This window comes from Haematobia irritans, chromosome 2, assembly GCF_050003625.1.
Source record: "Haematobia irritans isolate KBUSLIRL chromosome 2, ASM5000362v1, whole genome shotgun sequence".
NCBI classification, from domain to species: Eukaryota; Metazoa; Arthropoda; class Insecta; order Diptera; family Muscidae; genus Haematobia; species Haematobia irritans.
The window spans coordinates 203,294,031-203,366,119 of NC_134398.1; positions in this window are offsets into that span (position 1 = coordinate 203,294,031).

Sequence of the window (72,089 nt, forward strand, 5' to 3'; positions counted from 1 at the left end):
ATTTGAAAAAAAAAAAACAAACAAACACAATCCCACACACAGAACAATACGCGATTCATGGAATACAGTAAGAGTAACAAATATTTCTCTGTGATAAGGGGAAGTCGGTGGGGTATAGAAGAAATGGGATGCTGTTTCTGGCTAATTTTTTATTATTATTATTTTTTTCACTGATTTTCTGGCAGAGAGGTTAGAACACACCACAACACGTGTTTAGAAATGATCACTTCTAAGGACTACGGAAGATTAAAAGCCATTTGTCGAAATAAAATTTTCTTAAAATTTTCCGAAAAATTTCTATAGAAATAAAATTTTGCAAAAATTTTCCATAGAAATAAAATTGATGACAAAATTTCCTAATAAAATAAGATTTTGACAAATTTTTTTATAAAAAAGAAATTTTGTGAAAATTTTCTATAGAACTAAAATTTTCCGAAATAATAGAAATAGAAATAAAATTTGGCGAAAATTTTCTATAGAAATAACATTTTGACTAAATTTTCTATGGAAATAAAATTTTGACAAAATTTTCTATAGAAATAAAAATTTGACAAAACTTTCTATAGAAATAAAATTTTCAAGTGTAGTTCACTTTGGGTTGAGTGAATTACCCGAATTTATTCTGATAATTGGTTGATAGTTTTGCTGCAAGTAGAGGATGCTGAAGAGGAATGTGGTAATTCCGAAACAGCCGTACATCCAGTCTATAGGGCTTTGCCCAACTAAATTTGACAAGCATACTTTTCCTCTGTTGTTAAGCTACACTTGTAGTTTAGTCAATGCATGATTTTAAGTTGAAATCAAAAACAACAATAATGAAAAAAATTTTTGACAAAATTTTCTATAGAAAAAAAAATTTTGAAGAATTTCTTTAGAAATAAAATCTTGACAAGATCTTTTATAAAAATAAAATTTCGACAATATTTTCTATAAAAATAATAGTTTGAAAAAATTTTCTATAGAAATAAAATTTTGACAAAATATTCTGTAGAAGTAAATTTTTTGCAAAATTTTCTATAGAAATAAAATCTTGACAAAATTTTCTACGGTAATAAAATGTTGACAAAATTTTTTAAAGAAATAAAATTTTGAAAGAATTTTCTTTAGAAATAAAACTTTGACAGAACTTTCTATAGAAATCAAAATTCTACAAAATTTTCTACACTAAAAAACATTTCGCAGAGTTTCTTTAGAAATAAAAACTTGACAAAATTTTCTATAGAAATAAAATTTTGACAAAATAGAGATAAAATTTTAATAAAATTTTCTACAGAAATAAAACTTTTCGGAGGGTTTCTTTAGAAATAAAATCGCGACAAAATTTTCTATAGAAATAAATTTTGACAAAATGTTCTATAGAAATAATATTTTGACAAAATTTTCTATAGAAATAAAACTTTGACAGAATTTTCTTTAGAAATAGAATTTTGACAAAATTTTCTATAAAAATAAAATTTTGACAGAACTTTCTATAGAAATAGAAATTTGACAAAATTTTCTACAGAAAAAAATTCGAAGAGTTTCTTTAAAAATAAAACCTTGACATAGTTTTCTGTAAAAATAATATTTTGACAAAATTTTCCATAAAAATACAATTCTGACAAAATTTTGCATAGAAATAAAATTTTGACAAAATTTTCTATAGCAATAAAACTTTGACAGAATTTGCTATAGAAATAAAAATTTTACAAAATTTTCTACAAAAAAAAATGAAGAGTTTCTTTAGAAATAAAATCTTGACAAAATTTTCGATAGAGATAAAATTTCGATAAAATTTTCTATAAAAAAAATATTTTGACAAAATTTTCTATAGACATAAACATTTGACAAAGTTTTCTATAGAAATAAAATTTTGACAAATTTTTCTACAGAAAAAAAATTTCGAAGAGATTCTTTAGGAATAAAATCTTGACAAAATTTTCTATAAAAATAATATTTTGACAAAATTGTCTATAGAAATAATTTTTTTTTTAAAATAATAAATATTGACAAAATTTTCTATAGAAATAAAATTTTGACAAAATAGAGATAAATTTTTAACAAAATTTTCTACAGAATTAAAATTTTTCGAAGAGTTTCTTTAGAAATAAAATCTTGACAAAATTTTCTATAGAAATAAACATTTGACAATTTTCTATAGAAATAAAAATTTGACAAACGTGTCTATAGAAATAAAATTTTTTACAAAATTTTCTATTGAAATAAAATTTTGACCAAATTGTGTATAAAAATATAATTTTGACAACATTTTCTATAGAAATAAAAATTTCACAAAATTTTCTATAGAAATAAAATTATCCGAAAAAAATTATTAAAATAAAGATTTCCGAAAATTTTCAATAGAAATAAAATTTGCCGAAAATTTTCAATAGAAATAAAATTTGCCGAAAATTTTCTATAGAAATAAAATTTTTACAAAATTTTTCTATAGAAATACAATTTTGACAACATGAAAAGAAATATAATTTTGACAACATAAATAGAAATAAAAATTTGACAAAATTTTCTATAGTAATAAAATTTTCCGAAAAAAAAAATATTAAAATAAAAATTTCCGAAATTATCCAATAGAAATAAAATTTTCAGAAATTTTTCTATAAAATGTTGACAACATTTTCTATAGAAATAAAATGTTGACCAAATAGAGATAACATTTTAACAAAATGTTCTGCAGAAATAAAATGTTTCGAAGAGTTTTTTTAGAAATAAAATCTTGACAAAATTTTCTATAGAAATAAAATTTTGACAAAATTGTCGATAGAAATAAATTTTTTACAAAATTTTCTATAGAAATAAAATTTTGACAAAGTTTTCTATAGAAATTAAAATTTGACAACATTTTCTATAGAAATAAAATTTTGGCAAAATTTTCTATAGAAATATAATTTTGACATTTTCTATAGAAATAAAAATTTGACAACATTTTCTATAGAAATTAAAATTTGACAACATTTTCTATAGAAATAAAATTTTGGCAAAATTTTCGATAGAAATATAATTTTGACAACATTTTCTATAGAAATAAAAATTTGGCAAAATTTTCTATAGAAATAAAAATTTCCGAAAAAAATTATTGAAATAAAAATTTCCGAAATTTTTCAATATAAATAAAATTTTCCGAAAATTGTTTATAGAAATATAATTTTGACAAAATTTTCTATAGAAATAAAAATTTGACAAAATTTTCTATAGAAATAAATTTTTCCGAAAAAAATTATTAAGATAAAAATTTTGACAAAATTTTCTATAGAAATATAATTTTGACAACATTTTCTATAGAAATAAAAATTTGACATAATTTTCTATAGAAATATAATTTTGACAAAATTTTCTATAGAAATAAAATTTTCCGAAAAAAAAAATTTTAAAATAAAAATTTCCGAAATTTTTCAATAGAAATAAAATTTTCCGAAAATTTTCTATAAAATGTTGACAAAATTTTTTATAGAAATAAAATTTTGATAAAATTTTCTATAGAAATAAAATGTTGTCAAAATTGTCTATAGAAATATAATTTTGACAAAATTGTCTATAGAAATATAATTTTGACAAAATTTTCTATAGAAATAAAATTTTCCAAAAAAAAATTATTAAAATAAAAATTTCCGAAAATTTTCAGTAGAAATAAAATTTTTCGAAAATTTTCTATAGAAATAAAATTTTGACAAAATTTTCTATAGAAATAAAATTTTGACAAAATTGTCGATAGAAATAAATTTTTTACAAAATTTTCTATAGAAATAAAATTTTGACAAAGTTTTCTATAGAAATATAATTTTGACAACATTTTCTATAGAAATAAAATTTTGGCAAAATTTTCTATAGAAATATAATTTTGACATTTTCTATAGAAATAAAAATTTGACAACATTTTCTATAGAAATTAAAATTTGACAACATTTTCTATAGAAATAAAATTTTGGCAAAATTTTCGATAGAAATATAATTTTGACAACATTTTCTATAGAAATAAAAATTTGGCAAAATTTTCTATAGAAATAAAAATTTCCGAAAAAAATTATTAAAATAAAAATTTCCGAAATTTTTCAATATAAATAAAATTTTCCGAAAATTGTTTATCGAAATATAATTTTGACAAAATTTTCTATAGAAATAAAAATTTGACAAAATTTTCTATAGAAATAAATTTTTCCGAAAAAAATTATTAAAATAAAAATTTTGACAAAATTTTCTATAGAAATATAATTTTGACAACATTTTCTATAGAAATAAAAATTTGACATAATTTTCTATAGAAATATAATTTTGACAAAATTTTCTATAGAAATAAAATTTTCCGAAAAAAAAATATTAAAATAAAAATTTCCGAAATTGTTCAATAGAAATAAAATTTTCCGAAAATTTTCTATAAAATGTTGACAAAATTTTTTATTGAAATAAAATTTTGACAAAATTTTCTATAGAAATAAAATTTTGTCAAATTGTCTATAGAAATATAATTTTGACAAAATTGTCTATAGAAATATAATTTTGACAAAATTTTCTATAGAAATAAAATTTTCCAAAAAAAAATTATTAAAATAAAAATTACCGAAAATTTTCAGTAGAAATACAATTTTTCGAAAATTTTCTATATAAACAAAATTTTGACAAAATTTCCTGTAGAAATAAAATTTTGCAAAAATTTTCTACAGAAATAAAATTTTCCAAAAAAAAAAATATTAAAATTTTCCGAAAATTTTCAATAGAAATAAAATATTCCGAAAATTGTTTATAGAATTAAAATTTTCTAGAAATTTAATTTTCCCAGTACTGTCCTTAGAAACATTTTGACTATAATAAAACATCGCCACATATGCACCAATGTGGTTTAACTCTTTTTGATGATAACAAATTCAATGTATTTTAGTTTTATGGATATTCTCAAGTAAACAAATTGTAAATAAAAACAAATTATCTCTTCTCAAAAAAACTATGCTCCAATGATAAAAAAAAAATATATTCAACTATAGTCTGTTTATAGTTTCCATATCTAAAACACAAAATATAAGAATTATATCAGACCTTGGTCTTGGCCATTAATGTTGACCGTCAAATATACAAAAATAAAAAAAAAATGCTACATTTTTTCATCGAAGCTTCATGGCATGGGATTCATAAAATGCCGCAATTTTGGGGTATTTGGATAATGATACAAATAATGATAAGGTTCAAGATTAAAAAGGGCTGGGCCTCTGTATGTTAGCCAGTGTTGGCCATACAACACTATTCTCGCAATCAATCTACTATGAGAATTATTGGGATGAGTTTCGTTTTGAAAATGTTCGTTACGAAAAATGATTACCTTGTGATGTTAATATTTTTTCCAGGGTTAGTTATTATGGCAATAATCTGTCTGTTGGGTATTGGTGGTGTTTATTAGGTTTTTGTTTTGTTAATTTTAATCATTTATATAGCTAGAAGATTATTACAATATGTGTAAAGCCTTACCCATGGCCGTGTTTTTAAAAAAATGTACAAAATTGGTTAACACTGAAAGAAATACTTGATGTAATATATGAAAATTTTATATATAATTTGGTTATTAGTTTTTTTTTACTATTTATTTACGGAAAGAGTAAATAGTTCCGTGAAGATGTTAAATTTAAAATAAATGTTAACGTTGTCACCCCACTGAACATAACGTAGAAGAAGAGTTCGTAGCTTTAACAGGGCTCTGTTGAATACCTAACAGAGGAAAATTAAATTCTAAATAGCATATGAATCGATCTGCTCAATTTATCATATGCACTCAGAGGAGTAAAATGATCGAGAGCATATTATTATTGGGCGATGAACATGGAAGATGTTTGTCGCAACCATATTATTTTATTAATTTTATTTAATTAATTAATTTAATTTATTTCGAAAAATATTGATCAGGTGGGAAGTGATATAACATAACTAATGCTATGGTCACACTAGGCAAATATTTGACCAAAATGAGTGTCAAGCATTTTTACAGAACAATTTTCCAAACATTTGGATACGACCCAGCAAAAAAAGCGTCGCCAAAAAAGTAATGAAAATGTTCTTTTTGGATTCGGAAGTGGTGCAAAATTGACCCAGAAGTGATGAATTTAACATGGACTTGTCATAGGACGGAAGTCCTCCATTTCAACAGCCGGTGCACTGAATTTGCATCACTTCTTTAGGTGTGATCCGAATTCAATGTTTTGGATGTAAATTAAAAAATTCTGTTATATTTTGTCATATAAATAATTTTTTATAATTGCTTTATAAATTTTAATGGATTCTAACGCTTGTCTGAAACGTTTGACCTCAAATATTTTCAAAAATTCACAATTTTTTCGAATTGGATTTAGCATTTTTTTCGACAAAATTTTAATAATTTGTACCATTTTATGAATTCTTAAACTGTTTTTAACCAAATTGAAACAAAAAAGTTAAAATTACCCTTTCAAAATATGAAAAAAGCATTTTATAAAAAAGTGAATTAAAAGAACTTCCTGTGTAGTTAAAATATAGAACATCATTGGGAGTACATCTTCTGGAAGTGATTTTAAAGTTGTGCCTTTGGAAGAACTTCCCAATTTTTTTGCTGGGGATTTTTGGAAAATAATCCTGCCATTTTTGGAAAATAATCCTATGGTGACGGATTCTTGTTCGAGTTCTGTAAAATATTTGCCCAGTGTGACCATACCATAAGCAGAGAAAGACTGTTAAAGCGTGTGAGATTGTAAGTGGTCACTTGCATAGCAATGACAACTTAACACTCTAATGTTTATTTAACATTAATGGTCTCTGTTAATGCAATTTAACATTAAAAACAATTTAAAAGAAAAAAGTAAATGATAGGTGAATATAAGCGAGAAGTAAAGGAACTACTGAAATGTTATTGGCCTATTACTAACACGGTTGCCACTTGAGCCAAAAATAATTTACCAAAGTGTGGAGAAAATTTTACAAAAAAAAAATTACCAAACAAACAAAAATTTTATTTTGATAAATTTTATATCTATAGAAAAAGTTATCAAAATTTCATTTCTATTGAAAATTTTGTCAACATTTTATTACTATAGAAAGTTTTGTCAAAATTTATTTCTATAGAAAATTTTGTCAAAATTTTATTTCTATAGGAAATTTTGTCAACATTTTATTTCTATAGAAAATTTTGTCAAAATTTTATTTCTATAGAAAGTTTTGTCAACATTTTATTTCTATAGAAAATTTTATTTCTAGAGAAAATTTTGTCAAAATTTTATTTCTATAGAAAATTTTTGTGAAAAATTTTTTTACAGAAAATTTTCCCAAAATTTTATTCCTATAGAAAATTTCTTCCAAATTGTATTTCTATAGAAAGTTTTGTCAAAATTTCATTTCTATAGAAAATTTTGGCAAAATTTTATTTTTATAGAAAATATTGTCAAAATTTTATTTTTATAGAAAATTTTGCCAAAATTTTATTTTTATAGAACATTTTGCCAAAATCTTATTTCTATCGAAAATTTTGTCAAAATTTTATTTCTATAAAAAATTTTGTCAACATTTTATTTTTATAGAAAGTTTTGTCACAATTTCATTTCTATAGAAAATTTTGTAAAAAAATTTTTTTTCTTATAAAATTTTGTCAAAATTTTATTTCTATAGAAAATTATGTTAAAATTGTATATCTATAGATAAGTTTGTAAAAATTTTATTTTATAGAACATTTTATCAAAATTTTGTTTCTATAGAATAGTTTGTAAAAATTTTATTTCTATAGAAAATTTTGTCAAAATTTTATTTCTATAACAATTTTTGTCAGAATTTTATTTCTATAGAAAGTTTTGTCAAAATTTTATTTCTACAGAAAATTTTGTCAAAATTTTATTTCTGATGAAAATTTTGTTAAAATTTTATATCTGATGAAAATTTTTTCAATTTTTTATTTCTATAGAAAATTTTTGTGAATTTTTTTTTTCTATAGAAAATTTCCTCAAAAATTTAGTTCTATAAAAAAAATTATTTTTTTTCTATAGAAAATTTTGTCAACATTTTATTTCTATAGAAAATTATGTCGAATTTTCATTTCTATAGAATATTTGATCAAAATTTGATTTCTATACAAAAGTTAGTAAAAATTTTATTTCTATAGAAAATGTTGTCAAAATTTTACTTCTATAGAAAATTTTGACAAAATTTCATTTCTATAGAAAATTTTGTTAAAATTTTATTTCTATAAGTTTGTAAAAATTTTATTTTATAGAAAATTTTATCAAAATTTTGTTTGTATAGAAAAGTTTGTCAAAATTTTATTTTTATAGAAAATTTTGCCAAAATTTTCTTTTTATAGAACATTTTGTCAAAATTTTATTTCTATAGAAAGTTTTGTCACAATTTCATTTCTATAGAAAATTTTGTAAAAAAAATTTTTTTCTATAGAAAATTTTGTAAAAATTTTATTTTATAGAAAATTTTATCAAAATTTTGTTTCTATAGAAAAGTTTGTAAAAATTTTAGTTCTATAGAAAATGTTGCCAAAATTTTATTTCTATAGAAAATTTATTCAAAATTGTATTTCTATAGAAAATTTTGTCAAAATTTTATTTCTATAGAAAATTTTGTCAAAATTTTATTTCTATAGAAAATTTTGTAAAAATTTTATTTCTATAGAAATTGTTGTCAAAATTTTATTTCTATGGAAAATTTTGTCAAAATTTTATTTCTATAAAAATTTTATCAAAATTGTATTTCTATAGAAAATTTTGTCAAAATTTTTTTCTATAGGAAATTTTGTCAAAATTTTATTCATGTAAAAAATTAAGTCAAAAGTTTATTTCTATAGAAAATTTTGCAGTGTATCTAACGATCCCAAATACTTTTTGGTCTTTGCTCATTGCTTGTGGGTGAAGCCTTTTATTAATGCGCTTAGAAAACAAAAAACATAATCGAAAATGTATGTAAACCAGAACAAGCCAATAGATTGAAACTCTTGTCTGCACAACCCGAACTCTTAAGCGATAATTTGAGAAATAATTACCTTTTTTTGAGGATTTATTTATGATCACAATATGACTTTGTGTCTTTATATTTGAGGTGCAGCTTTATAATTAATTTCTTTTAATTATTTTTGCTATACTCATTATTTGGAGCTATGGAATTTCAAAATTTAAAAATGAAATACGAAGATGTGGCGCTGATTTTTTTTTATTATTAGTAATAATATAATTAGTAATATGAGGTTAGGTCATTATATTGTAGTAGTCAGCTCAGTATAGAATGTGGCTTAAGGTTGCTATCACTTCTAAACCGCTCGTCCGACAGCTGATAGGAGGTGCTGAACTATACACCCAACAGTTTTCATTAACCCTCTCCCTATGGATTGAAGACATTTATGGAAATACCATAGTTACATAAAAAATATATCATATATATATAAAATTTAATAAAAAAAAAATATTTGAAGACCTATTATTTTTCCGAACATTACATTCTAATTTCATATTAATTTTTTAATAGAAAATTTCTCAACTGAATTTTCATATGGCGTTTCTATTGACTCCTGGATAAGTAAGCGCTCAACTTCATTGCTAATAGCTTTCGACAGCCTGCAGCTGTTATAGCTGCTGGCTCCATTTTCTAGTTTTTCATGATTTCTCAAAACATTTGTGTTTGTAAACAACATCATTTGATGGTGATTTTTTTTTTCTTCAGTTACTGTACCCTTCCCCCCTTCAAAAGAAAATTGTAAAAGTTGTTGGGAATAATCAATAAACAGGATTGAATTTTCCATTGCCAGATCAAAATCGTGTCTAGACTAGTCTAACATTCTCAATTGGGGTGCCTTGTTTTATAGCTAAACCATACAAAGGCTCCTGTGAGTCGGCAGTGAGTAAAGAAGACCGATATACTAGGTGCCCGTTTTGGGACAATTGTCTATAAATATTAATCATTGTCTAAATTTAGAGCAAAACCAATTTGAAATCAATTTGAAAGCAATTATCATTCCTTATTTATTTTGTAATCTCATAAATGAAATGAAAACATTTGTACGGTTGACCAATTGTGGTCATGCGAGAGTTCAGTGTATGGTATTACAGTCATGTAAAGACAATGTATTACAGAGGAAAATGATGAACTACATGTGTATGATAAATACTCACACTTAAGGAAGGGAAAATCAGTTGTTTATGTTACGTATATGAGTTAATATCACTCTCACAAAAAGAGTTTTGAAAGTGGAGGTGACTATAGGATATACACCAAAGATTTTTAAGATAACTGAGTATTTACATAGCATGGAGATGATCTCCTCGCATACAGGTATTAACTGTTACTTTGTTACAGTGGTGAGCAATCTTCTCTCTGAGATGTTGATGACGTCTCTGAGCATCAAGGGGATCATCTCCCCATGTACAGATATTAACAGTAATATTGTTACAGAGGTGAGTTATTTTTTCTCTGAGAGACTGAGGATATCTCTGAGCATGTGAAGTCTTATACAAGCTTTCATCAACCATACCCCTTGCAATTGGAAAGTAAAACTTTCACAAAACGTTACAGAAGAACCCTCGTAGTAATTATCATAATGTTTTAGATTCTATTGACTTGTCGAAATGCGGAAAGGGGAGAAAGCTAGCAATCGCTATAACCAAAACTCAACACTAAGTTTTTTCAATTATGTTGATTTAGAAAAAAAGGAGGTCACTCCACTTATTAAAGATTTATATAAATTTTTCATTAGCAATTTTATACTAATATTTGCAGAAAATTTGAACTACATCATTTTAGTTATTGTGATTGGAAAATGTGAATATATATTTTTCAATCCGACTGGATATGTATGCTCCCAGGAAAACATCTCTCCATGTATAGACATTAACAGGTACTTTGTTACAGTGGTAAGTTATCTGTTCTCTGAGCATCAAGGAGATCATTTCCACGTGCATCGATCACGTTTGCCATTCGAGCCAAAAATAATCTACCAAAACTTTGCTCAAAATTTTATTTGTGTAGAAAAATTTGTCAAAATTTGATTTCTATAGAAAATTTTGTCAAAATTTGATTTCTATAGAAAATTTTGTCAAAATTTTATTTCTTTAGAAAATTTTGTCAAAATTTTATTTCTTTAGAAAATTTTGTCAATTTTTTATAGATAATTTTATCAAAATTTTATTTCATTAGAAAATTTTGTAGAAGTTTTATTTCTATAACAAATATTGTCAACATTTTATTTCTATACAAATATTTGTCAAAATTTTATTTCTACAGAAAAGTTTGTCAAAATTTTATTTCTTGGAGACTTTTCTTAAAATGTTATTTCTATAGAAAGTTTTGTCAAAATTTTATTTCTATAGAAAATTTTGTCAAACATTTTATTTCTATAGAAAATTTTGTAAAAATTTGATTTCTATAGAAAATTTTGTCAATTTTTTATAGAAAATTTTGTCAAATTTTTATTTTTTTAGAAAATTTTGTAGAAATTTTATTTCTATAACAAATATTGTCAAAATTTTATTTCTATACAAATATTTGTCAAAATTTTATTTATACAGAAAAGTTTGTTAAAATTTTATTTCTTGGAGACTTTTCTTAAAATTTTATTTCCATAGAAAGTTTTGTCAAAATTTTACTTCTGTAGAATATTTTGTCAAAATTTTATTTCTAAAGAAAATTTTGTCAAAATTTTATTTCTATAGAAAAATTTATCAAAATTTTATTTCTATAGAAAATTTTGTCAAAACTTTATTTCTATAGAAAATTTTGTCAAAACTTTATTTCTATAGAAAATTTTGTCAAAATTTTATTTCTATAGAAAATTTTGTCAACATTTTTTTCTATAGAAAATTTTGTCAAAATTTTATTTCTATAGAAAATGTTATCAATAATTCATTTATATAGAAAATTTTGTATAAATTTTACATCCATAAAAAATTATTTCTATAATTTTTTGTGAAGTACCTCTTAGTTGGAGTGGAATATTCTGGAAAAATCTACCAAAACCTCATAAAAATTCTACCAATCTACCAAATAGTAACAAATCTACAATTTTTGGTAGAATTCTACCAATTGTGACAACCAAGGTACAGATACTAACTGTTAGTGTGTGAGTTATATTTTCTTTCCACATTCCATTCCACATTGCAGTGAAACCACGTAGAGAAGTTTTGAAACACTCAGAAATGCCACCAGTATTACTGAGAGGAGATAATCCACCGCTGAAAAACTGTTTGTTATTTTATTGAAACTGAGTTTTAACCCACGATCCTCTGCATGCCAGGTGTGGCTACCTTGACATAAATAGAAATAACATAGACTTTTGACAAAATTTCCTACAGAAATACAATTTTGCAAAATTTTCCTATGGAAATACAATTTTAAGTAGGGTAGGTGCAGCAAATGTGGTATACCTATTTGTTTTTCGAAAGCAATTTTTTTTTTGTTTTTCTTCGACGAGGCTAAGATTTTACCACATTCATTTTACTGGTGTTAGCCATCTGTGGGCGAAAAATTAAAACCCCATTTCGGATATATTTGCGAATTTATTAAAAAAAACACATTAAGCACGAATTCATAAAATGTGCAGGTAATGTGGTACACCATAATGTAGATTTTTTTGTAAAAAAATGAATGCAATATGTGTATCGTAATTGCATACATTTTATGCTTATTTAGTACTCGTCATTTATTTACATACGAAAATTAATAAATTTAAAATATATCTTCACACAAAACGAAATTATTAAGAACCACCAAAAAAACTTCGAGCACGGATAAATGTGAATTCTTTCAACTGGCACAAAGAAATAGTTGCAAAAATCAAATTGATCTTTGATTGCTTCATTTTCTGACATCCACAATCTATTCCGCTAGGTTTAGTTATTCGTATGTTGCTAGGTAGAGAAAAAAGCTACTATACCACATTACCAGCCTATACCACATTTGCTGCACTTACCCTATTTTTTGACAAAATTTCCTATAGAAATGAAAACATTTTCTATTGAAATGAAATTATGGCAAAATTTTCTGTAGATGTTAAATTTTGGCAAAATTTTATATAGAAATGAAATTTTGAGAAATTTTCTATACAAGTAAAGTTTTGGAAAAATTTTCTAATAAAACAAAATGTTCGATAGAATTTTTTTTTTTTTTTTTTTGAAAAATTACCTTTAAAAATAAAATTTTGAGAAATTTTTCGATATACATGAAATTTTGACAACATTTTCTATAGAAATAAAATTTTTACAACATATTCTATAGAAATACAATTTTTAGTTTTTTTAACAAAATTTTCTATAGAAATAAAATTTTGACAAAAAATAAAAATTTACAAAAATTTCCTATAGAAATAAAATTTTACAAAAATTTTCTATAGAAATAAAATTCTGCAAAAATTTTCTATAGAAATAGAGTTTTGACAACATTTTTTATAGAAATAAAATTTTGAAAAAAAATTCTATGGAAATAAAATTTGCGAAAATTTTCTATAGAAATAAAATATTGCAGAAATTTTCTATAGAAACAAAATATTGCAGACATTTTCTATAGAATTAAAATTTAGCAAAAATTTTCTATGAAAATTAAATTTTGAAAAAAAAATCTATAGAAATAAAATTTTGCAAAAATTTTCTATAGAAAAAAATTTTACAGAAATTTTGTATAGAAATAAAATTTAGCAAAATTTTTCTATAGAAATAAAAAAAAAAAATTCCATAGAAATAAAATTTTTAGAAAATTTTCCATAAAAATAGAACTTTGCAAAATTTTTTATAGCAATAATCATTAATAATATAACTTCCAATTGATCATGTTAAACTTGAAAAACTTCCCAAACAATTTCCATAACAGAATGTTATAGGATCTGTTATCGATAACATCATAACATAATTGTTTGCTCTTCTGTGTTCTGTCCCATTATAAAACACTCAAGAAACTCTAAAATTTCAAAAGAGCAATGAGAGTTACAAAGCTAGCACGTGTACTCCAATACAATGCAAACTCATCTCCCCACACACCAATGCTAGGTAGCCAGTAAGTAAGAGTTAATAGTAGAACTCTATACTCACCCATATTCACTTACATCCATACATAAGTAGTTGGGGACAAATGGGCATGATGCCCACCATGCAACATGTTTCTTAAAATCTATATTCCTGAACAAACACGAACGAACGAATATATCCATTGGGGAATAGGAAATCAGCGAACAATAGAAGGCAATTCAATGACAATCAAAAGCCTAAGCGCATTTGAACAACGACCATTGTCTGACTGACAAGCCAATGAGTGAAATGATTATTTATTCAGGGATGTCGGGACAACACTGACACCCAACATCAAAGTAAACGACAATAATAACAACAACAATGAAAAAAAAACACCAGCATTATGATTAAAAGATAAAAATTGGAGAACTAACTGTTTATGGTAGTGTGTGGTTGTGGCTGTGGCTCCAATTGTCTCAGAGACAACATACATAACATGGACTATACAACAAACATTATAGACACTAGAGGTCTGCACAATTCCAGTTGTAAATGCAGAGTACACGTGTACTTGCTACATGAGTACATCTATTTGAAAGAGTCGCAAGGCTATTGGTACACATTTTGATGAACACCAAAAGCCACGAGTAACTTCTTGTTGCTACTCTGATGTCTTCACTACCAACAAACACATATTCCTCTTTCTCTCTTATTGAAGTGTACTCAGAGTGATCACGTCGAGTATGTTGCGAGAACAAAACTTCATAGAGTACTCCATGTACCAAGTGCAGTTTCAGAAATACAAAAAACAGTTAATCTCCATAATATATGTTTTGGTTTATTATAAAGAACGGCAAACGTTAAGGTAAGTGTGTGACATACATAAATATATGAAATATGTGATATACATACATATCTATGATTAATAATAATGGAAAGTTTTGCTTCGCACATAACTGAGAAATACTTGTGGTACCACGTGAAGTAAAGAGAATCCATGTTGTACTTTTTCTCAAGTACTTACATTTTTATTGTTCCTTTTTTTCGGAACACATATTGCTTCGGATAAGTACTTGGTGGTATTTGACAAGCAAGTGTTCTCTTCACTTCACTACTTGCGCTCTGAGAGAAAGACAATGTATGTACTATATTCGACAGCGAATTGCATACATGTAGTGAAAAGTTATTCGATGCAGACCTCTAATAGACACCTTTGTTGGCCACCTCAAAACACAAGTGAGAGTGTGTGAGAGAGAGAGAGAGAGAGAGAGAGCGAGAGATAGAAGCAGATAGTGATAAAAACACAGTGTTGCCAACTCCCCAAAGCCAAAAAGCACCAAAAATATATTATAAATTCTAACATACCACCTTCCACCACAAAATCGAAAATTAATTAAATGCTCTACTAAAAAAAAAAAAAAAAAAAAAACTTCCGAAGATGTATTATGAATTGAATTTTAAGAAGTTAAGGTGGGTATTAAGATCGAGTTTAGCTGTTAAAATAGTCATTTTTCACAATTACTTTTCTTTACTAATTCATTTTAAGGAATACAAACTTTGTGAAAATTTGCTTTTGACTATTCCCCATTATAATAAAATTTGCAGCAAATATGCATAATTTTATACCGTTTTTACTGATATCGTTTTCACCTTAGCGGCAAAACTCGAACTTAGTACTCACCATTATGAACCGCTATTTAAGTATACACTTTGATCAGTTTTAATGCTTTCGTCCAATTCATTTTGATCAGTCATGTTTTTCAACTTTCAAAATATTAATATATGGAAGAAGTCTATTGCTTATTCCAATTCTGCGTGCTTTTGTGAATTTAATACAACGTTTTTAATGACATCTTTACCAAATTCAAAAATTCGGCACTCATCGTTCGACTTTCCTACAGAATACCCTAAATAACAATATTAATTAAAAAATAATCAATACCAACTTCATAACAATCAAATTCTATATTTGGCAATAAATTTGAGTTTCTTCGGCTCTTGAAAGTCTAATCAACATTTTTGTATCAATTAAACTGTTCAAAATAAAAAAGCACCAAAAGCACTAAATGAAAATGCCAGAAAGCACCAAGTTGGTGCTTTTTTTTGAAAAGGCACCAAAAAGGCAATTTGGTGCTTTTTAGAAATCAAAAAGCACTAAATTTGGTGCTAAAAGCACCAAATTGGCAACACTGTAAAAACAACTCGGCCAAACGACTGTCAGACATGTGTGGAATATGAAACGCTATAGCGAAGACTACTACAACGATATAGCAAAAGCAACAACGTCTGTTGCAAATGTAAACAGGGAACATGGAAAAGTTGAATGGAATGTAACGAAACACATAACGAAACATACTCGCATACATAACATATAGTAGGCAAAGTCGTAGACTTACGGTGTTTATGAACTCAGCGGTAGAAAAAAAACGTGGAGCCTCTTTGATATACTCTACAAAATATGGATAGGAACATGTTAGGGTTCTTTTTGTCAAATCTTAAGGCACGCAGTAAAAGGAAGATCTCTTAACAAATAGATGAAGTTTTAGACTAACGGTGTCTATAAACTCAGCTTTAGAAAAAACGTGGGAGACCTTGATATACTTTACGAAATATGGATAGGGACATGTTAGGGTTCCTTTGACGATGCTTATGGCGATGTTCGCAGTATAAGGAAGATTTCTTAACAAATAGGTGAAGTCGTAGACTAACGGTGTCTATAAACTCAGCGGTAGAAAAAACGTGGGAGACCTTGATATACTCCACGAAATATCGGTGGAACTAATAGGATGAACACATTCATCAATAGAGAAATTTAGGGACATGTTATGCTTCTTTTTGTCGTTTCTTATGGTACGTAGTACGTTGTTCATTGGTTCAAACATCAAAAAAAATTTTCATGAGTGGGGATGAAACACCTCGGTTCTGAGTGATTCGAAGCTTTCCTAAGTAAAAGGGAGGTCGCAGAGAAGGAATATGATCACCTCAGACAGGGTCCAAGAGAGTTATGTTTCCTTTTTATGGGAAACGATCCTGTAAAGTTTTACTGAGTGACGGAATTGGACAAGGATTAAAAGAAAATTCAATAACATTTCCTGTGAAGTTATATTTTTGAATGTAACGGAAAGGAGGATAGGATAGCGCCATCTTGTAGATGTAACAAGCAACGACCGTTTGGGAAATCAGCTGTGTAGGACAACAGCCCAGCTCGTCAGCGAAGTATAATCTTCGTCTGATACCGCTTTCCTTTCTCTTCATCAGCGAAGTATAATCGTAGTCTGACACCCCTCCCCCTTCAGTATAATCTTCGTCTGACACGCATTGACCCCTCTGCCTGCGAAGTATAATCTTCGTCAGGCAAACTCCTCCTCCCCTCTTCGTCATCACCGGACACACCTTTCTCCGCCTGCGTAGTATAATCTTCGGCCGTCAAACTCCAAAGTATAATCTTCGTTAGGAACACTTTTACCTCTTTGCAAGCGAAATATATTCTTCGTCTGACACACGTCTCCTCGTCTGCGAAATATAATCTTTGTCATACAAAATCCTTTCCCAGTGACTGTGAAGTAAAATCTTCGTCCTGTGTTCCTGGTCCACGATATCCGTAGGAGACATACCCCGAGTTGGAGTCACCGTGGTGCAATGATCAGCATGCCCGCCTTGCATACACAGGGTCGTGGGTTCAAATCCAGTTTCGACCAAACACCAAAAAGTTTTTCAGCGGTGGATTATTCCACCTTAGTAATTCTGGTTGGAGCCACCGTTGTGCAATGGTTAGCATGTCCGCCTTGCATACACAGGGCCGTGGGTTCAAACCCAGTTTCGACCAAACAGTTTTTCAGCGGTGGATTATTCCACCTCAGTAATTCTGGTAATTCTGGTGACAATTTTTCAAAGCTTCTCAATGTGGTTTCACTGCAATGTGGAACGCCGTTCGGACTCGGCTATAAAAAGAAGGTCCTTTGCCATTGAACCTGAACATCGAATTGGGCAGCAGTCAGTGAAAATTGACAAGCGTCTTCTCCCATTTTTCAGCAAGGGGTGTTACTCTAGCCACGCTTTCCGTCATCCGTCCACTAGAGGTAATCGAAAGATTACCTCTAGAAATTTCACAATTTCCACTGCTCTTTTCGGTCCACATCAAGTTGGTTTGCTCGCAACCTTCGGAAGAGACCCAACGTCCTCGCCATAGTTCATCATATTTGACATGAGTCCGGCAAAGATATAAAGACTGCGAAAGAAAAACGTCCCCAAAGACATTCTTCGTTCCACGAGTGCCCTACTTAGCTAGTACATCTGCTTGTTCATTTCCAACTATTCCACAATGCCCCGGTACCCATCACAGCATAAAGTTGCATTATTCTGTGCAGCGAGAATCTTAAGCTCTCTACGACAGCGGCGTTCTACATTACCTAAGGCCTTTATGGCTGCTTGGCTTCTGAATAACGGCTCACCAAGCAGCTCCTCTTTGTAGCTGATTCCCAACGTCCTCGCCATAGTTCATCATATTTGACATGAGTCCGATAAAGATATGAAGACAGCGGGAGAAAATGTTCGCAAGGACATTATTCGTTCCACCAGCGTCCTCCTCAGCTAGAAAATCTGCTTCTTCATTTGCCATTATTCCACAATGCCCAGGTACCAAGCACAGAGTTAAATTATTCTGTTCACTGGGAATCCTAAACTCTCTACTACAGCGGCGGGTTACCTTAAATATGTCTACAATGCCGAAGGCCTTTATAGCGACTTGACTGTCGGTGAAGAACCTGAAATCGCTTCATCAACAGCGCCTCAGCAGCTCCTCTTTGTAGCTGATTCCCAACGTCCTCGCCATAGTTCATCATATTTGACATGAGTCCGATAAAGATATGAAGATAGCGGGAGCAAAATGTCCGCAAGGACATTATTCGTTCCACCAGCGTCCTCCTCAACTAGAAAATCTGCTTCTTCATTTGTCATTATTCCACAATGCCCAGATACCAAGCACGGAGTTAAATTATTCTGTTCACTGGGAATCCTAAACTCTCTACTACAGCGGCGGGTTACCTTAAATATGTATGCAATGCCGAAGGCCTTTATAGCGGCTTGACTGTCGATGAAGAAGCTGAAATCGCTTCACTAACAGGGACTCAGCAGCTCCTGATTGTATCTGAATCCCATCTTCCTCGTCATAATTCATCATATTTGACATGAGTCCGGTAAAGATATAAACACAACGAGAGACAAACGTCCGCAGGGGCACTATTCTTTCTACGAGCGTCCTCCTCAGCTAGTAAATCTGCTTCTTATTTTGCCATTATTCCACAATGCCCAGGTACCCAGCACAGAGTTAAATTATTCTGTTCAGTGGGAATCCTAAACTCTCCGATACAGCGGTACCCCGCCGCTTATGTCTGCAATGCCGAAGTCCTTTGTAGCGGATTGACTGTCGATGAAGAAGTTGAAATCGCTTCATCAATAGGGACTCAGCAGCTCCTCTTTGTAGCTGAGTGCTAATGAATAGAACTCTTGTCTTCTGAACAGCGCCTCCTTATAGCTGATTCCCAACATCCTCCATAGTTCATTATATTTGACATGAGTCCGGTAAAGATATGAAGACAGCGGGAGAAAATGTCGGCAAGGACATCATTCGTTCCACCAGCGCCCTCCTTAGCTAGTACATCTACTTTTTAATTTCCCACTATGCCCCAATGCACAGGTACCCAGCACAGAATTACTGTTCAGTAAAAATCCTACGACATCGCCTAACTGCCTTATGTCTACAATGCCGTAGGCCTTTATAGCTGCTGGACTTCTGAATAACGGCCTCATCGACAGCAACTCGGCAGCTGCTCTTAGTAGCTGAGTCCTAATGAATAGATATGGGGATGACATTCAAGGCTCTCTTTATTCATTTTGGGTATGCTCACCATTGCATCAGGGTTGCCATCTTCCGGTAATATCATAGACCCACATATGATTTCGGTGTTCTTCACAATTATCTCCAGGACTTTGAAACACAAGACCTATTGAATTTTCTTACACTATATCGCTAAATAAACTTTCTCACACAATTTGCTTGAACGCGACATCGGGCGTACGTATGCAAATTATTAGTTATTATTTCCTTGCCTTACATTGTTTAACTTTAGTTTTGATGATATGAATGTGTACTCAGCTGTTTTTCCGTCCCAATGTTATAGGCAGGCCTTTGCCCCCTTCGACAAAACGGAGAATGATAAATTAAATTTTGCACATATTTTATTTCTTTCATTTGTGTGTGTGTTTTTTTTTACTGAATACGTTTTGTTTCTATTATGATTTTTTTCCATTTATGAAAACTGGAAAATGTTTGATATGGAAATAATTTAAAATTCAGTGTAAATTCGTTTAAAGAGAGTGTGGGGGCTGGTAATAACATTACACTTTACGTCACACTCAAATAGAATAATTTCATTCTGCGCATTTTATTCAACATAAATCGGATTATGGAAATTTTTTTCTATGAGGCTTTTATTGTTATGTGGCGACCTTCAATTAAATTAAAATGTTCACTTTAAAATTAAAATTATAGTGAATATTTATGAAATGATTATGATTTTACATATATGACGCAATAGAAACAAAATTGTTTGAGGGTTGGGGTCATTTCGCCAAAATTTGGGGGAAATTTTGGGATTTATATTGAATTGTAATGCCTGGGGGATATCCTATGATACTATCCTGAGATAGCTGCTGGAATCTAGGTTAGGTTAGGTGGCAGCCTGATGTATCAGGCTTACTTAGACTATTCAGTCCATTCTCTGAATTAGTGCTGCCCGATTCCATGTTAAGCTCAATGATGCTCAATGTTCCAATCTAAAAACATCCCCAAACAAGGGATCACATGTTTATATGTCCTGAAGGTACCTAAATAGATGATTTTTCAGATTTTTCAAAAATTTAATTTTTACAGTGTATAATTTATATCTTAATGGCAGATTCTCTTCAAAACTCATTAGATACAATTAAAACACAAAGGAAGGGGGTTGCCCTCTTGCGATATTGTGGTAAAGCCTATAACCGGTTTTTAGCTTTCCACATCCTTAGCTTACCACACAAAGAGAAACCATGACATTACATCCAAACAACGCCCCACCACCCTAGTCCTTATCACTGCAATAATTGCAGGCCAGCCCACCATACGGGCGAATATTCAACCCCAATGGGGTGCAATAAGGAATGAATCCATATTTCGCATTGTATTTTATTCAAGGGATGAAATACTCGTAGATGACGCCATCTGCTGCTGCTCTTTATTATGAAATGTTCCCCCATGGGTGTCTGAAGGACTACAAATGGTCATATGAATATCCGGTATAATATTTACAATATTTTTCTGTTTTTATTAATTAATTATTTATTAACATTGCCACCATTTAGTAGGTCTTATTAAATGTGAACATGAACAGAAAGGAAATAATTTCCTATATATTGGTTACAATATAAATATGGATTTATTTTTTCTAATATATGGTTATTGGTCATACTCCCAACCAATTCATGGCAATTGTAATCGTAAGCAAAAGATTCCAAGATATTTGTGTTGGAGTTACTAAATAAATTACTTGGAATTGATAGGTTTGGTTGATTGCAGTAGCCTATTAATATGGTCACTTTGCTTAGCCACTTTAAGGTGTCTGCAATTCGATTTTGTGATAAGTGCTAACAACAAATACACTGTCAAACAAATTAAAGAAATTTTTACAGAAATAACATTTTGCAAAAATGTTCAATAGAAATAAAATTTTGACCAAATTTTCTATAGAAATATTGACAAAATTTTCTTCAGAAATACAATTTTGACAAAATTTTCAACACAAATAAAATTTTGACAAAATTTTCTTTAGAAATAAAATTTTGACAAAATTTTCTATAGAAATAAAATTTTGACAAAATTTTCTATAGAAATATTGACAAAATTTTCTTTAAAAAAAAATTTTGACAAAATTTTCCACAGAAATAAAAAAAAACTTTCTATAGAAATCAAATTTTGATCAAATTTTCTGTCGAAATAAAATTTTAACACAGTTTTATAGAAATAAAATTTTGACAAAATTTTCTATAGAAATAAAATTTTTATAAAATTTTCTATAGAAACACAATTTTGACAAAAATGTTCTATAGAAATAAAATTTTGACAACATTTTCTATAGAAATAAAAATTTTGACAACATTTTCGATAGAAATAAAAATTTTGACAAAATTTTCTATAGAAATAACATTTTGACAAAATTTTTCTGTAGAAATAAAATTTTGACAAAATTTTCGATAAAATTAAAAATTTTGACAAAATTTTCTATAGAAATAACATTTTGAGAAACTTTTCTATAGAAATAACATTTTGGAAAAAATTTCTATATAAATAAAATGTTGCAAAAATTTTCTGTAGATATACAATTTTGACAAAATCTTCTATAGAAATAAAATTTTGACAAAATTTTCTATAGAAATAACATGTTGAGAAAATTTTCTATAGAAATAAAATGTTGACAAAATTTCTCTATAGAATGAAAAATTTGACAACATTTACTGTAGAATAAAAAATTTTGACAAAATTTTATATAGAAATAAAATTTTGACAAAATTTTATACAGAAATAAAATTTTGACAAAATTTTCTATTCAAATAAAATTTTCTATAGAAATAAAATTTTGAAAAAATTTTCTATAGAAATAAAATTTTGACAAAATTTTCTATAGAAATATTGACAAAATTTTCTTTAGAAATAAAATTTTGACAAAATTTTCTACAGAAATAAATTTTTGACAAAATTTTCTATAGAAATAAAATTTTGAAAAAATTTTCTATAGAAATATTGACAAAATTTTCTTTAGAAATAAAATTTTGACAAAATTTTCTACAGAAATAAATTTTTGACAAAATTTTCTATAGAAATAAAATTTTGAAAAAATTTTCTATAGAAATAAAATTTTGACAAAATTTTCTATAGAAATAAAATTTTGACAAAATTTTCTATAGAAATACAATTTTGACAAAATTTTCTATAGAAAAATTGACAAAATTTTCTTTAGAAATAAAATTTTGACAAAATTTTCTACAGAAATAAATTTTTGAAAAAATTTTCTATAGAAATAAAATTTTGACAAAATTTTCTACAGAAATAAAATTTTGACAAAATTTTCTATAGAAATAAAATTTTGACAAAATTTTATACAGAAATAAAATTTTGACAAAATTTTCTATTCAAATAAAATTTTCTATAGAAATAAAATTTTGAAAAAATTTTCTATAGAAATAAAATTTTACCACATTTTCTATAGAAATAAAATTTTGACAAGCTTTTTTATAGAAATAAAATTTTGCAAAAATTTTCTATAGATATCAAATTTTGATCAAACTTTCTGTCGAACTAAAATTTTAACACAGTTTTATAGAAATAAAATTTTGACAAATTTTCTGTGAAATAAAATTTTTATAAAATTTTAGATAGAAATAACATTTTGAGAAAATTTTCTATAGAAATAAAATGTTGCCAAATTATTCCATACAAATAAAATTTTTATAAAATTTTCTATAGAAATAAAATTTTGAGAAAATTTTCTATAGAAATAAAATTTTGAGAAAAATTTCTATAAAATAAAATGTTTCTGTAGAAATAAAAATTTTATAAACTTTTCTATAGAAATAACATTTTGAAAAAATTTTCCATAGAAATAAAATTTTCTATAGCACAAAAAATTTGACAAAATTTTTGTATAGAACTTAAACTTTGACAAAATTTTCGATAGAAATAAAATTTTGACAAAATTGTTCTATAGAACTAAAAATTTGACAAAATTTTCAATAGAAATAACATTTTAAGAAAATTTTCTATAGAAATACAATTTTGACAAAGTTTTCTATAAAAATAAAATTTTGACAAAATTTTCTATAGAAATAAAATTTTGAGAAGCTTTTTTATGCAAATAAAATTTTGCAAAAATTTTCTATAGACATCAAATTTTGATCAAATTTTATGTAGAAATAAAATGTTGACAACATTTTTTTATAGGACTAAAAATTTGACAAAATTTTTTATAGAAATAAAAATTTTGACAAAATTTTCTATAGAAATAAAAATTTTGACAAAATTTTCTATAGAAATAACATTTTGAGAAAATTTTCTATAGAAATAAAATTTTGACAAAATTTTCTATAGAAATAAAATTTTGACAAAATTTTCTATAGAAATAAAATTTTGACAAAATTTTCTATAGAAATAAAGTTTAGACAAAGTTTTCTATAGAAATAAAATGCTGCCAAAATTTTCAATACAAATAAAATTTTGATAAAATTTTGACAAAATCCTCTATAAAAAGAAAATTTTGACAAAATATATTTGAATATTTGACAAAAATAAAATTTTGAGAAAAATTTCTATAAAATAAAATTTTTCTGTAGAAATAAAAATTTTATAAACTTTTCTATAGAAATAACATTTTGAGAAAATTTTCCATAGAAATAAAACTTTCTATAGCACAAAAAATTTGAATTTGAAATATAGAAAATTTTGTCAAAATTTTATTTTTATAGAAAACTTTGTCAAAATTGTATTTCTATAGAAAATTTTCTTAAAATTTTATTTCTATTGAAAATTTTGTCAAATTTTTAGTTCTATAGAACAATTTTGTCAAAATTTTATTTCTATCGAAAATTTTGTCAAAGTTTAAGTTCTATACAAAAATTTTGTCAAATTTTTTGTGCTATAGAAAATTTTATTTCTATGGAAAATTTTCTCAAAATGTTATTTCTATAGAAAAGTTTATAAAATTTTTATTTCTACAGAAAAATTTTATTTTATAGAAATTTTTCTCAAAATTTTATTTTTGTCAAATATTCAAATATATTTTGTCAAAATTTTCTTTTTATAGAGGATTTTGTAAAAATTTTATCAAAATTTTATTTGTATTGAAAATTTTGGCAGCATTTTATTTCTATAGAAAACTTTGTCTAAACTTTATTTCTATAGAAAATTTTGTCAAAATTTTATTTCTATAGAAAATTTCGTCAAAATTTTATTTCAATATAAAATTTTGTCAAAATTTTATTTCTATAGAAAATTTTGTCAAAATTTTATTTCTATAGAAAATTTTGTCAAAATTTTATTTCTATAGAAAATTTTCTCAAAATGTTATTTCTATAGAAAATTTTGTCAAAATTTTTATTTCTATAGAAAATTTTGTCAAAATTTTTATTTCTATAAAAAATTTTGTCAAATTTTTAGTCCTATAAAAAAATGTTGTCAACATTTTATTTCTACATAAAATTTGATCAAAATTTGATGTCTATAGAAAATTTTTGCAAAATTTTATTTGCATAAAAAAGCTTCTCAAAATTTTATTTCTATAGAAAATTTTGTCAAAATTTTATTTTTATAGAAAACTTTGTCAAAATTGTATTTCTATAGAAAATTTTCTTAAAATGTTATTTCTATTGAAAATTTTGTCAAATTTTTAGTTCTATAGAACAATTTTGTCAAAATTTTATTTCTATCGAAAATTTTGTCAAAGTTTAAGTTCTATACAAAAATTTTGTCAAATTTTTTGTGCTATAGAAAATTTTATTTCTATGGAAAATTTTTTCAAAATGTTATTTCTATAGAAAAGTTTATAAAATTTTTATTTCTACAGAAACATTTTATTTTATAGAAATTTTTCTCAAAATTTTATTTCTATAGAAAATTTTCTCAAAATTTTATTTCTATAGAAAATTTTATAAAAATTTTATTTGTATGGAATAATTTGGCAACATTTTATTTCTATAGAAAATTTTCTCAAAATGTTATTTCTATCTAAAATTTTATAAAAATTTTATTTCACAGAAAATTTGTCAAAATTTTATTTCTATAAAACTGTGTTAAAATTTTAGTTCGACAGAAAGTTTGATCAAAATTTGATGTCTATAGAAAATTTTTGCAAAATTTTATTTGCATAAAAAAGCTTCTCAAAATTTTATTTCTATAGAAAATGTGGTAAAATTTTATTTCTATAGAAAACTTTGTCAAAATTGTATTTCTATAGAAAATTTTCTTAAAATGTTATTTCTATTGAAAATTTTGTCAAATTTTTAGTTCTATAGAACAATTTTGTCAAAATTTTATTTCTATCGAAAATTTTGTCAAAGTTTAAGTTCTATACAAAAATTTTGTCAAATTTTTTGTGCTATAGAAAATTTTATTTCTATGGAAAATTTTCTCAAAATTTTACAAAATTTTCTATAGAAATAAAATGTTGCCAAAATTTTCTTTATAAATAAACTTTTGATAAAATTTCCTATAGAAATAAATTTTTGATAAAATTTTCTATAGAAATATAATTTTGAGAAAATTTTCTACAGAAATACAATTTTTCTGTAGAAATAAAATTTTTATAAAATTTTCTATAGAAATAAAATTTTTATACAATTTTCTATAGAAATCAAATTTTCTCTAGAACTAAAATTTTGTCAAAATTTTATCTAGAAATAACATTTTGAGAAAATTTTCTATAGAAATAAAATTTTAGAACCAAAAAGTTTTCTATAGAAATAAAATCAAATTTTCTATAGAACTAAAAGTTTGTCAAATTTTTCTATAGAGCTAAAATTTTCCATAGAAATAAAATTTTGACAAAATTTTCTATAGTAATAAAATTTTGCCAAAGTTTTCTACAGAAATAAAATTTTGACGAAATTTTCTATAGAAATAACATTTTGTCAAAATTTTTTATAGAACTAAAATTTTGACAACATTTTCTACAGAAATAAAATTTTGACAAAATTTTCTTTAGAAATAAAATTTTGACGAAATTTTCTATAGAAATAACATTTTGTCAAAATTTTTTATAGAACTAAAATTTTGACAACATTTTCTACAGAAATAAAATTTTGACAAAATTTTCTTTAGAAATAAAATTTTGACGAAATTTTCTATAGAAATAACATTTTGTCAAAATTTTTTATAGAACTAAAATTTTTACAACATTTTCTACAGAAAAAAAATTTTGACGAAATTTTCTATAGAAATAACATTTTGTCAAAATTTTCTATAGTAATAAAATTTAGCCAAAGTTTTCTACAGAAATAAAATTTTGACGAAATATTCTATAGAAATAAAATTTTGCAAACATTTTCTATAGAAATCAAATTTTGATCAAATTTTCTGTAGAATTAAATTTTGACACAGTTTTCTATAGAAATAAAATTTTCGGAAAATTTTCTATAGAAATAACATTTTGTCAAAAATTCTTATAGAAATAATATATTTACAAAATTTTCTATAGAAATAAAATTTTGACAAAAATTTCTATAGAAATAAAATTTTGACAAAAATTTCCATAGAAATAAAATATTGACAACATTTTTTTTTTTAGAAATAAAATTTTCTATAGAAATGAATTTTTTAGAAAATTTTGCTGGTAATGTCAAATTTGGGTAGGCTAATATAGAAAAAAATACTCTTACCGCATTTGCAAACACAATTTGTTTTTAAAATTACCTGAAAGTAAACAAAGAAACGATTTTAATAAAATATAAAAAAATTGCGCTGACAAAATAAATTGTTGTGACAAGGTTCCTTGCCTTTAAAGACCAAATATTAGTGATTTTTATTCCTAAATTAAAGGCAATAAAAATTGTACGAATTATTAAAAAACTTTTTTTTTAAGCAATTTATTTTTTTGCAGTGTCTAAAGCCCACAGTGACTAAAAGCCCATTCTGCCAAAACCATTGCCCTGCTATAACGCTGTAATATTTTATGGGTTTTCTTTATAGGGGGTCTTGTGTTTGGTGTTACTCAACGTCAAAGCTCACATTTTTCCTTGTCGTAACTTACAAAGTCACCACCATCGCCACCACATATTTTTTGGGGGAAAAGGGATGAAATTATTGGCGAGAGGGAGAGTTTGCAAATGGGGGATTCCAGTCACAATGTCGTCGTAGCCGGCCACCAACAAATAAAACAAAAACACCAAACTAGTCAATTACAACGAATATCTGGGCAATGTCTATGAGAGGGAGAGAGAGCGAGCTTTGGATTTTCAGGGGCACAAGAAATGCGGGGATAGTTTGCTGGCATTAGGAAAACATAACTTGAATACTTGCAAGAGTTTTATTGAATTTCAATTTGGTTGTAGAGCATTTGTAAGGTCTAAGTTGCTTTGCTATGAAGAATTCGTTGCCACTCATAGATATGAAAAATATGACCATTTATGATTATTACAAATACCAAGAGCAGATATCGTTATCATATGTGACCGGTGACCAGCTGACTTTTATGTATGATAAACTGAGAAAAAATATATTTTTTATAATAAACTCTAAAAAATATATTTTTATGAAAAAAAACCTTTAATAAAGATGATGATGAAATTTAAAAACAAGCTATATAAATTAAGATCTTAGGTAAATGTAATGCAAAAGTTAAAGTTAAAACAAATTTCTCCAGAAATTTTTATTTCTAGAGAAATTTTTCGGAAAATCCTTTTCCTATTAAAAATTATTGTCGAAACTTTCTAAACTTTTTTTAATCTAAAAAGATTTTCCGAAGTACAATTTTCTATAGAAATAAAATTACGAACAGATTCTCGACAAAATACTTTGACGAAAATCTATAGAAATTTTATTTGTCGAAAATTTCTTCGTAATTTTATTTCTATAGAAAATTTCATGGAAATTTTATTAGTACAGAAAATTTCGTTGAAATTTATTTCAATACGTACATAATTTCGTCGAAATTTAATTTCTAACGAAAATTTCGTCGAAAATTTAATTCTATACAAACTTTCGTCAAAATTTTATTTATATAGAAATTTGTGTCGAAATTTTATTAATATGGAAATTTTCTTCGAAATTTTATTCCTGTATAAATTTTCTTCGAAATTTTATTCCTGTATAAAATTTCATCGAAATTTTATTTCAATAGAAAATTTCGTCGAAATTTTATTTCAATAGAAAATTTCGTCGAAATTTTATTTCAATAGAAAATTTCGTCGAAATTTTATTTCTATAGAAAATTTTGTCGAAATTTTATTTCTATAGAAAATTTTCTACAATTTTATCTCTACATAAAATTTCGTCGAAATTTTATTTCTATAGAAAACTTCGTCGAAATATTATTTCTATAGAAAATTTCGTAGAAATTTTATTTCAATAGCAAATGTTTTCAAATTTTTTTATTTCTGGGAAAAAACGTCAAAATTTCATATCTATAGAAAATTTTACCAAAAGTTTATTTCTATAGAAAATTTCCAGTGAATTTTGTTTCTATAGAAAATGTCGATAATTTCATCGAAATTGTATTTCCAAAAAAACATCGTCAAAATTTTAGTTCTATAGAAAATGTTGTCAAATTATATTTCTATAGAAAATTTTGCTAAAAATTTATTTCTATGGAAAATTTTGTCGTAGTTTTATTTTTATTGAAAACTTCGTCAGAATTTTATTTCTATGGAAAATTTCGTCGAAGTTTTATTTGTTTCTATAGAAAAATTTTTCGAGAATTCTTCGTAACTTTATTTCTAGAAAAAAAAAATCGTCAAATGTTTAGTTATATAGAAACAGTTGTCAAAATTATATTTCTATAGAAAATTTTGCTAAAATTTTGTCTAAAGAAAATTTTGTCAAAATTATATTTCTATAGAAAATTTTCCTACAATTTTGCTAAAAATTTATTTCTAAAGAGAATTTCATCAAAATTTTATTTCAATAGAAAATTGCTTCAAAATTTTATTTCTAAAGAAAATTTCGTCGAAATTTTATTTCTATAAAAAATTTCGTCGAAATTTTATTTCTATAGAAAATTTCGTCGAAATTTTATTTATAAAGAACATTTTAGGAAAATGTTATTTTTTTTTTTGTTTGATTTTATTTGTATAGGAAATATGGTCGAATTTTACTTCTATAGAAAATTTCGTCAAAATTTTATTTCTATTAAAATTGTTGTCAAAATTATATTTCTTTAGAAAATTTTGGGCAAATTTTATTTCAATTATACTTTATTTGTATAGGAAATATAGTCGAATTTTATTTCTATTACAAATTTTTAGAAAATTTAATTTTTTAGAAAATTTCGGCCAAATTTTATTTCTATAGACATTTTAATTCAAATTTTATTTCTATAGAAAATTTCGCTAAGAAATAAAATTTCATCTTATAGAAAATTTTGTCGAGAATCTCGTCGTAATTTTATTTCTACAGAAATTTTTGTCGAAATTCTATTTATATGGAAATTTTCTTCGAAATTTCATTTCTGTACAAAATTTTGTCGAAATCTTAGTTCTTAGAAAAAGTTGTCAAAATTTTATTTCTATAGAAAATTTCGTCGAATTTTTATTTCTATAGAAAATTTCGTCGAATTCTTATTGCTATAGAAAATTTTGTGGAAATTTTATTTCTATAGAAAATTTTATTTCTATAGAACATTTTAGGAAAATGTTATTCCTATTAATTTTTTTAATTTTATTTGTATAGGAAATATGGTCGAATTTTATTTCAATAGAAAATTTCGTCAAAATTTTATTTCTATAGAAGTTTTTGTCAAAATTATATTTCTTTAGAAAATTCTGTTACAAATTTTAAGCAAATTTTATTTCAATTAGACATGTATTTGTATAGGAAATATAGTCGAATTTTATTTCTATTACAAGTTTTTAGAAATTTTCGGCTAAATTTTAGTTCTAGATATTTTAATTGAAATTTTATTTCTATAGAAAATTTCGTTACAGAACTAAGATTTCGTCTTATAGAAAATTCTGTCCAGAATTTTGTCGTAATTTGATTTCTATAGAATATTTCGTCAATATTTTATTTATATAGAATTTTTTGTCGAAATTTTATTTATATGGAAATTTTCTTCAAAATTTCATTTCTGTCGAAATTTTGTCGAAATCTTAGTTCCTTAGAAAATTTTGTTAAAATTTTATTTCTATAGAAAATTTTGTCGAAATGTTATTTCTATAGATAATTTCGTCGAAATTTCATTTCAATAGAAAATTTCGTCGAAATTTTATTTCTATAGGAAAGTTCTATAGAAATTTTTGTCAAAATTTTACTTCTATAGAAAATTTTATTTATTTATTTTTATCTATTTATTTTTATTTATTTATTTTTATAGAAAAGTTCGTCGAAATTTTATTTCTATAGAAAATTTCGTCGAAATTTTATTAATATAAAAAATTTCGTCGAAATTTTATTTCTATATGACATTTTAGGAAAATGTTATTCCTATTATTTTTTTTTTAATTTTATTTCTATAGAAAATTTCGTCAAAATTTTATTTCTATGGACATTTTGTCAAAATTATATTTCTATAGAAAATTTTGTTAAAACATTTTAGGCAAATTTTATTCCAATTAAACTTGTATTTGTATAAGGAAATATAGTCGAATTTTATTTCTATTACAAATTTGTAGAAAATTTCATTTCTTAGAAAATTTCGGCCAAATTTTTTTTCCATAGACATTTTAATTGAAATTTTATTTCTATAGAAATATTCGTTATAGACATAAAATTTCGTCGTATAGAAAATTTTGTCGAGAATTTCGTCGTAATTTAATTTCTATAGAATACTTCGTCAATATTTTATTTATATAGAATTTTTTGTTTTTTTCTTCAAAATTTCATTTCTGTACAAAATTTTGTCGAAATCTTAGTTCTTTAGAAAATTTTGTTAAAATTTTATTTCTATAGAAAATTTCGTCGAAATGTTATTTCTAAATATAGTTTCGTCGATTTTTTTTTTTTTTCTATAGAAAATTTCGTCGAAATTTTATTTCTGTAGAAAATTTCGTCGAAATTTTATTTCTATAGGAAAGTTCTATAGAATTTTTTGTCAAAATTTTATTTCTATAGAAAATTTCGTCGAAATTTTATTTCTATAGAAAATTTAGTCGACATTTTATTTCTAAAGAAAATTTCGTCGAAATTTTATTACTATAAAAAATTTCGTCGAAATTTTACTTCTATAGAAAATTTCGTCGAAATTTTATTTCTATAGATAGTTTCGTCGAAATTTTATTTCTATAGAAAATTTAGTCGACATTTTATTTCTAAAGAAAATTTCGTCGAAATTTTATTACTATAAAAAAATTCGTGGAAATTTTACTTCTATAGAAAATTTCGTCGAAATTTTATTTCTATAGATAATTTCGTCGAAATTTTATTTCTATAGAAAATTTCGTCAAAGTTTTATTTAAATGGAAAATTTCGTCTAATTTTGATTTATGTTTAAAATATTATTGAAATTTTATTTCTTTAGAAAATTTTGTCAAAATTTTATTTCTATAGAACATTTTGTCAAAATTTTTATTTCTATAGAAAAATTCGTCGAAATTTTATCTGTATAGAAAATATTATTGAAATAGTATTTCTATAGAAAATTTCATCGAAATTTTATTTCTATAGAAAAATTTCTTCGAAATATTTCAAAACTTTATTTCAATATTTTATTTTCGTCAATATTTTATTTCTTTAGAAATTTTTGTCGAAATTTTATTTATATGGAAATTTTGTCGAAATCTTAGTTTCTTATAAAATTTTAATCCTATAGAATATTTCGTCAAAATTTTATTTCTATAAAAAATTTCGTCAAAATTTTATTTCTATTAAAAATTTCGTCGAAATTCTATTTCCATAGAAAATTTCGTCGAAATTTTATGTCTATAGAAAATTTCGTCGAAATTTTATGTCTATACAAAATTTCGTCGAAATTTTATGTCTATACAAAATTTCGTCGAAATTTTTAGTTCTATAGAAAAATTTCGTCGAAATTTTATTTCTATAGAAAAATTTCGTCGAAATTTTATTTCTATAGAAAATTTCGTCAAAATTTTATTTCTATAGAAAATTTCGTCAAAGTTTTATTTAAATGGAAAATTTTGTCTAATTTTTATTTATGTTTAAAATATTATTGAATTTTTTTTTTCTTTAGAAAATTTTGTCAAAATTTTATTTCTATAGAAAATTTTGTCAAAATTTTTATTTCAATAGAAAAATTCGTCGAAATTTTATTTCTATAGAAAATATTGTCAAAATTTCTGCAGAAAATTTCGTCGAAATTTTATTTCTATATAGAAAATTTCGCCCAAAATTTAAATAACAAAAAAATAATAATTTCTTGAACAAAAAAAAAATAGACAACTACTTTTTTTACTTATATAAGGAAAATTTATCATTAATAATACATTGAAAAAAATATTCCCTAATAGTATGAAATATTTCGTTCGAATTCTTTCATTAGTTCAATTTTAATGAAACTTTACGTCAATTTAACGTAAAGTTTTTCTCAACTAGTGATAAACCATGTACACCGAAAAAAAAACCTTTAAAATCAACATTTTTCAAAGTGTTTCAAACCTCTGGTCATAATAACAAATGCACTACCATATTTATTCGCATTCGATTGGCCCCTTTTTGTTTTACTCTTTTATGGGATTTCCAAAACAAGTGATGGTTATCGTCTATCCGATTCACAAACTAGTTCAATTGAAATTTTGTAATAAACACGAACGGAATAGATAGACTAACGGATAGATATGCGTATGGTCGAACGTGGTGAATGGAAATATTTTTTTCTTTTTTTTTCAATTTTTGTAAGCATTGATATAATGCTTATAACAAGATTCGTAATAATTGAAAAAAAAAGCTAACAAAACATAAGACATAATATAACCGGGGGTATGTTAAAACATTTTTGCAATGCGTTGTAATGACATTATAGCAACATTTCTGGTTGTTTTTAATGTTAGGCATTCCACAAAATATACACTCTACTGAATTGAATTAAAGGCACAGCATGGGATAAATAACAAGACAATCCGGCAATTGAGCACAATGATTACTATTTACATTTGGAGTTGGAATTGGATACAAAGCCCACTACAATGTTGCAATGATTTTATCGGAGAGTTGTATTGCTTTCAAATACAAAATTGGATCGGAATTTAGAGAAACAAAATTTTTTCTATAGAAATTTTTTTACAAAATTATATATAGGACATTTTTGGTTAGGTTTTATAACTATAGAAAATTTTCAAAAAACCAAACAAAAAAATTTTCCATTGGAAATTTTTGAAAATTTGGTTTCTCGAAAAAGTTTTCGAAAATCTTTTTGGAAAATTTTATTTCTATAAAAAACACTTCGGATATATTTATTTCTGTAGAAAATTTTTGGCAAATTTATTTCAATAGCAATTTTTTGGGAAAAATTTCTATATAAAATTTTAGTTCTATAGAAATTTTTCGGAAAAATTTATTTCTATAGACATTTATGTTTGCCCAGCAAAAACTCCTATTACTAGGTATGAGTACAAGTATGCCTGCGCCAAATATGGAAAATATTCGAAAAATTTTATTTCTATAAAAAATTTCGGAAAAAAATTATTTCTATTAAAAAATTCCGGAATATTTTATTTCTAAAGAAAACTTTTGGAACAATTTATTTCTAACGAAATTTTTTTTAAAAAAATTTTATGTGTGTAGAAAACATTATAAATATATTATTTCACACAGAAAATTTTCGGAAATTTTTATTTCTTTCGGACTATTGTATTTCTGTTTTTATTGCTATAGAAAAATTTCGGAAATATTTATATTCTATAGAAATTTTTCGGAAAAATTTATTTCTATAGACATTTTTCGGAAGCATTTATGTTTGCCCAGAAAAAATTTCTATTACTAGGTATGAGTACAAGTATGCCTGCGCCAAATATGGAAAATATTCGAAAAATTTTATTTCTATAACAAATTTCGGAAAAAAATTATTTCTATTAAAAAATTCCGGAATATTTTATTTCTAAAGAAAACCTTTGGAACACTTTATTTCTAACGAAATTTTTTGAATAATTTTATGGGTGTAGAAAACATTACAAATATATTATTTCACACAGAAAATTTTCGGAAATTTTTATTTCTTTCGGACTATTGTATTTCTGTTTTTATTGCTATAGAAATTTTTCGGAAAAATTTATTTCTATAGACATTTTTCGGAAACATTTATGTTTGCCCAGCAAAAATTCCTATTCCTAGGAATCAAGTATGCCTGCGCCAAATATGGAAAATATTCGAAAAATTTTATTTCTATTTTAATAGAAATAAAAAATTCCGGAATATTTTATTTCTAAAGAAAGCCTTTGGAACATTTTATTTCTAATGAAAATTTTTAATAAAAATTTATGTGTATAGAAAACATTACAAATATATTATTTCACACAGAAAATTTTCGGAAATTTTTATTTCTTTCGGACTATTGTATTTCTGTTTTTATTGCTATAGAAAATTTTCGGAAATATTTATATTCTATAGAAATTTTTCGGAAACATTTATGTTTGCCCAAGCAAAAACTCCTATTCCTAGGTATGAGTACAAGTATGCCTGCGCCAAATATGGAAAATATTCGAAAAATTTTATTTCTATAAAAAATTTCGGAAAAATTATTTCTATTAAAAAATTCCGGAATATTTTATTTCTAAAGAAAATCTTTGGAACATTTTATTTCTAACGAAAATTTTTGTAGAAAGCATTACAAATATCTTATTTCCGCAGAAAATTTTCGGAAATTTGTATTTTTTTCGGAATATTGTATTTCTGTTTTTATTGCTATAGAAAATTTTCGGAAATATTTATATTCTATAGAAATTTTTCGGAAACATTTATGTTTGCCAAGCAAAAATTCCTATTGCTACGTATGAGTACAAGTATGCCTGCGCCAAATATGGAAAATTTTCGAATAATTTTATTTCTACAAAAAATTTCGGGGAAAAAATTATTTCTATTAAAAAATTCCGGAATATTTTATCTCTAAATAAAACCTTTGGAACATTTTATTTCTAATGAAAATTTTTAATAAAAATTTATGTATATAGAAAACATTACAAATATCGTATTTCCACAGAAAATTTTCGGAAATTTTTATTTTTTCTGAATATCGTATTTCTGTTTTTATTGCTATAGAAAATTTTCGGAAATATTTATTTCTAAAGAAAATTTTATTTCTAAAGAAAAGTTTGGGAAAATATTATTTTTATAGAAAATTTTCGGAAACATTTATTCCTAGACATTTTTCGAAAACATTAATTTCGATAGAAATTTTTCGGTAAAATTTATTTCTATAAACAAATTTTTATTTCTTTGTTGGAAAATTTTATTTCTACAGAAAAATTTTATTTCGTTTGAGAATTTTATTTAGTTTGAATATTTTATTTCGTTTGAAAATTTTATTTCGTTTGAAAATTTTATTTCTATAGAAAATTTTGGAAAAATTTATTTCTGTAGAAATGTTTGGGAAAATTTTATTCGTATAGAAAATTGTATAGCATTTTTATTTCTATAAACAATTTTAGAAAATTTTGTTTCTCGAGAAAATTTTTAGAAATTTTACTTTCAAAAAATTGGAAAATTTTGTATCTGCAAAAAATTATTGGAACATTTTCTCTTCGGTAGAAATTTTTCGGAAAATGTATTTCTATAGAAAAATTTCGGAAACATTTATTTCTATAAAAAAATGTTGTAAAGTTTTATTTCTATAGAAAATTTTCACAAAATTGTATTACTATAACAATTTTCGTAAATGTTTTTCTATTGAAAATTATTTGTATTTATTTAAAGTTTGTTTTTATAGAAAATTTGCAAAACAAAAAAAAAACACACACACACACATTTATAATTATCAAGATAGTTAATTTCATTAATATTGTTTTGTTTGCAGCTTAAAACCATTTGGTGACTAAACTTCACATAGCCAAATTTATTTGGGCAAAGTAAAATGGTGAATTTAGTTTATTTCTGTAGAAATTTTTCAGCAAAATTTTATTTCTATTAAAAGTTTTCTGCATCACTTTATTTGTAGAGAAATGTTTCGGAAGTTTTTATTTTTATAGAAAGTTTCTATTTTTCGAAAAAAAAATTAAATACATCAGTTCTTGAGAAGATATTTGAAAATGTATCTCTATTGAAAATTTAACATAACATTTATTTCTATAAACAATTTTCTACAAGACTTTATTTCTATAGACATTTTTCTGCAAAACTGTATCTCTATAGAAAATTTTTGTAAAATTTGATTACTATAGAAAATTTTGGAAAAATTTGATTACTATAGAAAATTTTGGAAAAATTTTGTTTATATACACAAATTTCGAAAGATTTTATTACTACAGAAAATTTTTTGAAAATTTTATTTCTATAAAAAATTTTTAGAAATGACGTCTATTGACAAAATGTGAAAATGCTTGTAACTTTGTACATAAAACTTTTGTAGGTTTTTTCTATCATCAACGGAAAGCGGACTTAAGAACTTATGTCTTAGAAATTTGACTTTCTCCATATCCATATATAAACTAGTTAATCTAAGTAAGTATAGTCAAACTTTCCAATCTTGCTAATTTGGCATCACATTATCGGATTAATAACAATTCATTAAAATATTCTTCATCTTCTCCTATTCTAAATCTCAAATAACGCTTTCATTTAAATTTTTCCATGACCATGGTCAACTATCAATCAAAAGGTATTAGCATTCATTAGCAAAACTCATCTAACGCTCAATGACCCAAGCTTTCTGCCAATATTCACTCTCACTCGCCATCGTTAAAATGGAATAAAGAATAAAAAAAAATAAAAATAAAACAAAAACACCACATTTGTTTTTCAGACCATTTGTCCAAGTTTCACTTTGGGTTATTTATGGGAAGAAATGGAATTTAAATTTGTCTATGCGATTTTTTGTAAGAGGTTAGTGGCCATTATTACTTTGCATTGTCTCTTTAGTATGACTGGCTGATGCCAGTCAGTACTTTCATTTGTCCCAATTGAATGGACTTCGTTACTTTGCTGCACTTACATTCATTTCTTAATAAAAAACAAAGTTTTTTGTTAACTCCATATTTTGTGGTTATGGCTTGTGGCGGTTGTACTTTATTTTTCTGAAATTTTCTTGGTTGTATTGCTCTCTTTTTGTGCTTCATTGCAAAAATATATGTGTGAACTAAATTCATTGTATTCACATAAGGAGAGTATGCAGATTATTTTTTTTTTTGCATGTAGGTTTTTTATAGCCCATGTTTTCCTATTGAAACTTTGTGGTTTTTGTTTCGCCGAAAACAACCCAGTGTTCAACTTTTTCTATTCACCTGGTTTACTCTGGTTACTTTATAAAATTTTTATTTTTATTTTTTATTATATGAATCCCTAGGCCATCCTCTTGATTTTGCAGCATTTCCTTTGATCCAATTGTTCTATGAAAATGAAATTTTGACAAAATTTCCTATAGAAATAAAATTTTGAAAAAAATTCTATAGAAATAAAATTTTGAGAAAATTTCCGAGAGAAATGAAATTATGACAAAATTTCCGAGAAAAATGAAAATTTTAAAAAATTTCTATAGAAATGAAAATTAAAAAAAAAAAATCTACAGAAATTTCCTAGAAATATTTTTTTTTACAGAATTTCCTATAGAAATGAAATTTTGACAAAATTTTCTATGGCAATAAAATTTTGAAAACATTTTCTAAGGAAATAAAATTTTGAAAAAATTTCCTATACAAATGAAATTTAGACAAAATTTCCAATAGAGATAAAATTTTAACAAGATATTCTATAGCAATAAAATTGAGACAAAATTTTCTATAGAAATAAAATTTTCTACAGCGATAAAATTTTGAGAAAATTTTCTATTAAGATAAAATTTTGACAAAATTTTCTATAGAGATAAAATTTTGACAAAATTTTCTATAGAAATGAAATTTTGACAACATTTTCTATCAAAATGAAATTTTGACAAAATTTCCTAAAGAAGCGCAATTTTGATAAAAAATTCCTATAGAAATGAAATTTTGACAAAATTTTCTATAGAAATGAAATTTTGACAAAATTTTCTATAGAGATAAAATTTTGATAAAATTTCGCATAAAAATAAAATTTTGACAAAATTTTCTATAGAGATAAAATTTTTACAAATTTTCTATAGAGATAAAATTTTTACAAATTTTCTATAGAGAAAAAAAATTTATAACATTTTGACAAATTTTTCTATAAAATTGAAATTTTGACAAAATTTCCTATAGAAATGACATTTTGACCAAATTTTCTATAGAGAAAAAAATTTTGACAAAATTCTCTATAGAGATAATATTTTGACAAAATTCTCTATAGAGATAAAATTTTGGCAAAATTCTCTATAGAGAAAAAATTTTTGACGAAATTTTCTATAGAGCAAAAATTTTGACAAAATTTTCTATAGAGATAAAATTTTGACAAATTTTTCTATAGAGATAAAATTTTGACAAAATTTTCTACAGCGATAAAATTTTGACAAAATTTTCTATACATATAAAATTTTGACAAAATGTTCTATAGAGATAAACTTTTGATAAAATTTTCTATAGAAATAAAATTTTGACAAAGTTTTCTATAGTGATAAAATTTTGACAAAATTTTCTATAGAGATAAACTTTTGATAAAATTTTCTATAGAGATAAAATTTTGACAAAATTTTCTATAGAGATAAAATTTTGACAAAATTATCTAAAGAAATAAAATTTTGACAAAATTTTCTATAGAGATAAAATTTTCACAAAATTTTTTATAGAGATACAATTTTGACAAAATTTGCTATAGAGATAAAATTTTGACAAAATTTCCGAGAGAAATGAAATTATGACAAAATTTCCGAGAAAAATTAAAATTTTAAAAAATTGCTATAGAAATGAAAATTTAAAAAAATCTACAGAAATCTCCTAGAAATATTTTTTTTACAGAATTTCCTATAGAAATGAAATTTTGACAAAATTTTCTATGGCAATAAAATTTTGAAAAAATTTCCAACAGAGATAAAATTTTTACAAAATTTTCTGTAGCAATAAAATTTTGACACAATTTTCTACAGAAATAAAATTTTGACAAAATATTCTAACGAGCTAAAATTTTGAGAAGATCTCCTATAGAGATAAAGTGTTGACAAAATTTTCGATATAGATAAAATTTTGACAAAATTTTTTATAGAGATTAAATTATGACAAAATTTTTCTATAGAGATAAAATTTTGACAAAATTTTCTATATAAATACAATTTTAACAAAATTTTCTAAAGAAGTAAAATTTTGACAAAAGTTCTTATAGAAATAAAATGTTGACAAAATTTTCTATAGAAATAAAATTTTGACAAAATTTTCTATAGAAATAAAATTTTGACAAAATTTTATATAGAAATAAAATTTTGACAAAATTTTATATAGAAATAAAATTTTGACAAAATTTTTTATAGAGATAAAATTTTGACAAAATTTTATATAGAAATAAAATTTTGACAAAATGTTCTATAGAAATAAAATTTTGACAAAATTTTCTATAAAAATGAAATTTTGACAAAATTTTCTATGGCAATAAAATTTTGAAAAAATTTCCAATAGAGATAAAATTTTTACAAAATTTTCTGTAGCAATAAAATTTTGACACAATTTTCTACAGAAATAAAATTTTGACAAAATATTCTAACGAGCTAAAATTTTGAGAAGATCTCCTATAGAGATAAAGTGTTGACAAAATTTTCGATATACACAGTCTCACATAAGTTTACATACCCTTGAGGTTTTTACCTTATAACTAAACATGTTTCTTGTTGTTGTTTATAATCCAGACTAAAAACATCTTCTTGAAAATGGACAAATACTTTGTTTTTCAAATTAATTTACAAAATCTAAAGCATATATATGCATATTTTATTATATTTTAATAATTAAAGAAAATACAATTTCTTAAACCGTATGTAAACTTGTGTAAGACTGTGTAGATAAAATTTTGACAAAATTTTTTATAGAGATTAAATTTTGACAAAATTTTTCTATAGAGATAAAATTTTGACAAAATTTTCTATAGAGATAAAATTTTGACAAAATTTTCTATAGAGATAATATTTTGACAAAATTTTCTATAGAGATAAAATTTTGACAATATTTTCTATAGAGATAAAATTTTGACAAAATTTTCTATTAAGATAAAATTTTGACAAAATGTTAAATAGAGATAAAATTTTGACAACATTTTCTATAGATATTAAATTTTGAGAAAATTTTCTATAGAAATAAAATTTTTACAAAATTTTCTATAGTGATATAATTTTGACAAAATTTCCTATAGAAATGATTTTTGACAAAATTTTGTATAGAGATAAAATTTTGACAAAATTTTCTAGAGAGATACAATTTTGACAAAATTTTCTATAGAGATACAATTTTGACAAAATTTTCTATAGAAATAAAATTTTGACAAAATTTTCTATAGAAATAAAATTTTGACAAAATTTTCTATAGAAATAAAATTTTGACAAAATTTTCTACAGAAATAAAATTTTGACAAAATATTCTATAGAGATAAAATTTTGAGAAGATCTTCTATAGAAATAAAATGTTGACAAAATTTTCTATAGAGGAAAAAATTTGATAAAATTTTCTATAGAAGAAAATTTTGACAAAATTTTCTATAGAGATAAAATGTTGACAAAATTTTCTATAGAGATAATATTTTGACAAAATTCTCTATAGAGAAAAAAATCTTGACAAAATTCTCTATAGAGAGAAAAATCTTGACAAAATTTACAGAAATAAAATGTTGACAAAATTTTCTATAGAGATAAAATTTTGACAAAATTTTCTTTAAAGATAATTTTTTTTACAAAATTTTCTATAGAGATAAAATTTTGACAAAATTTTCTATAGAGATAAAATTTTGACAAAATTTTCTATAGAGATAAATTTTTGACAAAATTTTCTATAGAGATAAAATTTTGACAAAATTTTCTAGAGAGATACAATTTTGACAAAATTTTCTATATAGATACAATTTTGACAAAATTTTCTATAGAAATAAAATTTTGACAAAATTTTCTATAGAAATAAAATTTTGACAAAATTTTCTACAGAAATAAAATTTTGACAAAATATTCTATAGAGATAAAATTTTGAGAAGATCTTCTATAGAAATAAAATGTTGACAAAATTTTCTATAGAGAAAAAAATTTGATAAAATTTTCTATAGAAGAAAATTTTGATAAAATTTTCTATAGAGATAAAATTTTGACAAAATATTCTATAGAGATAATATTTTGACAAAATTCTCTATAGAGAAAAAAATCTTTACAAAATTCTCTATAGAGAGAAAAATCTTGACAAAATTTACAGAAATAAAATTTTGACAAAATATTTTTTTTCTATAGAGATAAAATTTTGACAAAATTTTCTATAGAGATTAATTTTTGACAAAATTTTCTATAGAGATAAAAATTTGACAAAATTTTCTATAGATATAAAATTTTGAAAAAGTTTTCTATAGATATAAAATTTTGACAAAATTTTCTATAGAAATGAAATATTGACTAAATTTTCTGTAGAGAAAAAATTTTGACAAAATTTTCTATAGAGATAAAATTTTGACAAATTTTTTTATAGAGATAAAATTTTGACAAAATTTTCTATAGATATACAATTTTGACAAAATTTTCTATAGAGATAAAATTTTGACAAAATTTTCTATAGAGATAAAATTTTGACAAAATTTCCTATAGAAATAAAATTTTGACAAAATTTCCTATGGAAATGAAATTTTGACAAAATTTCCTATGGAAACGAAATTTTCCAAAAATTTTTTATAGAAATAAAATGTTGAGAAAATTTAAAATAAAAAAAATTATTAAATTTCTATAGAAATGAAATTTTGACAAAATATCGACGAAATTTTCCCAAGAGCTCAATGAATTTTTCAGCTCCATAAATTCTTCACCTTTTACTGTATTCCACATCTCACTAAATAGTAGCAATGTACCATTGATACTTTGCTCCGGCGAGTGCGTAAATTACACGAAATGATAAAGCCTGAAATAAGACGTAAATAATTATTTGCGTAATAGTTTTTATGTTGGCCTTGTGACTGAAGTGTGTGTGAAATAACACTCGATAATTGTGGTGTAATTACCCAAGTGTTCTGCAATGAAACTAATTTTCAATTCGTAGGAAATAAAAAGAAAAGAAATAAACTTGTAATATAATTAAGATTTTTTAACGGTAAAGAAAAAGTAATAATAATAGAATTATTGAAATTATATTGAAAGTGAAATAATATAGAAAATATTATATCCAAAAATATTTCTATGAAAATAAAATTTCGACGATATTATATATAAATATAAAATTTCGACCATATTTGCTATTAAAACAAAATTTCGTAATTTTCTATAAAAACCTAATAAAACATATTTTCTATGAAAAATATAATTTCGACAATATTTTCTATAAAAATAAAATTTCGACGATATTTTCTATTAAAATAAAATTTCGACGATATTTTTTATAAAAATAAAATTTCGACAATATTTTCTATTAAAGTAAAATTTCGACGATATGTTTTATAAAAATAAAATATCGACGATATTTTCTATAAAAACTAAAATTTCGACGATATTTTCCATAAAAATAAAATTTTGACGAAATTTTCTATAGAAATAAAATTTCGACAAAAATTTCTATAGAATTAAAATTTCGACGACATTTTCTGTAAAAACAAAATTTTCTACAAAAATAAAATTTCTCCGAAATTTCCTTATGAATTAAAATTTATACGAAATTTCCTATAGAATTATGTTCATTTAAAATAATATATTTCCACAAAAACACAATTTCATAAATATTGATGATTTATTTTAACATTAATTTTCTAAATTGAGAATTTTTCATAAAAAAAAACAAATTTGTTTCTTTAAAACTTATCGATCAAATCAACTTGTTTAGTGTATTTTCTATGAACTAAAATAATTCTCTTATCAAATTTTTCACGATACATTTTCTTTGTTTAGAATTCCTAACTCAAGTACGATTTAGGTTTAAATGCCACTTGAATTGATGATAACAATTGCCATTGATTAAATTGAATTGAATTTTATAAAAATCACATTTAAATTATTAACCATTATATTTTACGTGTATTTAATGTGATTTCGATATCATTTCATTCGTTTGTTCGTTTATTCGATTGTTGTCGATCACTTGAGGTTTAATCCCCCCCAATACCAACACACAAATGCTCTATTGTTTGTTTTCGATAACCAAAGCATGGTGAATTGTGGAGTATTGTGACAAAAAAAAGGGGGCCATCTCACACAATAGAGGCCACTACTACAATAGAGCGGAGAAAATTTGTGTTGCCCCTCTCTATGTGATTGTTTTTTCGTATTTATATGGAAAAGAGTAAACAAAGAGTACACACATTCAATGTCACATCTCTATTGCTGTAGAATAACTTGAAGGCTCCACATACACACACATACAAACATGTAGGGAATCAAAGAAAACATTGGTGGCTATGAATGTGTGTGCTGTAGTTTGTGGGCTACCTTCTTGTTTGTGGGGAAAAAAAGAAATTCCCCAAACAAAAATAAAAACAAAAGCATACACACACAATTCACAGATTGCCGAGAGACTCATGGCTAAGAGAAATATGGAGTATTGCTGGAATTTCTGAATGCCGGGTAAAATAAGTTTCAAATTTTGACAAATAAAACCGCACAAAATCTTTTTACGACTTTTTGGGATGGATGGCGATGGATTTACGACGACAAATGGGCAAGCTCGGAAATGAGCTGATTGAATGAGTGGGAATGAATATGGAAAGGAAGGAAGGGAAAAAAGCATTTATAATGAAAATGATACGACGTCGCGCTTCCATTGTGTTCTCTTTCTTCTCCTAATGCTTAGGGTATAGGGTAAATATGGAACGACGACAACAAACCAAATGAATTAAGAGAGCCGCCAGCAGTTACAAACAAAACAGGTTCCGCCGTCCTCTTATTCCTTGTAGTCAGAATGTGTTTGACGTTGGATGCCTTATGGCTATGCTAGAATTCTATGGGATATCTTTACAGTGATGACGCAGAAACGAATGGAGAAATCCCCTTCAAATGGATGGATGTGTGTTGTGTTCATAAGTCAGCCAGGCAAAACAATAACAGAGCGGGAAAATCCCTAATCCAGCAGCCAAACAAGTAAACATTTTTTTTTCGTTTGAAACAACAGAAATTGAAATCTTACTTAGTTCGTCTCCATTTCCTAGTGACTTAAAACAATTTGCAATAGGGAAGCTGGAAATGAAAATAAATAAAAAATGAGCATAATAAAGGCAGCGACGAATTTCAAATGCCCTTCACACCAAGGAACTTTTTGGTAAAAAAAATAGAGATCAAACAATTTTTAAGTTTTGAAAAGTTAGCACAAATGTAATCTGTAGCTTATTTTGAGAGAAGAGAAGAAATTTATTAGAATAAGAAACTCTTCCACATATAACTGTCAATAGGGTTGCCAGATAGCGAATCAAAGGGTACATATTAAAAAATCCTGATAAAGAGACTTTTATAGGACAAGTACCAAAATTTGCAGGCCTGCCAACAGCTGATTGAATACAATTAAACAAAGGTGATTATTTTGGCGAAATAATCCCATTTATTTCAGCTGCCATATATATTCCAGTAACAGTGCATTCTATTGTTTACAAGTTTATAAAAGCATTTTGATATATTGCATAAAGAAATAAAAAAAATTAAATCTAAAGCTATTTTGATTAATCGGTCGATCGAAATGTCTTAGATTTCTAAAAAAAAAACAAGTATATACGGCCGTAAGTTCGGCCAGGCCGAATCTTATGTACCCTCCACCATGGATTGCGTAGAAACTTCTACGAAAGATTGTAATCCACAATCGAATTTCTTGGGTTGTGGAAATACTTTCCGATGGCAAGGTATCATAAACTACTTAACATCGTCTTCGGTTTATCTAAGGGCTATATATAACTATAGACCGATATGGACCTAATTAGGCATGGTTGTTAAAGGCCATATACTAGCCAAATGTACCAAATTTCAACTTAATCAGATGAAATTTGCTCCTCAAGAGGCTCCAAAACGAAATCTGGGGATCGGTTTAGATGGGGGCTATATATGATTATGGACCGATATGGACCGATATGGACCAATTTTGGCATGTTTGTTAAACACCATATACTAACACCACGTACTAAATTTCAACCGGATCGAATGAATTTGGCTCCTCCAAGAGGCTACAGAGTTCAAATCTGGGGATCGCTTTATATGGGGGCTATATATAATTATGAACCGATATGAACCAATTTTTGCATGGTTGTTAGAGACTATATACCAAATTTCAGCCTAATCGGATGAAATTTGCTTCTTTTATTGGCTCCGCAAGCCAAATCTGGGGATCGGTTTATATGGGGACTATATATTGTTAGAGATATACTAACACCATGTACCAAATTTCAGCCGGATCGGATGAAATTCGCTTCTCTTTGAGGCTCCGCAAGCCAAATCTGAGGATCGGTTTATATAGAAGCTATATATAATTATGGACCGATGTAGACCACTTTTCGCATGGTTGTTAGAGACCATGTACCCAATTTCAGCCACATCGGATGAAATATGCTTCTCTTAGAGGCGTCGCAAGCCAAATCTGGGGGTCCGTTTATATGGGGGCAATACGTAAAATTTGATCGATATGGCCCATTTGCAATACCATACGACCTACATCAATAACAACTACTTGTGCCAAGTTTCAAGTCGATAGCTTGTTTCGTTCGGAAGTTAGCGTGATTTCAACAGACGGACATGCTCAGATCGACTCAGAATTTCACAACGACCCAGAATATACATACCTTATGGGGTCCTAGAGCAATATTTCGCTGTGTTGCAAACGGAATAACAAAGTTAATATACTCCCATCCTATGGTGGAGGGTATAAAAAAGAGTCATCCTTACAAGTTTTCGCCTGAATCTGAGCCGATTTTTGACTAAATTTGGCACTTATTTCTAAACTGTTAATTGTACTCTCTGTGCAAAATTTCAAGTAAATCGGATAAAAATTTTGAACTACGGTGGTCATATGAGAGTAAATCGGGCGAAAGATATATATGGGAACTATACACGGTTACCACATTTGGTAAAATTCTACCAAACATGGTAGATTTTTTACTGTATGGTAAATTGGTAGAATTCTTAAAAGTTTGGAAGATTTCAAAAAATATTCCTCTCCAACTAAGGGGTACTTCATAAATTTTTTATAGAAACAAAATTTTGACAAAATTTTCAAACTAAATACAATTGTGACAAAAACTTTCAAAAGAAATAAAATTTTGACAACATTTTTAAAAGAAATAAAAAGTTACGTGCTAACAAAAGTTTTCCATAATTTTCCATTTGTCAGCGTACCAATGTTTACTCAGGTAGGGAATCATCTTGTGGCGAGATCTATATCAAGTCGGGGAAGTCTTCATCACAAGTGTATGAACATATGTTACATATCTACGATCCATCCAAAGATCTACGATCCATTTTATTTTAGTTTTATTTTTGTTGATGAAGTCATAATGTTTTCGGTATTTTTGTCCTCATGTGTCTCTACACACAAAAAATTTTTTTCTGATTCAATCACGAAATTAATTGATCCAATTAATTTTTAATTGAAATGTCTTCAATCACAGAAATGATAGTATCAATTAAAAAATTAATTGAATTGAAAATTATTTTTGTGATTGATTTTTGTTTCAATTAAAAAATTTGTTGAATCAATTAAATTTTTAATTGAATATTTTTTAAAACTGAATTAAAATTTTAATTGGAAAATTTTTCGTGAAATTTTTTTGTGTGTAGTGCTCATAATCCCAACTCAACCCGCACAATGTTACATGGAAATTTTCCTTAGATTTCCTCCTATAAGACCATGCTCTGGCATCCTTGTGATGCGAATGTAGTCCCCCTCCATAATATTTGATTTGCTAGAGTACCAATGTTTACTCTCTGGTTTACTCAGAGATGATGATTCCCTACATCTTGTGGCGAGATCTATATCTGGCTAAACTAGGGAAGCCTACTTTACATACATCGTAGATAACAGGAACGTGTTGGTCATATCATATCAAAGGAACGTGTTGGTCATATCATTCATCAATATTTGGATATGCGGAAGCTCTGTGCATAATGGGTGCCGCGCAACAGAATCATCAACACGATGTTTGCAGCTGTTAACTCGTAATACACCCGAGTTTTTCCGTCGATATGTGACAATGGATGAAACATGGCTCCATCACGACACTCCTGAGTCCAATCGACAGTCCGCAGAGTGGACAGCGACCGGTGAACCGTCTCCGAAGCTTGGAAAGACTCAAAAGTCCGCTGGCAAAGTAATGGCCTCCGTTTTTTGGGATGCGCACGGAATAATTTTTATCGATTATCTTGAGAAGGGAAAAACAATCAACAGTGACTTTTATATGGCGTTATTGGAGCGTTTGAAGGTCGAAATCGCGGCAAAACGGCCCCATATGAAGAAGAAAAACGTGTTGTTCCACCAAGACAACGCACCGTGCTACAAGTCATTGAGAACGATGGCAAAAATTCATGAATTGGACTTCGAATTGCTTCCCCACCCACTGTATTCTCCAGATCTGGCCCCCAGCGACGTTTTCTTGTTCTCAGACCTCGAAAGGATGCTCGCAGGGAAAAATTTGGCTGCAATGAAGAGGTGATCGCCGAAACTGAGGCCTATTTTGAGGCAAAACCGAAGGAGTACTACCAAAATGGTATCAAAAAATTGGAAGGTCGTTATAATCCTTGTATCGCTCTTGAAGAGAACTATGTTGAATAATAAAAAGGAATTTTGACAACAAAATGTGTTTTTCTTTGTTAGACCGGGGACTTATCAGCCATCCTGTTAGATGTGCTCTCAACCCAAAGCGCTTCGACAAAGGTCTACGATCCATCTGGCTATCGGCGTAATCTTACTTCTTCTGAGATCAATTTATAATGTTTTCGATGTTCTTACCCCTATCTACCTCTCGTGCTCAATAGTCAAACTCTACTGCTATTATGTCACCACGGCATTTTCCTCCTATATGACCATGTCCAAGGAATCTTGTGTTGTGAAATCTAGTAATTTAGGCCGCTCCCTAATCTTCAATTAGTCAGGATACCAATTTTTACTATCTGGTTTACTCAGCTTCGGAGTCATCTTTTGGCGGCATCATAATCCCAAAATTCTTGGAAAAAAAACTCTACGATCCATCCAGCTATTGTTCTAAACCAATTTCTGTTGGGATCGAAACATGATGTTTTCGATGTTCTTATCCCTATCTGCCTCTAGTGCTCAATATTCCGACATAATCCTCATTACTTTACCAGGACAGTTTCCTTGCATTCTTTCCTATAAGACCATGTCCAGGGAACCTTGTGTTGGGAGCTCTGGTAATGTAGCCCCCTCGGTGATCTTCGATTCGTTAGAGTACCAATGTTTACTCTTTGGTTTAATCAGATAGGGAATCATCTTGTGGCGAGATCTATATCTGACTAAAGCAGGGAAGCCTTCATGAAAAGTTTATGTACATACATCGTACATAGATGCGTCCACAACCCAAAGCTCTTGGACAAAAATCTACGATCCATCTAAAAATCCATAATGATTTCGGGGATCAATCCATAATGTTTTCGATGTTCTTGCCCCTATGTGTCTCTACTGCTCAATATTCCAACTCAAACCACATTATGTTACTTGGACATTTCCCTTAGATTTCCTCCCATAAGATCATGCTTTGTTTACCTTGTGATACGAGTCCAGTAATTTAGTCCCCTCCGTATTCTTCGATTCGTCAGTGTACCACTTTCTGGTTTACTCAGGTTCGAAATCATCTTGTGGCGGGAACTATATCTGGCTAAAGCAGGGAAACCTTCGTACATATATGTGCCCTCAACCTTGGACAATGATTCACGTTCAATCTAACTATCGTCCTAGTCCTATTTCAGTTGGCAGCAACCCATAATGTTTTCGGTGGTCTTACCCCCATCTGCCTCCAATGCTCAATATTCCAAATCAACTCGCATTATTTTCCCAAAACATTTTCCTTAGTTTTCTTCCTATAAATTATATGTCCAGGGAACTTTGTGTTGGGAATTCTAGTAATGTAGTCCCCTCCAATCTCCGAGGAGCAACTATCAAGTGTCTGAAAATCACACTCCGCCGCCATAGACATATATAACTCGCTTTCCACTGATCCTTTTCGACACAGATGTAATCTCAACTATGGAAGTTCCGCAATGGTAGTCCCGGCCCTCCTAGCTTCCGGCCCGTTTCCGTTTGGGTTGCCCAATACTATCGGTATTTGGACTCAATGTAGCTTCAGTGCTTAATCTTCCACGTTCCAATTGTCTATATCAACTTCACTTCAAACTTAGCATTTCTGCCAAAATCCCTAACATGGGCAGGAGTATAAATGAGCGTTATTTTGGACGCGTCATTAGTTATCTTTCCTGAAGAAACAAGACTACTTCCATTTCCAATAGGATAGCAGCCAGTTTTCAAACAAAAACATCAGTACTGCGAATTTAGCATTTGGTAGGATTTCATATTCCTTGACTTAAATCACCATCGAACACTAACCAACGCAACAAAGATGGGTTGCAAACACCAGGCAAAACGTAGGGCATCTGTCTCTGGTTTTAGTGAAGAGTTTAATAAAATGCGAATCCCTAGGGATTAAGGTTCTTTCATCTCCTAGAAGGAGCAAAATAGCAAACGTTTCCAAAGAAGGGATGAAACACAACACAACTAAAGGAATGCCTAACTGAAAGGAATTCCATGGAAGGGGAATATGTGAAAAAGATTCCTTTGGTATGAAATGTACCAAAGAAATTCGTGTTTTATTAAAACACAAGATGAAAGGGAAAGAGAGAAGGAGAGAAGGAGAGAGAGAATGGAGGACAGCAACCATAATGTGCCAAAGAACGATTACAATGTACCCCTGTTTTGCCAAGGCAAAGGTGCGGATGAGGTGCCATCATATAAAAGAAGTTGACAAACCAGTTACCTTAAGGGTCACACGGGAAGCTAAAGAGGAGGTCAAATATAAAACAGAAGAAGAGGAAGAAGATGAAAACTGGCTCTTTTTTTAGGGTTATTAAAACTGGATTTTCTGGATCCTCTGTTGTATGCCCGAAGAATGGAAGATTACACGTTAGTCTAAGGGTTGCTTTGCTTGCTTAAGCGGCGGTGAGGTATAAAGGGAATTACATGCAAAAATCTTTGTGTTATTCACTCACTTTCTGTCTAGACGTGCTACTAACAAATCCAAATGTATTTGAAGCCTAAACACTCTAAAGATGTGTTAACCTCATACGAAGCTCACACCATCATCATCATCATACATCATATACGCAGGGAAGGATTACACTTCAAGGAAATTGATTTTAAACAAGGACTACCTTTCCAAGAGAGGGAATATTTCAGGCCTTTTTGTATGGCCTTTTTTATGATGACCCAAATATAATGGAACTTTCAATTCAAACATTATAAAACGCTTACATTCTGGCACGAAGTGTTACAAAGTTAATCTAGGTCTAGTGTTAGGCCGTCATTTCAGGGTCACTTCAACAATTCAGTCCATTGTGATGCCGTAGTGCCGAATTTCTCTCTTAACATTGAGGATTGCTCGATTCCATGACAAGAGATCTCATTGTTATAGCCGAGTCCAAACGGTGTTTTACCTTCAGGTGGAACCACTTAGTAAAGCTTCGAACCAGTCGGAAATGTCACCAGCATCATTGACATCGCAGAACAGCAAAAACAGCGCCGCCAAAAAAGTAGTGAAAATGTTATTTTTGGATCTGGAAGTGGTGCCAAATTGATGCAGAAGCGATGAATTTAACATGGGCTTGCCATAGGACGGATGTTCACCATTTCAGCAGCCGCTACTCTGAAGTCCCTTCCAACTTTTAAGCGCATCCTTTTTTATTTTCCAATGCCTTTTAAGTCCTTTTAGTATTACACGTACCTGACTCTACACCACCACACAAATACACCTGTTTTCCCGAAAGAAAGGAAGGAATAAATTTGCAAGGATGGTGAACACCAAAAAAAAAAAAAACCAACTAAATTTCCAGGCAAAACAAACCTTGAATTGATAGACAAAGTTAGGATGAAAACAGCATCATTGCAAAGGAAATTCCACACAAATACAAATTTCCAAATACCAAAATAATGATACATCGAGACATATTCGAGTAATCCCATACAGTTGGGATGAATGGCAAACAAATGGATGGGTAGTCTCTCCGTCTGTCTGTATTTCCCTAACGTCCATTTGTTTTGATATCAGGCTTTGTTTGGTTTACTTTTACTACCTTCGTTTTATGTGTTACTCCTTCCATGTTTTGTATGTGTTTTTTCTCTTTTTTATTGTTTTCTTATGTTTTTGGTGGATATACATATATGGTGTTGATAAGCAAAACAATGGAAATAGACATAAAGACATTTCCCAAAGAAGATTGATGGATGCATGAATGATAGGAAAGATATACATTCCTTGAATAATTATTTCCCCGAAATGTAATGTTACATTACATCAAATCTCAATGGATTTGAGGTCCCATAATTAAATCTTCTTTTTCTACATTGCCATGACATTTACAATTTATTACAAATTTCTCCAAGGACTTCTAGATTTTTTGAAAATTATTGAAAAATCAATTATTTATTAATAAGTCATTTAACTGGAGCTAAATATTTTGCATGATCTATCCATAAGATTGTTGAACTGGCTTTACAGCAAAAAAATCTCATCAGTGCTAATGTTGCTAGTATTTCCAACTTGAATTTTTGCAATAGACTATTTCCTTCATTCACAATAGCTGTTCATTGTGAATAAAAAAAATTTATAGAAATAATATTTTGAAAAAAAAAAAATTCTATAGAAATACAATTTTGACAAAATTTTCTATAGGAACGTTGACAAAATTTTCTACAGGAATAAAGTTTTGACAAAAATGTCTATAAAAATATTTGTTTGGTAGATTTGTGGTAATCTTCCAATTTTATTAGGTTTTTTTTTGCACGAGTGGTAACTGTTGTTACCACACATTATTAAAAATCAAGCCTTGCCGGCTTCTAATTTCCTCCTTCAGAGCCACCAAAATGTAAAAATTATTACAAATTGTGTTGAGTGAAAATGTCCCTACATTGTGGCCCTACGTTCTACAAGACGCTAAATATTAGAAAAAAACTTACATATAGGGAATTTCCCCTACTTCTAGCAACACTGGCTGTAGTTGATATTGCACCTACGGGGTTACTATGCCACTAATATTGAGCCCATTATTAAAAAAGAGAAAATCGCTCAATTAGTGTGGGGGGATAAATCCAAATTTGTAAAAATCGAACAATATTCGCATGTAAGAGCTACTAGGTACGTATAAATATGATCGGCAAGTACATCAAAATTTGATATTTGAGTAACATTGGTTAATAAATAAGAGTATTATGGCCAAATTTGGGAAAATCGAGCGATCCATATATATGGAAGCTATATGTAAATCTGAACCAATTTGCAAAATATTTTGCGGGTTTGATTAATACCAAAAAAGGTTATCTTGTGCAAAATTTGAGTAAGATCAATTAAGAAATGAGGCATCTATGGTCAAATATAAGTTTATTAGGGGCAAATTTATCAAAATCGGGCGATACATATATGGGAGCTATATCTACATCTGTACCGATTTTGATGAAATTTTGCACATACCGTTAGTACTATAGAGGACTGGATCTAGCCAACTTTGAGTAAGATCGGTTAATAAATAAGGGTTCTACGGCCAAATTTGGGAAAATCGGGCTATACATATATATGGGAGCTATATCTCAATCTGAACCGATTTCGATGAAATTTTGCACATACAGTTAGTACAGTTAGAAGATTACATTTGGCCAACTTTGAGTACTATCGGTTGATAAATAAGGGTTTTATAGTCAAATTTAGAAAATTCGGGCGGTACATATATATGGGAGCTATAGCTCAATCTTAACCGATTTGCATGATTTTTCGCACATATAATTAATGCTATAGAAGATTACATTTAGCCAACTTTGAGTAACAGCGGTTGATAAATAAGGGTTTTAGGGCCAAATTTAGAAAAATCGGGCGATACATATATATGAGAGCTATAGCTAAATCTGAACCGATTTCGTTGATTTTTTCCACATATAGTTAATGCTATAGAATATTACATTTAGCCAACTTTGAGTAAAATCGGTTGATAAATAAGGGTTTTGTGGCCAAATTTGGGAAAATCGGGCTATACATATGTAAGGGAAAATAAATCCGTGTATGAAAATTCGTTTCAGCGCCACCTATATGTCAAAAAATGAGTTATATACGAATATTTTTTTTTGCGATATAATCCTCCGTAGAAATTGGTATAAATTGGCCAAACGGGAAGAGATAGAAAAGCCAAATTTTAACCAAAGATAAACTGAAACGATAGCTTTCGATTGGAATGAAAACCTTTCGCCAGAAATCTTCCGAATCGGAGTAATGTTGCATATACGAAACAGAGAGAAAAGTGACCACTGTGGCCAAATGGAAAAAGATGGGGTTCCAGATTTATATGTGAAAGATAGATCTTTTAGTGCTCTATGCGATGGTAAAAACGGATACAGCTAATTGTGTTTGGGAGTCTCAATATATGGCTTGGAAAAAAGTGGACGCACTGCTCCTGGAGAGAAAAGTGACCACTGTGGCCAAATGGAAAAAGATGGGGTTCCAGATTTATATGTGAAGGATAGATCTTTTAGTGCTCTATCCGATGGTAAAAACGGATACAGCTAAATGTATTTGGGAGTCTCAATATATGGCTTGGAAAAAAGTGGACACACTGCTCCTGGAGAGAAAAGTGACTACTGTGGCCAAATGGAAAAAGATGGGGTTCCAGATTTATATGTGAAAGATAGATCTTTTAGTGCTCTATCCGATGGTAAAAACGGATATTGTGAAATGTGTTTGAGAGCCTCAATATATGGGTTGGAAAAAAATGGACACACTGCTCCTGGAGAGAAAAGTGACCACTGTGTCCAAATGGAAAAAGATGGGGTTCCAGATTTATATGTGAAAGATAGATTTTTGGTGCTCTATCCGATGGTAAAAACGGATACAGCTAAATGTGTTTGGGAGTCTCAATATACGGCTTGGAAAAAAGTGGACGCACTGCTGCTGGAGAGAAAAGTGACTACTCAGCACTTAGAGCACTAAAAGATCTATCTTTCACATATAAATCTGGAACCCCATCTTTTTCCATTTGGCCACAGTGGTCACTTTTCTCTTGAGGTGAAGTGCGTCCACTTTTTTCCAAGCCCTATATTGAGACTCCCAAACACATTTAGCTGTATCCGTTTTTACCATCGGATAGAGCACTAAAAGATGTATCTTTCACATATAAATCTGGAACCCCATCCTTTTCCATTTGGCCACAGTGGTCACTTTTCTCTCTGTTTCGTATATGCAACATTACTCCGATTCGGAAGATTTCTGGCAAAAGGTTTTAATTCCAATCGAAAGTTATCGTTGCAGTTCATCTTTGGTTAAAATTTGGCTTTTCTATCTCTTCCCGTTTGGCCAATTTATGCCAGTTTCTACGGAGGATTATATCGCAAAAAAAATATTCGTATATAACTCATTTTTTCACATATAGGTGGCGCTGAAACGAATTTTAATATACGGATTTATTTTCCCTTACATGCTATACATATATTTGGGAGCTATATCTCAATCTGAACCGATTTCGATGAAATTTTGCAGACTTGAGGGGCGATGAAAAAGATTATTTTTTACCAAATTTGGTGACGATCCGTTTATAAAGCGGCACAACGTAACCCCATTTGTCGAAATCGGGCGATTCATATATATGGGAGCTATATCTAAAGTTGATCCAATTTCTTCCAAATTCAATAGCATTCGTCCTTGTGCCCAAAAAACGACCTGTACCAAATTTCATCAAAATCGGTTAATAATTGCGACTGGAATCCTATGAATAACAAATACATGGACAGACGGACAGATACATGGACAGAAACCAAGCGCTAGATCGACTCAGGAGGTGATTCTGAGTCGATCGGTATATATTTTATGGGGTCTAAAATCAATATTTCTGGTAGGCACATTTTTTGGCAGATCAAACTTATTATACCTTGACCACTATGTGCACCCAGAGAAGGAATATGATCACCTCAAACATATTTCAAGAGCAAAATATTATTTTTGGATGGTGACCATGTAACATGTTTGTCGCAAAAATATTGTTTTCTCGGCAAACATAACATGCTTTCCGAAAACAGATACATAATTTCGGAGAAAATAACATGGTTGCAGCGAACATGTTACATGGTCACCATCCGAAAATAACATTTTGCTCTTGAAACATGTTTGAGGTGATCATATTCCTTCTCTGCGTGTGGTTTAGGGTATAAAAATTAGAATTAGAAGAATATTCGGTCGTCGTACTTATGGCGATTTCAATTGGGAAAAAAGGTGCAACATTCTCGAAATTGATTGCAAGATATCAAGGACACTGTCATAGATTTTGGATACTTTATACCTCACAATATTATAAATTAATAATAACTTTAGAATTACACTATCATTTGGACGAAATGTCAATTAGGGAAAAAGTAGTGTAACACCAAGGCAACATATTTTTTGCGAATCGAAAACGCCCTTAAACAGTTGATGCTAGTGTTGCACACTTTTGTTCAAGTTCTGGATAAACGAGTACTTTGTTTCCTTTTAGTCCTTCAGGGCTTGCCTATGCAGTCCATAAATAAAACAAGCCTATTATAATTAAATCAAAAACATGTATAATTTATACATGGGGATTTTGTGTCAATATCCATACATATTGAAATAATATTGCATTGTAGAATTTGAATAGTAAAATTTGAAGAAATGAATATGCCATCATAATTTAATAATATGTGAAATGATGTAATAACGTTTATCTATAATCAAAGCTTAATTCACTACAAATATTCGGCTTCTGTTTATTCAAATACTTAATCAAGTTCATATGTTCATATACAAATACACCTGTTTAGTTCAACAGGCAGAAATCGTGATTTTTGTTTGAATTCATTGGGGGGAAAAATGTCATAAGACAATGATTAACATTCCAGAGATTGTCTCAAGCGTACAGATGATTAGGCAACCGCAAGTATTTGGCGTCATGACAATGAGGCATTGTTTCTTGTATTGAAATCAAGATGAACTGTATTTTTTTGAACAAATATAAAATCACACTTAAAATCTGTAATAAAATAAAATGTTCATATTTTTATTGTTCTAGGGAAACAATGCTTTTGTCGTATATTTCATATTTCTCGATATCAAAGGAAAAAGGTGTTACAAAAAAACGAGTTGTCGAGACTTTTGTTATAAACAATTCGAATACGATGTGTAATAATAAATTCTAGACAGGCATATGAGACATTCCATGAAATGTTTGAATGACAGTCTGGTTGATGATTCCTTCACCAAAGACTCAGCTTAACCTTTGGCGAGGTCAATCCTGGTTTTGCGACTGTTTGTTACGATTCACATTATTTCTCTTCTTTTTCGACTACCCAATATTTTTCAAACCCCTATCTAGCCTCTTCTCTTAGTGCACAAATTTCAAATTTTATAAATAAACTGTTCTCTCTTAATATCCCAATTCAAACAGGTTGTCATTGAAATATACGACTATGGCGATTTTTATAATCATCTATCAATAACGACTACCTATTGCCTACGTATCTGCAGATAAGCCAATTGAGATAATGATATGGTCGCACTTACTATTTTTATTTTAATCAATTAAATACCATACACTAGACACAATTTTAACTTCAATGGAAAAATTCAATTTAGCCAAATAAATTTATTCTTATCTAGCATGCAAAGTAATAAACTTATCTTAAGAAAAAATATATTGCAGATATATTTATAACCAGCATGCGATAAAAAAAACAATAATCTCTATAAAATGATCGAAAAACTAGACACTATGCATTACTGCATTTAAATGCATTTTATTATGTGTTTTTTTATATGAAGGTAATCGCTTTTGTAATATGGGCCAAAAGATCATTGACTTTTGATTTAAAAAATAAATGTAAACAAAGCATGAACTAGTAGGTTTGAACAAATATATATATCAGATGGTGAAAATTTGTCTGTAATTTTTTTTATCTCTATAGAAACTGTTTATATTTTTGAAAATTTTAGGAAAAATTTTATTTCTATAGAAAATATTTGGAGATTTTTTGTTGTAATAGAACATTCTCTAAATTATGCAAATTTTATTTCTTCAGAAAATTTTCTAAACATTTTACTTTCTATGGAAAATTAAAAAAAAAAATGTTATATTACATGTTAGCCTGATAACGAAACAGGCAATTGACGTCCAAATGCATTATATCTAATTATACAATTATTTTTCGAGCTTTATGGACAGATATAGATTAAGGAACATGGTTAATAGAGCCATTGAAAAGAAAACGCCAGATACAAATCTATACACGCCTGGACTGTACATGTTTCGGTTCGGGCGAATGAACCTTTCCACAGCCTTTAATTTAGTAATTGTATAATTAGATTAAAAAAAAAAATTATTTCTTAAGAAAATTTTTGTAAAATTTTGTTTTTATAAAAAATTTTCGGAAAATGTTATTTCTATATAAAATTTTCGAAAAATTTTATTTCTATAGAAAATTTTCGGAAAATTTTGTTACTATAGAAAATTTTCGGAAAATTTTATTTCTATAGAAGATTTTCGGAAAATTTTATTTCTGTAGAAAATTTTCAGAAAATTTAGTTTTCTCTAAGAAATTTTTGGAAAATTTTATTTCTATAGAAAATGTTCGGAAATTTTATTTCTGTAGAAAATTTTCAGAAAATTTTATTTCTATAGAAAATTTTCGGAAAATTTTATTTCTACAGATAATTTTCGAAAAAATATTATTTCTAAAGAAAATTTTTGAAAAATTTATTTCTATAGAAAATTTTCGAAAGAAATTTATTTCTATAGAAAATTTTTGGAAAATTTTATTTCTATAGAAAATTTTCGGAAAAATTTATTTCTACAGAAATTTTTCGAAAATTTTTATTTATATAAAAAAATTTTCAAAATTTTATTTGTAAAACACATTTTTGGAAAATTTTATTTCTATAGAAAATTGTCGGAAAATTATATTTCTATAGAAAATTTTCGGAAAATGTTATTTCTATAGAAAATTTTCGAAAAAAAATTATTTCCGTAAAAAATTTTCGAAAATTTTATTTCTATAGAAAATGTTCGGAAATTTTATATCGGTAGAAAATTTTCGGAAAATTTTATTTTCTATAGAAAATTTTATTTCTATAGAAAATTGTCGGAAAATTTTTGGAAAAATTTATAAAAAATTTTTATAGAAAAATTTTTATAGAAAATTTTTTGGAAAATTTTATTTTCTAAAGAAAATTTTCGAAAAAATTTATTTTCTATAGAAAATTTTCGGAAAATTTTATTTCTATCGGAAACTTCCAAAAACTTTATTTCTACAGAAGAATTTCGGAAAATTTCATTTCTATAGAAAATTTTCGGAAAATTTTATTTCCATAAAAAATTTTCGGAAAATTTTATTTCCATAAAAAATTTTCGGAAAATTTTATTTCCATAAAAAACTTTCGGAAAATTTTATTTCTATAAAAAATTTTCGGAAAATTTTATTTCTAAAGAAAATTTTTGGAAAATTTCATTTCTATAGAAAATTTTCGGAAAAATTTATTTCTTTAGAAAATTTTCGGATAATTTTATTTCTATAGAAAATTTTCAGAAAATTTTATTTTCTATAGAAAATTTTATTTCTACAGAAAATTTTAGGAAAATTTTATTTCTTTAGAAAATTTTCGGAAAATTTTATTTCTATAGAAAATGTTCGGAATATTTATTTCTGTAGAAAAATTTCGGAAAATTTTATTTCTATAGAAAATGTTCGAAAATTTTATTTCTGTAGAATATTTTCGGAAAATTTCATTTCTATAGAAAAATTTAGGAAAATTTTATTTCTATAGAAAATTTTCGGAAAATTTTATTTCTATAGAAAATTTTCGGAAAATTTTATTTCTATAGAAAATTTTCGGAAAATTTAATTTCTATAGAATATGTTCGGAAAATTTTATTTCTATAGGAAATATTCGGAGATTTATGTTCTAATAGAACATTCTTTAAATTATGCACATTTTATTCCTTTAGAAAATTTTCTAAAAATTTTATTTTCTATAGAAAATTTATACAAAATTTTATTTCTAAAGAAAATTTTTGTAAAATTTTGATTCTAGAAAAAATTTTCGGAAAATTTTAAGGCAAATTTTTGAAAATTCTATTTCTACAGAAAATGTTCACATCTATTCTATTTGTTCTAATAGAAAATTCTCTCAATTCTGAAAATTTTATTTCTTTAGAAAATTTTCTAAAAATTTTATTTCCTATAAAAAAATTTCAAAAATTTTATTTCTAAAACATTTTTTTGGAAAATTTGATTTCCATAGACAATTTTCAGAAAATTATATTTCTATAGAAAATTTAACATTTAACATTAACATTTTATTTCTATACACGTTTTTGGAACATTTTATTTCTATAGAAAATTTTCGGAAAATTTTATTTCTACAGATAATTTTCGTAAAAATATTATTTCTAAAGAAAATTTTGGAAAAATTTATTTCTATAGAAAATTTTGGAAAAAATTTTATTTCTATAAACATTTTCGGAAAATTTTATTCCTATAGAAAATTTTCGGAAAATTTTATTTCTATAGAAAATTTTCGGAAAATTTTATATCTATAGAAATTTTTCGGAAAATTTTACTTTCTAAAGAAAATTTATTTTCTATAGAAAATTTTCGGAAAATTTTATTTCTATCGGAAACTTTCCAAAAACTTTATTTCTGCAGAAGAATTTCGGAAAATTACATCTCTATAGAAAATTTTCGGAAAATTTAATTTCTATAGAAAATTTTCGGAAAATTTTATTTCTATAAAAAATTTTCGGAAAACTTTATTTCTATAAAAAATTTTCGGAAATATTTATTTCTAAAGAAAAAAAAGAAAGAAAAGAAAATTTTCGGAAAATATAATTTCTATAGAAATTTTTCGGAACATTTTATTTCTATAGAAAATTTTCGAAAAAATTTTATTTCTGTAAAAAATTTTATTCTATAGAAAAGTTTCGATAAAATTTATTCCATAGAATATTTTCGGAAAATTTTATTTCTACAGATAATTTTCGGAAAATTTTATTTTTACAGATAATTTTCGTAAAAATATTATTTCTAAAGAAAATTTTGGAAAAATTTATTTCTATCGAAAATTTTCGAAAAAATTTTATTTCTCTAGTAAATGTTCGGTAAATTTTATTCTATAGAAAATTTTCGAAAAATTTATTTCTAAAACACATGTTTGGAAAATTATATTTTGATAGAAATTTTTTGAAAAAAATCTATTTCTACAGAAAAGCTTTGAAAAAATTTATTTCTATAGAAAATGTAAAAAAAATTACTTCTATAGAAAATTCTATTTCTTTAAAAAATTTTTGAAAAAATTGTATTTCTATAGAAAATTTTCGCAAAATTTTATTCTATAGAAAACTTTCGAAAAATTTATTTCTAAAACACATGTATGGATAATTCTATTTCTAAAGAAAATTTTTGAAAAAATTCTATAGAAAATTTTTGGAAAATTTAATTTCTATAGAAAATTTTCGGAAAATTTTATTCTTTATTTAAAAAAAATAATATGTCTAGAGAATTCTTTGAAAAATTTTATTTCTATAGATAATTGCAAGAAAATTTTTTTCTACAAAATACTCATCGAAAATTATATAACTTGAGAAAACTTTTGAAAAAGTATATTTCATTATTGGTTTAATTTCAGCTTAGAACCATGCGTTGACTAAAATACAAATGTAGCTTAAACAACAGGGGAAAGTATGTTTGTCAAATTCCCTTAGACTGCAAGATGTTTGGATGGGTGGTCACATTCCTCATCAGCATCCTCTACATGCAATGAAACTATCAACCAATTATCAGAATAAATTCGAATAGCTCACTAAACCCAAAGTGATTTACACTTGAATCCCCCGAAAAAAAGGTTTTTGATAGTCGACTTTGCCTTAGAAAATTTTTGTACAAACCTCTCTATATAAAAAATGTTTGGAAAATTGTTCTTTTTGATAGAAATTCTAAACAATTTTGCGGGAAATACGAATATATTGAATCTTTAGACTTCATTTGCGTAAATCGAAGGGTAAGTTCATTTAACGAACGTACGTAATGAAATATTTGCGGAAAATTTTACTTTTATAGATTTTTTTTTTTTTTTTGAAAACTTTATTTCCATAAACTTTTTTATTTCCATTTTTTTTTTCAATTTTATTTCTACAAGCTACACCGAATAAAAGTGAACTGTTTTATAGGAAGAATGAACTACCACGCACAAAAATTTAACTAAATTTTGAGATTTCCACATAGCGTTGTTAAAACCAGGAAATTTTAATGCATTGTTGTACTTTTTAACTGCAGTTCACGAAATTACATCATCTCATAGAAGAAAAAATTAACTAAAAGTATAGAAGAAAATCATTGGCGCCAAATCATGACCATTTTAACCATACAGTAGTTCATTCTTACTATTGTTGGGAATCTTACGAAAATTTTCATTTGTTTTAGTTCTTGTTCTGATGTGTACGGTCATTGAACTTTATACTCACGTTTAGTTCATAAAATTTTTGAGACATACTTAAAAGAAGTAAGATTTCATTAAGCTGTGGAAAATTTCGATAAAAATAATAAAATTTCACTACAAGCAAATAATTTTTTTCTAATAAAAATAAGTTAAATTTAACGTTAATTTAACTACGGAAATTTTTTTCTGTGTATGTTTAGAAAATTGTATTTCTTACGAAAAAGTTTGGAATATTTTAGTTATTAAAATCTAAAATTTTATATAGAAATAAATTGTATATAGAAAATTTTTTTCTATAGAAAATGTTTCGAAAAATGTTATTTCTATAGAAAATTGTCAGAATATTTCCCTAGGAAAGTTGCAGAACTGTCTACATCTACTGCTATAATATTTTTATCAAATTTATTTCTGTAGAAAATTTTATTTCTATAAAATTATTTGTATAAAGCAGGCTTATATTTTTTTTTTGTATTTTAATTTATTTTAATTATTACAAAAAAATGTTTTTATACAACTTTATTTCTATCGAAAATTTTTGGAAATTTTTATTTTTAGAGAAAATTATTGGAAAATTATATTTTTATAGAAAATTCCCGGAAAATTGTATTTCTATAAGAAATAGAAATAAATTGTATATAGAAAATTTTTTCTATAGAAAATGTTTCGAAAAATGTTATTTCTATAGAAAATTGTCAGAATATTTCCCTAGGAAAGTTGCAGAAATGTCTACATCTACTGCTATAACATTTTTATCAAATTTATTTCTGTAGAAAATTTTATTTCTATAAAGAAGGATTAGGAAATTTTATTTGTATAAAGCAGGCTTATAATTTTTTTTTTTTTGTATTTTAATTTATTTTAATTATTACAAAAAAAAAAGATTTTATATAATTTTATTTCTATCGAAAATTTTTGGAAATTTTTATTTTTAGAGAAAATTATTGGAAAATTATATTTTTATAGAAAATTCCCGGAAAATTGTATTTCTATAAGAAATTGTTATCCTTTGGACGATTTTCCAAAAATTATCCAAAAATCTGAAAGTTGGACACCCACTGTCGCCTAAATTTTGTCGACATTCAGAAGTTGTCCAGCTTTGAGAGGTTAATTTTAATGTGTTAATATAACAAACGTCCCCAGACAAATGTCTACATTTGCATGAGGTGTCCGATTTTCAGAGGGTTCACTGTACTTCTAAAAATTTATTTCAAATTTATTTATTAGAAAAGCTCCGAATATTTTATAAAAAATATTAAAGTTTTTTTTTTATATTTTTCGAAAATTTTATTTAAAATTTTTGGATTTTGTTTTGATATAAACTTTTTCGATACATATGTTAAATTTCTCAAAAAAAAACACCTTTGGGAAATTAAGTTTCTTTAGAAAAATTTTTGTAAATGTATTGTTGTAGAACATTTCTGAAACATTTTATTCCTTTTGAACATTTTTGGAAATTTTTATTTCTATCAAAGAGGATCGGGAAAGTGTCTTATTTCGGGCTCATATATTCTATATAGTCTATTGTGATACCAAATTGGTGTTTAGCTCAATCACAAGGAACCTTCCTTTTATAGCCTAGTCCATTACATTTAGAAATGTCACCAGCATTACTGAGAGAGGATAAACCACGGCTGAAAAACTTTGTGGTGTTCGGTTGAAATTGGGATTGAATTTATGACCCTTTGGCGGGTATGCTAACTATTGCACCACGGTGGCTCCATTCTATAAATTTTTTTTTTATCTATAGAAAATCTAGATTATATTTTAATATAATAAAATATTGGCGGACAATTTTTTATAGAATATTTTTGGATAATTTAATTTTTGTATAAAAAATGTCCTCAATATTGTATAATTGATGTTCTCGCCTATTTCAAAACCCATTCTCATTTCTTATTTTATTTTCTTCCACAATTTGTCATACTCATGTTGAGGTTCTCAAAAAAAAAAAAAAAATAAATTAAACGACTACCTTTTGCAAATGACAGATTATCTGTCACAAATGTTCCCAATGACATTGTATCCGTTATGAGAGGAATTTCAAATTGACAGAAGAAACAGCAACAGCATCACAGACATATGGATTGTGTGAGTTTGTGTGTGTGTGTTTTAGTGGCAACAATAAAAGCGCCATTCATGGCCCGAAGCAAGGTAAATATATATTAAAAATTCATGGCTGTCAGGATGTATGGTTGGAAACGCAACACATCACGAGACCAAGGAGAGAAGAAGAATTGCGATGTATTTATTATACGGTTGTTTGTTAGCATGACACTTTTGACCGTTTGCTATTTTTAGAAATTTCTAATAATTCTGGAAATAATTTCTCAATGGCATGCCAACGAGATGAAGTTATGCCAAATGCAATCAATTTTCCTTAATACCAATAACAATAATATCAACAAAATATTTACCTTTTTTTCTTTATAAATAAAACAGCTGATGCGTAAGGATGAGTATAGATGAGAGTGTATCCGTGTATGTATCCAAAAAATAATCTTAAATTTATTGCGTTGTTGTTGTGGAAGGTTGTTGTTAATAGTGCTGTGTTTACAAAACAATAGCACAGCAGTGCGTAACGCAGCAGCAATTAACGGAGATGATAAATTTTTTCTTATATGTATGCCTTTGTCAGCGTCAGCTCAAATGACAGAGCTTGGCGTCTGTCTGGATTTTTCACAAAACAAGGATATGGGATATTGTAATCCTCAGGAGAACAATAATATACTGAAATTGCTTATCTTTTTTTTTCAAATTCACGAAACAAGCAAACAATTTGAATTTGTTATTATAAATTTTTATATATGTAAATTTAAAATTTTTGGTTTGGTTTTTTTCTTAACTGGTTTTCATATATTTTTTAATCACTTTTGTAAATTCAATTACACGTTTTATAATTTCTTTTTTTTTTCTTAATAAATTTTTTATGCGCCTTTAACGCAACACTCCGCAAATATTTTTGTTGTCGTACAAGAAGAAGCACAATAAAAACACAAAAAACGATAACGTTTTGGCCGTCTTTAAAACAAAATAATTACACACGTCAAACGCTCACAAACGTTCGTTCACTTTGCTTGCTTTGTATTTACTGAAATGCTGAAATTCAAAACACAACCGAAACCATTCAGCGTTGATATTGTCGACATTCATATTTTTCTTGTTTTTATCCAGTAAAAAAAAATAAGAGGAAAAAAACAACAAACACACATTCACTCAGTGGCTTTTTTATGGGTACACATTTCGAGAGAGTAGTTTTGTTGTTTTGATTTTTCACTGCTGCGCTTTAATATTCTCCAAGTATTGTTTTTGTTGTTGTTAATATTCGGTAAGACGAACAATTGTTGACACAGTCCGCGTGTATCTAACTGTCATCATATGGCCACGCAACTCTCTTTTTCTCTTTCTCTCTCGCTCTCTCTTTCAATGGCTGCGTTTATTATTTGGCAATTTATAACACTTGACTTGTATTAGGTGGCAAACAATGCCGTTATGTACTGTACTCTCACACAGTGATTATTTTAACAAATCTCTCTTGACTTTTAGAGTGCTCTCTCATGGAGAATAGAGAAAATCCATTCTCTTTGTTTTTATTTTTAATTTTGTTTTTCATCATATCTAAGATGCTGATTGGACTTTCAGGTACAGTGGTTTTCAGATCCTAAAATATTTAAAAGCAATAATAAAAAAAAATGTATTGACAAAATTTTACTCTGCTAAAAATTCGTTATTAAAAATAGTACAACAATTCGTTGCGACAGCAGTAAGCTAAAGGTTGAATTACATATCATGCGTAAATCCGTGCGTTGATGGAAGGGTTGATTTTTCAGTTTGAAGCACTCTAACAAAACTTTTGCTTTCAAAGAGACAATTCAACTCTTCAATCAACTGACGCATTAACGCAAGGTATGTAACTCAACCTTAACGCTATTAATGCTTCAATTATATTTAAAAAATAAATCAAATAAGTCGTATTTGTATAATCTCTTCTAGATTATAAAAATACGACTTTTTGGTTAAAAGTCGACTTTTTGCTTCTGATTACAATCTCTAATTTGAGGTAAAGAGGCGTTAACGTGCCAAATGTTTTCATCCGCTAGCTCTTGAATTGTCGTTGTCGTATAACAGTTTTCTTCAATGCTGTCATTTAGGGAGAATAATTAAAGTGACCAAAAACGCTTTATTGTTAATAGTCCGCAAGGTGCAATGTTTTCAGGCCTCCATATATTTAAACTACAAAAAGTTAAAAACTGTAATTTTTTCAAGTTTTTGAAAAAATGTAACAATAGAGTTCTTTAATTTTTTCCCAATGTGAATTGGGCCTTTTCGAATTTGGAACAAGAGCTTGATTTAGCCTAACCTAAAGGAATAGACATACAAGTCTTATTGTACGTCCTTATTAGACTTTCTAAGACAATTTCAATGCTATGTGATTAACGATTGAAATAATCCCACAAAAATCCTCAAAGCACTATTTTATCCCCAGCAATATCCCCTGATCGCCAAAGTAAAAAAATATCGCCAACTACAAAAAATTACAATTTTGTGGAAAAATTCACCAATATGATAAAACTGGGCACTAGAGGCACTTTAACATTATTTAAGTCCATGGAAATTATTATTTTGGTAAACATTTCCCCAATATGAGAAAATTCAACACACTTAATTTTTATTTTTGCTTTTGTTATATGAACTAAAAGCGAAAGAAATATATTCGAATGGGGCATATACATTTTACTAAATTGAAATTGAAGAAATTCCTAAAATTGGCAAATTTTACTAAAAAACGGCTCGTCGACGCTAAATACCTGTTTAAAAATTCTAAGCATTTTTTTTTCAAAAACCACAATGAATAAAATATTGCCATGAGGCCAAAGATTTCACGTCCTAAAAAAAAACTCAATTGATGGCCAATTTATTGTTTTTCTAGATTTCGGCATGACTTTACGAGAATATATTTGTTTTTATTTATAATTTTGATTATTTTAAGGAAAAGTTATAGCGAAAATAAAGTGACTTTCAACTCGAAAATCGAACATAGTACTCACCTTTACTAAGGTCAATTTGGCTTTCATTTCAATTTCAATTTTCAGAATTTATGAAATCGTCATTTTCGTATAAAAAAGAGTATGAGAATGCTAATATCGACTAGAGTCGACTATATTAAACCAAGCAAAGCGAAAATTTGTGCCAAATTTTGTAGGTGTAATTTTGCTAGTTTGGTTTAACAAAACCACACGACTATTTGCACAGTTCGTCAATTTGAAAACGCGTTCAGACGTTTTTTAAATGCCTGTTTCTCTGGAAAAATTTTTTTTTTAATACAATTTTCAAATTATTATTATTAAAACTTCTAACATTTTTCAATATAGCGTTTTCATAGCTTACTCTCAAACAAAAAGTTTACTTGGATCCAAAGATTTTGACTTTACCTTAAAGATTTTGGTATTGATTCAAAGATGCGGATTCTTTAAAATAAAGAACTTTTTTAGCGACCTAACTGACTTTAAATATAGGACCATTAAAATTAGGATACAGATCTCTTTTATCAAATTTTCATTCTCTTTTCGTGGTTTATTAATAAAGGCACTCACGTACAAACAAATGCCAGTTTAAAAATCTAAATTATAATGGATACTTCAAAGTAAAAAATGTTTTCTTAATTCCAAAAAACTTTAAACCAAAGACGCTAAATCCTCAAAATAAGTTTTATTTGAAGCCTATATTTGAAGCGTTTTTATCTTAAATTTAAAAATTCAATATGTCAGTTGAGTTATAGACGATTTCTTTAAATTAAAAATGTTTTTCTTTATTTTAAGGAACAATTGCCTTACTTCAAAGAACTACAACTTCAACAGAGGGAGGCAAAATTTCAAGATTTGTGTCCTAAATTTAATGAAAAAAAATTGTTTAAGCATGGATTATAAACTTTCTTTTAATTAAAATGTCATTATTTTAAAGAATTTTGTCCTTAGCATTGCGTACATTTCGAGTCCTAAAATTTAAGTTGCATAATCTTCCATATTAGGTCAATATTTTTTTCAGTGTAGGATATTAAAAAATTAGGTTGAAATCATATCTAAGTATCCTATGAGTATTTTTGCATTTATTAAGTTTTATACTTGAGTTTTCGACGCTTACAACATTCTGCCAGTTGAAAACCACCAAACAATTGTTACTCAGATAATCTCTGATCACTAGCGTCAAATCACACGATCGTAGTGAGCAATTGCCACCTGAATTAACAACACCGAAAGAATTCTCTTCGTTAATTTTACGAAGAATTCTTCATTAACTATTCTCCCTGAATTCTTCATTAAAATAACGAAATTTTCATTCATTTTCGTAAATTTTACGAAGAACATTTTACGAATATACGAAACTTCTACGAAACATTCTACATTAACTTTTCTTCGTAAAAAGTTCGTACTTTTAACGAAACTTTCTTCACATTTCATGAATTTTGTGAAGAAGTTTTTACGAATATTTTACGAAACATTCTGCGTTAAAATTTCTTCATAAAAAGTACGAAACATTTTCTTTGAAATAACGAAGAAGTTTCATTGAAGTTGTAAAATTTCCGTTCGCGGCATTAAATTGTCTTTTATAATGTGCTTGAGTGTATTCCTTTATTCTATTTTTTTATGCAAGTCTATGCTACTTCTCATTTGGGTGATAGCGCGCTATGAATAAAAGTGAAGCAATAAAACTAAAAATTATTCAAAAACTTAAGATGTAAAGTAGTGATGTCATTTTTCACACTTGCAACTACAACCAAATGCACTTTCGACTATAAATTTTTTTTCTAAAAGTTCGAACATTTTTCAGAAAAAAGTACGAAATTTTTTCATAAAAAGTACGAAAATTTTTCATAAAAACTACGAAAATTTTTCATAAAAAGTACGAAACATTTTCATAAAAAGTACGAAGATTTTTCATAAAAAGTACGAAGATTCTTCATAAAAAGTACGATTTTTTTTCTTACAAACTACGAAAATTTTAGAAGAACTTTTCTTCGTAAAAAGTACGAAATATTTCGTACTTTTAATGAAAAGTTTCTTTGGTTGTAAAACAATGACAAATTTCGTACTTTTAACGAAATTTTTCGTTCTTTTTACGAAGAAAATTCTTTCGGTGAAGGCAACTGAATTTAACACGCGAAAGAGTCATTCTTTCGTTAGCCACCATACCTCGAGTTCTATTGTTCGTTTACTAAATATAATTCGCGATTATGGCAACATTTCCATTTATGTATTTAAAAAAATCCTATTAATTCAGTTCAAATTGTTTAGTTCCGTATTTCGATATTTAAAACCACTGTACTAACAATTTTTGAGTATTGGGTCTTAGCATCATTTTGACTACACTGGAAAAGACATTTAAGACACTCGATCTAAGAGAGTAAAATGAAGATAAAAAGCAAATCAACAACAGAAAAGATAAAATAAACGATAATAACATAAATCGATTCAAACAAAGATATGAGAATAGAAGAACAAACAAAAATAACAAATACAACAATGCATATTGAAATACTAAGAGATAGGGTGAGAGAGAGAGAGACAAATAACAAACAGTAAATTTTACTGAGTAAAAGGCTAGTAGAAAAAGAGAGTCTCTCTCTCTTCAATACTTTCAGAGATTAACATGTTTCCAATGAAAGGAGATTGAATGCGATAAAATAAAGAAAGAGTAAAGTGAGAGAGAGTGAGAAAAGTAAATGAGTGAGTGAATGCCATTACTTTGTATACCAATACACACACTCTCCATGTCCATATTCTAGTGTTTTTGCCAATGTTTTGTTGTTGGGGATTTTATTTTTTATCGCTAAACCCAAAACGCTTGTTACTACTGCGCTACGACAACCTACTGCTGGCGTCTGGGCACCTGGTACAATTCCGGTCTAGATGATGCTCTTCCTGCTCTAGTTTAAGCGTTTTCCAATTGTGTGTCGTCCGTCGTTGTGTATATGCGAGCTCGCTCACTCACTCACATGTAAAAAGATTAGGGCAATGGATGGATGGATGATTGAATGAAATAATGAATGGGATGGAACTACTTTAAAAAAAACACTAAGTGGTTGAGTTCCTTCCTCAAAGTTCGTTGAAGCCGTTTGTTTGCATATATGATTTTTTATACGAACGCTTACTTGCTTATAAAAACCAGGGAACAGACAGACATCCTAACCAAGCAAACGTCGTCGCTCAATGCTTGCTGTTGATTAATTTGCAGTTAAGTAAGTAACTGCACTTAGTGTGCAGCAAGCAGTTGACAGTCTCTTCTTGTTCGCTAAGCTTATGAGGTAGTAGTAGTGGGGCCTAACGAAAAAATGCATTGGAGAATGTGAATGTCTCCAGGGAAATGCATGTCATTGCATTTCACTAAACAGATGACTTCCTATTTTTATATACCAGAGCCGCAAATAAATTTCCATTTCGTTGGCCAGATTCGTGTTACACGATTTCAATATTAGTAGACCTTCATTAACAAAAAGGGGGCGTGTATTACATGCGATCTTTATTAGGTATTCGAAAAAGAGCACCACCAGCTCTCCAACAACCATCCATATCCATTCGCTATCCAAGATCTAATAAATCATCATAACATCACCATCATCATGGCCATGAATATACACAAGCATGCAACATAGATGACGAATCACGTAATAAATTAAATTATTTTAGTTTATTTCCTTGTCATCGCCACATTTCGGTAGCCATTTCTCTTCATCTCATTCAGTGAAGCTTCTTTGTCACCTGCATTATTTTCCACTTGATCGCATCTTTAATCAGCCTTTAAAATGTAAATGGATCTCCGCTCTTTTAATACCCAGTCACCAATTAAGCCTGGCGTGTGTGGAGTGTGTGGCTTGTGTGTGGTGGTTATAGCTTCAGTTAACCTGTTCCAGTTCAATGGTTTTCTTGCACCGTCATCTTATAGCGATGGTGGATGGAGGTCACTGACCTGTCATTGCTTTTTAAGTACTTACGTAGATTATACCAAAGGCTTTATGATTTGTTAACGTTGTTGTTGGTGTTGTGATTCAAGTTTAATTTTATAAGCTCTACAATTTTACCCAGATTTTTTTCGCAAGACAAAACTTAATGTAATAGAGAAGGGTAATCTAAAATGGAGTCATGGAAATTGAACTAAAGCAAAAATTTAATGTAATAGAGAAGAGCAATCTAAAATGGATTAATGGAAATTATGCTAAAGCACAAAACAAATCTTAATGTAATAGGGAATGATAATCTAAAATGGAGTGATGGAAATTCAACTAAACATTCGAGCACTATGCAAATAAGTAAGTACATACCGAATACGGATGTTGGTCGATAATACGGTTTCTTAGACATAAATAAGTGTGGTTTTATAAAATGGAGTTGTGGAAATTGCATAAAATGATCACGATCAAAGTAAAACGTAACGTGAAGGAATGTCTATATAGAAGGAAAAAATTATTATGACAGTTTCTAGACGATGGTTAGGTTAGGTTAGGTTAGATTAGGTGGCAGCCCGATGTATCAGGCTCACATAGACTATTCAGTCCATTGTGATAC